Genomic DNA, 72,089 nt, shown 5'->3' on the forward strand with positions numbered 1-72,089 from the left:
CCCCCCCCCCCCCCCCCCCCCCCTCACAAAAAAAAATAATAAATAAAGGATAAATGATAGCGGCACGAACCAACCCCCCCCCCCCCCCCCCCCCCCCTCGCGTTGCGGCGCCGCGGCCCGCGCGGGCGCAAGATCCAATTTATCATAGGCCCAATGGGATAATATTCTGGGCCCACATGGGCTAGCCAAACTTAGAAATAACACCAATGGGCTACACTTAGCCCACATTCGAAGGGAGGGAGATTCTAGAGGAATCTACATCTATAAAGTATCTTGTCTCTAGAAATATCCCTAGAAATATCTAGACCCACTAGAATATTCCTAACCATTAGATTCTAGACACTTGTACAAATCACAACCATTCATTGTATCCTACCTCACCTATAAATAGGGGAGGGACTCATTTGTACAAAGCATCATCAGTAAGTGATCAATACAAGTTCTCTCAAGGTTCTCTTTGAGCTCTAAGCTTTCTTCTACTCTCTCTAGTTGGGTTTTAGGCTGACTTAGTGCAAGAAAGTGCTAAGTGCCGGCACGGTTGGCTTAGTCAATAACTAAGGCCGTGACATTTGTGGTATCAGAGCCTCGGTTGGGTGTGTCAAGTGTGTGAGAAAACACGATGACGAGCGAGTCCGAGACGTTCAATGGTGCACAAGAGGAGCTAAACCGTGGGAGGGAGACCCACACCACCAAGGATAAGCGCAAGGGCAAGGAGAAGTCCGTTGAAGTTAGTGCAACTATGGAGCCACGCAACGCGGGTGGAGTGGCGATGGCCGAGGCAAGGGAACGCCTGACGTTGGGGAGCAAAGGACCGATGAGCTCGATGGCCGGATGGACGAGCTCAAGGAGTTCCTATTGGGTGCTCTCAACACCATGGAGCACAAACAACAACAACATCTTGATGCTCTTCAAACCCAAGTGGTGGAAAGGATCGCCGCGGTGGAAGCTCGTGTGCATGAGTTGAGTAGAGAGGTAGCAACGTGCAGGAGAACCACGATTGGTGGGAGTGTGTGGCGTGAGGCACCAAGGGTGGAAGTGCCAAAGCCTAAGGCATTCGAGGGAATAAGAGATGCTCGGGAGGTTGACAACTTCCTATGGCACATGGAGCGTATTCGAGGCTACGCGATGGAGGACGAGTCTACCAAGATCAAGACCGTGCAACTCTACCTCACCGAAACCGCAGCTCTATGGTGGAGACGAAGGTACAACGACATGCAAAGAGGTACGTGCACCATAGACACATGGGAAGACTTCAAGAAAGAGCTTAAGAAACAATTTTATCCAGAGAATGCTGCATTCTTGGCCCGAAAGAACATCAAGAGGCTAAAGCACACGGGGTCGATTCGAGACTACGTGAAGGAGTTCTCAACACTCATGTTGGAGGTCCCAAGTATGACCGAAGAGGAACTCTCTTCGACTTCATGGATGGGCTCCAAAATTGGGCCTCGCAAGAGCTACAACGTCGAGGTGTACAAGATCTTGCTACGGCTATAGCGGCGGCGGAGTCCTTAATAGAGTTTCGAAGGGACGAGTCTAAGGCCAAGAAGAGCAATAATGGCAAAGGTGGGGGAGAGAAGGGGTCAAAGACCGACCACACAAGGGAAGGCACAAACAAGTTCTCTTCGAACAAGGAGGGTGGCAAGCAAGAAAAGAAGAAGAAATTCCAGCCCAAAGACAAGTGCTTCCTTTGTGATGGACCACATTGGGCTAGGGATTGCTCAAAACGGAAGGCCCTAAGTGCACTCCTCGAAGACACCGATGAAGAGGAGGTGCACATGGGATCATTGCAGCGGCTTGGTGCTATCAAGGCCAAGGAAGACAAAGCCCCTACATCAACAAAGGGGTTGATGTACGTAGAGGTGCGTATCAACGGCAAAATGGCAAGAGCCATGGTTGATACGGGGGCAACACACAACTTTGTCTCAACAGAGGAGGCAAAGCGTTTGGGGCTCAAAACGAGCAAGGAAAGAGGGAGCCTTAAAGCAGTCAACTCGAAGGCATGCCCTATTGAGGGAATTGCCAAGGGAGTCGAGATGACAATTGGGGCTGGAAAGGCACCGTGGACTTGTCGGTCGTGACAATGGATGACTTCGACTTGGTGCTTGGCATGGAATTCTTGACATGGGTCAAGGTCGTACCCATGCCAATATTAAACAAGGTGTGCATTATGGAGGAAGGAGCACCTTGTATGGTCCCGACGATACAAGGGACTAAGGAGGGGCTGAAGCTTCTTTCGGCCATGCAAATGGAGAATGGAGCCAAAGAGGGGCAAGTCACACATCTGGCAGCACTCTTAGAAGACAAGGAGGATGTGCCCAAGGCGGCCAGACCGAAGGAGGTCAAGAGAACTCTAGAGGAGTTCAAGGATGTGATGCCCTCGAAGTTGCCCAAAAGCCTACAACCAAGGCGAAAAAGGTTGGACATGGCTAAGTCATGCTTAGACAAAGCCACCGAGAAGACGAAGAAGTGGGCCAACAAGGATAGACGACCCGCAAACTTCAAAAAAGGGGACGTAGTCATGGTAAAGTTACTACGCCAAAAATCAAGTATTTGCAAAGGGTGCATAAAGGACTGATCCGTCGGTATGAAGGCCCATTCAAAGTCATGGAGGAGGTGGGTAAGGTTTCCTACCAACTGGACCTCCCACCAAAGCTCAAGATCCATCCTGTCTTCCATGCAAGTATGTTGAAGCCTTACCAAGAAGATGCGGAGGATCCTAGTCGTGGGACTTCTACAAGGGCATCTACGAGCGTAACGACATCCTATGACAAGGAGGCAGATTATATAATGGCGGACCGAGTAATACGCAAACGCGGGGTGCCTCCGAGTCGAGAGTATTTGGTGAAGTGGAAGGGATTGCCCGAGAGTGAAGCAAGTTGGGAACCAGAAAATGCATTGTGGCAGTTCCAAGAACATATAAGGAGGTTCCACGATGAAAACACGACGAGGACGCGACGGAATAGGTGGGGGAGAATGACACGGCCCAATTAGAATGACAAGATCCAATTTATCATAGGCCCAATGGTATAATATTCATGGGCCACACATGGGCTAGCCCAACTTAGAAATAACACTAATGGGCTACACTTAGCCCACATTCTAGAAGGGAGGGAGATTCTAGAGGAATCTACATCTATAAAGTATCTTGTCTCTAGAAATATCCCTAGAAATATCTAGACCCACTAGAATATTCCTAACCATTAGATTCTAGACACTTGTACAAATCACAACCATTCATTGTATCCTACCTCACCTATAAATAGGGGAGGGACTCATTTGTACAAAGCATCAAGTAAGTGATCAATACAAGTTCTCTCAAGGTTCTCTTTGAGCTCAAGCTTCTCACCTCTCTAGCTGGGTTTTAGGCTGACTTAGTGCAAGAAAGTGCTAAGTGCCGGCACGGTTGGCTTAGTCAATAACTAAGGCCGTGACGGGTTCCCCACCAAATAACCCCCCAGGGGGGTAATTATAATTTTATAAAAAAAAAAAAAAAACCCCCCCCTATTAAAAATTTTAAATAACCCCCCCCCAAAAAAAAAAATTATAATTAAAAAAATTTTTTTTATTAAAAAAAAAAAAAAAAATAAATAAAAGGCGGGGGCGGGGGGCCCGGGGGGGCGCGACCCCAAACTCCCCCTCTCTCCCCCCCTTTTGGGTTTTTTTATTTTGTAATACAAACTCATTCTGATTTTGTTCATGAATTAGATGATCAAAGGAAGACACAAGGTCCCCTGGCATGTTCTTGGGTTGTTGGGAAATATTTTGAAGATGGTCAGCAGTTTCAGTGACTGTGTTTTTTGACTATGTATAAGAAAGGCAAATCGGTGTGTTGACTTCCTTGTCATTTTATTTCGAGTTGCTAAAGAGCTACATTTGGATCCCCAATGTTTACCTCAAGTCCATCATAGTTTCATCCATGATGAGACTCAAGGGAAAAAGATATTTCAAATATAATCTTTCTATGTAACAACATCCTCTTTATAATTTAGATATTTTTATGTGTGGGTTCTGATAGTTAGATATTATGATTAAAATGTCCTTTAACTATTCACAATATATATTTTTTAAACTACATATTAATTGACACTTAATGACAAAAAAAATGCATTTGTAGTTTAACAAATGTATATATTGTGAATTGTTAAAAGGCATTTTAGTCATTACATATTATATTAAATAACCTGAAGGGTATTTTGATCATACTAGTTTTGAAATTTAAATACATTTAATAGTTACTAACATTATTAGTTTGGTTGGGACCCACGTACAATATATTGTACTAAGGGACCCAACATTAATTTGTGGTCTACGACCCACATTAAAATCTCTATAATTTAATATAATATTACTCGCCTCGTTTACAAAATTTATTGAAAAAAAAAATAATTGGCGAATTAATTTGTATGAAAATCTGACACTAGCTAGTCCGGCTAATTCGCACTGATTCCCGTCTAACTCCAATCAGTTTTTCTTTTCTGTTCCAGAAAATTTCAGTCTTCAAAAGAATAATGACAAGTTAAACATTTAAACCAGTTGAAAGAGTTGTGAGAAAATGAGTTGGTAGACCAAAAAAAAGTCTCCAATATTAAGTTTGGAGTTTGGAGATGCTAAAAAGTAGGTTCTTTAATGCAGTTGAAATTCTGTTTATGTGTTCTTCAATGAGTGTGAATACGATGGTTGAATTTTGAATGTGTTGTCAGATCTAGCTAGGTTTTCGGTTTTCGTCAATGGGAGTGATGATATGAAAACGAAAGCTGAGTAGAGAGTAGCAGTCTCCACTCTTCACTGACCTGTCAAATTCAAATTCCATTTGACATTGTAAAGTCACAACCAAGTTTGAATTCTGCAACCAAAAATCTTGACCTAGTGTGTATTTCTCTCCTATACTTGATGTATCTTCTATTTTATACACTCATGATCATATATATATATATATATATGTATGATCTACTCATTCTGACAAATGTACGATTTATTTCCAATTCACACTTTAACATACGAACAGAAGTCCGGATCCTCTCTACCAAACGGGCTCTCCACCCATGCTCTTACTCTTACAATGAGTCTCACACGGGCTTGTTCGTATCCCACGAGCAGGCCTAGGTCCATGTGTGAAGGTAGAGGGATAGGAGACCAGTAGTTGTATGGAGAGAATCTACATCAAGGGGAGGGAGGGGTTGAGTGTAGATCATCTCCACCCAACTGCATGTCCTCCCATCCCCCTGCACAAATATGGGTATGCCTTGTGTCAAGCCCAATTGTGAGGGTGGGTGGGTGGATGGGGAACAGCCCGCTTAGGTGGAGAGTTGGACTTGAAGGGGTTAGCCATGGTAGTGGAACTTCCTCATTCATAGTATGAAAAATAGGGTTCAAAGGTATGATATTATTTGTGTATGATATGGGTCTATCCCCTCTAAGTAGTGGATCATAACTCTTCACTATTATGCTCTCTCTCAAGTTCTACTCCATACAATAAAAAGTTAGAAAGAATAGTAATAACTAATGTAAAATTATGTTAGTAACTAATTAGGTTGTCAATTTGATCCAGATAGCAAGTCAATCTCAACATTCTGGCCCTGAAAGTTGGTCAAAATGTCACATTAGGGTTGAGTGCTTGATCCAACTCGGTTTGACCCTACCATCATGTAGGATACATCGATAAATGTAAGACATTTGAACTAAAAAGAAAAATAATGTCGTTTTATTGTTCTGTGGCCAAGACCAACTTAGGTGTTTGAGGTGGCTTGATCTGGCCAATCCTAAAAGGTCAAGATTTCAAAAAATTCAATTCAACCCAACCCTATTTTGCAACTTTTTTTTGAGAGGGGGGGGGAACTGAGGTTTAATAGGGCAAGTTACATACACATTGACTACTCCTTAGAGGGGTGGTTGTTACATATAATTTAAATATAAGACAATGCATCACTTTTGACCTCAAGCATTTTCGAACTCTAAGCTCTTTAGTCTTTTTCCCATTGAGTCACCCCTTGAAGTTCCTATTTTACAACCTTAAGAATGATAATGTAAATGGATCGAACTCCCCTTTTAAGTAGGCCTATAAACTGATCGGATTCAACTCGAATACACTAGTATCTAAATCTGAATCCGATTAGCGAAACCACTATCCATATCCAAATCCGAATTCGAATCAGGTGGAAATTTAGAGAAAGACATCCAAATTTGAATTCGGAACTTTACCGAATATCCGATAATAATCCTATCCGATTATCGATTAGTGTTTTTGGAGGGGCGTTTTAAAACAATAAAAAAAAACCCCAAAAAAAAAACCAAAAAATTTTTAAAAATCCCCCCCCCCCCCCCCCCCCCCCCTCCCCCCCCCCCCCCCCCCCCCCCCATTGCCCCTTTTTTAAAATTTTTCGTTTATGATTTTCAATTTTCGATTACCGGTTTCCAAATCCAATTATTAGCCATTTCTAAGAAAAAATAATGTTTAATACTTTACTCTAGCAAATAATTTCAGAAATCTGATTATTTGGTTACCGATTACCGGTTTTCGAATAAGATTATCATATCTTTCAGAGAAAAAATGTTGAATACAATAAAGTATTCGGATACATTTTTATCCGAATATTATTCGATCAGCAATTATCCGAATCCAAATCTGGTTGCTTATTAGACGGATACATATATTTTCCGATAAGAAAAATTCCTAATACGAACACCCTAAACATATACGAATGCGAATTCGACTATCAATTTACATGTATAATTTTAAGGATTCTAAAATCTGAAAATGACATCTTATAATTAAAACGTGGCACACATCCCAATGATTAACTGAAACACATCATGTAACGATAGCTTACCATTGAATTTTTTTTTTCTTTCTCCTCTAAGGTCCCCCACACATGTTATTCCCTTTTACATTGTCAAAAGAAGAGTACTCATCAACCATTACCAACCAAATAGAAAGAAAAAAAAGGTCATGGTCATGGTCATTAAACCAAAAGCCAGCCATTAAAAATTTGCAAGCCCATTAAGCTGAACTGTATTCTCTGCCCACTTCCTTTCCATTTTCAGGACCTAACACTTATCTAGCGACACCATGTCTGGGAGCACCCATAAGAAACTCACTTTCAAGAATGTTGAAATTCTGATATAAAGAGCAGGAACAACCACAAACAACTCAAGAATAAAGAAATTTTCTGGATCTGAACAAGGAGAGCAGATAGAAAAATTTAAGGCAATGAAAGAAAAACCCAACCGTCTAATTAATCACTCAGCAATCAAAATCACAGAGCAGGACATTCATGGTTTGAGCTTCAATTCTGGCTCTGGTTTTCCATATAAAACATTTTTGACAGGTTTGCAGTGAAATTTAATTTGTTTTGGGAATATTTAAGCTTGCCATTTGTCAGGTAGACATCAATCCTTATTGCATCTTTATGCTATTCTTCAAAACTGACCCCACCTCCTCCTCTGCTTTTTTATATATTTCTTGTTCTCTTCCATAATGAAGGATTAGTAGCACATAATCACCGCTAATTAACTAAATAAATTTAATTAGTAAGTTTTACCATACTTAATTGTTACACGTGTCTACCTAAACAAGTCAACACCGTTGTGCTAATAATATTTTTAAGAGAATTACTGATGAATAACACGTGTACATTTAAACTAACAAAAATAATCAAGCCAGCCAAACTGCCAGAGTAGAGATTGGAGTCATGTTATATAAATATGTTAAAATAGTTGTGTTTTGTCCCTTCAAATTTGGATAATTGGGGTTGGAGAGTTAATCATTCATAGAAAATGAAAATTATCACTCGATGTTTGATTTAAGCTTTTTTTTTTTATCAAAAAATAAAGTAATTTTTGTAGTTATCTTCCATATGCTGAATGGTATTGAAATCTTCCTTAAAAAGACTGCTTAGATAAAGATTCAAAGGATTCAAATAAATATTTTATCTGAAAAAGAAAATGTGGTTAAGGAAAAGGGAGAGTTGTTAGGTGACAACTCAACTAAAAAAAACTGGAATCCTTTGATTGATGAAGAACTGTAGATAAACTAGAAATAAATATTGAAGGTGACTCATGCTTGTGTTTTAGTATTCCAAAATATTCTTTCTTCTCCTCCTCTGTTTTCATATTTTTTTTCCTCCTCTGTTACGTATTCTTTCTTTTATAAATAAAATTGGAATGAAAAGATAGGTATGCAGTGATTAACAAACTAGTCTAAACTTGATTGGCATACAAAAATTCATGGCCAGCACGTTTAAGGTGAGACCCACAATCCTGAAAACAGAGAAAATTATTTAATATACGACAAGAGAAGAATGAGAAAAGCTGAGATAAAGACTTTCTCATCTCCTTCTTCTTCTTATTCCAGTCTTTAAAAGCTTTCTCTCACCCTTCCCTATCCTTTCACCACCATCAGAGCAGATGGGTCGAACTGCGAAAAAATTAGCAAGTTTTTGCTTGCATCGCCTCACATCTCATATTCGAATTCGAACTTCCCCCTCTTATTATCAATCCAGAACCATTTCCAACTCCATTAAAGCTAATCTGAATCCTGTGTTTTCAAACAATGAGGAGAAAACCACTGGGTCTGGTGATGCTCTGAAGAAGGCTTTACCAGGTAGAAAGATTATGATAGTGGTTGATTCAAGTTTTGAAGCTAAAGTTGCTGTTCAATGGGCTCTTTCTCATACTGTTCAGAGCCATGACACTGTAGTCCTCCTTCATGTAACCAGCAAGGCTTCCATGCTTGGTAAGTAAAGCCTTCTATTCTGTAATGGCTGGGAACATATGGGTTGCAGATGGATTTATGATTCAGAGTTCCTTCTTCGAATTGCAGGTGATTCTATTAAGTCATCAAATTCAGGGGTTTATGGACTTCTTTCCTCTATGAAGAATTTGTGTCACATGAAAAGACCAGAGGTAAGTCTAGAAACTGTTCTTGCTTCTGTTCATCAAAGAACACAAAATTTTGCTCAATTGCTCTTTAATTCTTTACTTTTCTTGGCATCCAAACATTCCCTGATTCCCTGAATGCTGAAGTCAAGAAGGGAATAAGTAATGAAACCCATTAAGCATAATTAAAATACAACGTGGGTTTCATTAGTGACAGCTCATCAGTCTGTTTGATTAGTCTTTATTAATATGGTTTATGATGCTTAATTATAGGTGGAAATTGAGGTTGCAATGGTGGAAGGGAAAGAGAAAGGGCCAACCATAGTGCAAGAAGCAAAGAAACGTGGCGTGTCACTATTGGTTCTCGGGCAGAAAAAACGGTCGATGACGTGGCGACTTATGATGATGTGGGGAGGTCACAAGGTCGGAGGAGGCGGGATTGTGGAGTATTGCATTCACAACTCTCATTGCATGGCGATAGCTGTGAGAAGGAAAAGTAAAAAGCTTGGAGGTTACCTTATTACTACTAAGCGTCATAAAGACTTCTGGCTTTTGGCCTAATCAAACAGTTAATCTTGATGATTACTGTGACCATGAAGAAGTTGGGTTCTGATGTTGTAATTAGTGTTTGTAATTAAAAAGTATAATTGAGAACATGGGAAAAAAAAGATGTGAATTGAAATTAAAGTTGAAAGTAGTGGTAGCTATGATCATGCCTTTTAAGGCTTGAGGAACACTGGGGTCCTGACCCTTTCTTTTAAGGGTGGGTTTTAAACTTTTAATTGTTGGGTCCTATGTCATAGTTGGGGCTGTTAATTTGTCATGAGAGTCTCCTGCATTGATGCTTCAGCTGGGCTATCATGTTGGTACATCTAGTGGTTATGGCTTTAGTTAGGAATTCAAGGTCACCATTAATCAAGTAGATCCACCTAAAGAATACATAGGCAGATGAAATGGTTAGTGAGCGAGTTAATTACATTATTCAATTAGTATAGTCTGAAGTAGGTGGGCCATATGATGTAGCGGAACTCGAAAAAGCTTTAGTCTTGCGCATTAATGTGCATGATTGTTTTGCGAAATTGCAGATCGTCAGATCCGATATTTCGGTAAAGATTTCGATCTGACGGACCCGAATGCATCGCTGAACAGTTCCTGCGAATTTATTGCACAGGACTTAAGCAAGGTCCCCAATATAGTTAGTAACGTTGATTTCAGATATTTTACAATTTGTGTCTCAGTTTGAATTTATCTCTTTGAGTTTTCCCCCACAAATTGTTAATTTAACACATATATCTTGGCTTGAAAGGCCTGTCACTTGTGTCTCTAACAAAATGGTTAAGCTCCGCTCCATGGTTACACAATCTAATGAAACATATTCGGTTTTGTAACTTTTGTTACGATTTCATGAGGTGATGATGTGAAGCCAAAGCACGCCTAGGTTTTAGAATTGAACCCAAAACGGTTCTTCTTAATTAATCCATTGGTACCAAGTTGTGGATATAAGAAAATTACAATCTTATTTCCTAGAATGTAAGTTTGATGTAATCCCTAGATCTAGCAAAGTAATTGCTCATGTCCTAGACAGGATGGCTCTGTTGATTGTGTGCTTGACGGTTTGGCCTCTTTCTACTCGTTGGCTGAGTTCATTAGCCTCAGTTCTTGACCAGTCTTAATGAAACTTTTTACCCAAAAAAAAAAAAAGTTTACTAAATGGTTCTATTATTTATTTTTTTAATTCCCAGTAACTTCTATATATTCAAATGTCCATCTTGCAGTTAGAAACACTGTTAAGTAAACAAGTAATGAAAAATCCCAATTAGTCGAGTTCTCACTTTCAAACAGTGTTTTTCACCTTACTTGTGTAACTTATCAATGAAGACTTAGCCTTAATAGATAAACACAATTAGTTACTTTTAATGAACTATAATAAAATGAAAAAAAAAAAAAAAAAACCAATGGGTCTTGAGTTAGAACCAAAATGACATCAAAACCAAATAGAAAACTCAGGCGTTGAAACCCTAATTGGTCTAACTTTATTTATTGGCCTGGTTTGGTTCCAATCATTTGGTTTGGTTTTGGATTAGGTATTCAGTCTTGTTTCAATATGATTATAAACAAGTGAAGGAAGTCTACGAGCAGGCTTTATTGGTGTATAAAGAGTTATTTTCATGGTGATCACTTAAGTTGGGCATAAACTTCAGTCTTCCCATTTATATGGTCAATATTACATGTTACCCACACCATGAATTTGAAAAATTATAGAAAACCTAGATTTACTTTTTGATAGTTTTACGGTTAAATTTTCAAATTTTAAAATATGTTAAGACATAAGTACCCTCACAATTTTAATTGTTAATGAACACGAATGCCCCTCACCTATAAAACAATTAAATCATTGGTTTTTTCAACAATATCCCTATAATAAATAGTGTCGAAAATGTTTTCAATGGCAAATTATACAAATATATCTAATAAAAATATATAAAATAAATAAATAAATAAAACGAAAAAATAATACTGTAGTGCTGGTACCAAACACCCCACCAGAAAATTTTGAAAATTTACCTTTTTTATTTATAAAAAATAAATTATTAAAAAAAAGCTAAAAGGTAGATCGTGCCTCACCGGCGGCCGCAGGCAATTCTATCCATCCTGCAACAACGGTCCTCCCCATCGCAATTCGCACACGCTACCAAAAGAGAAGAAAGATTCTATTCCGAATCTATTTTCAATTTCTATTTTCGACTCCGAGATGATCGTTCTATCCATTCTCAGACTTCAGATCTGCAATCAATCGAGGAGCTTCTACACATTATAGTTATCAGTTATCACAACACTTCGGCACAAATGCAGAGCTCAGGCGGCTCACCTGAGGCCATCTTGGAGTGGCTTCAGCAGGAAATGGGGTATCGTCCACAAGGTCCATACTTCTCTTCCAACAAGGCAATGCTGCCTTCAATCGATTCTATGCGAAAGGTTTACCGTGGCAATATGGTTCCTGTGTGGAATTTCTTGTTGCAGAGAGTTAAATCGGAGAAGACAGTAGAGAAAATTCGCCGCAATATACTTGTACATGGAAGCAGCGATGGTGGTTTGGTGGATTCGGAGAAACCGAATGATGAAAGAAGGAGTAAGGGGAGGAGGAAGGAGAAGGATAAGGTGAAGTTAGGGTTTGATAGAGGAATGGGTTCGGATGGTTCTTCGGAGAGCAGGCAGATTGCTTTGAGAGAGAGGGAATCCGCAGAGAAAGAGTTGGAGAGATTGAGGCATATTGTCCGGCGGCAACGTAAGGAGTTGAGAGCTCGAATGCTTGAGGTCTCTAGGGAGGAAGCCGAGCGCAAACGGAAGCTTGACGAGAGGTCCAATTATAGGTTGGCTACCTGAAAACCATTAATTTGTCTTCCTCTCTTGTTAATTTCTTCACTGCTATTTTTGGTATTTCATCCTGCAAGTGCCCATTTTTTGCATGCTTAAAATTACAAATGCAGTAGCTCTACTGGAGTTCAGTATGCTCACACTATTAAGCAAGTATGTCTTAGTCGTTATGCATCGGAGGGTTAAAGCTTGCAGTGTTATTCAAGTTCTTCGTATAGAGGAGGAAATTGTTAGACCTGTTCTTTGATATTTATTTTTGTTTATCATCATCATTTCTGATGGGCAGGCACAAACAAGTAATGTTGGAGGCTTATGATCAACAGTGCGATGAAGCTACTAGAATAGTTTCAGAGTATCAGAAACGTCTTCAACACTACGTTAATCAAGCTAGAGATGCTCAGAGGTCCAGTGTTAATTCTGCTGCTGACGTAGCTGATGATTTCCATTTGAAAGGTGATAAAGAGGCAGTGTACTCTACTGTCAAGGGAAGTAATTCTTTGGATGATGTCATTCTCATTGAAACTACTCGGGAAAGGGATGTCCGGAAGGTGTGTGAATTGCTTGCTGATCATATGATTGACAGAATACGTAATTCTTTCCCAGCTTATGATGGGAGTGGCATTCATCTGAATCCTCATTTAGAAGCTGCCAAGTTAAGTATTGATTTTGATGGGGAAATACCAGCCGATGTTAAGGCTGTTGTTTTGAATTGCCTCAAGAATCCTCCTCAACTGCTTCAGGCAATTACCACTTACACTTCACGTCTGAAAACACTGATTAGTAGAGAAATAGAGAAGATTGATGTCAAAGCCGACGCTGAACTCTTAAGGTTTCATGTTTCTTTGTCATTCTTCATTGGTTTGTTCATCTGTTACAGTTTGTATACATGCTTCTTTGTTATTCTTAAATTGGTTTATCCAGCAGTTATAATTTATTGCCCCTTGCATTTCCCACATGATAAAAAAGGGGGGAAAAGAAACATTAATAGCTTTTTTTTTCTTCATTATTATGTGTTTTTTTTTCCCATGTGAATTACATGAGGTTCCTTCTAATCGATTGCAGCTCTGAAATTTCTGCTTTCTCCCCCACTTTCAAGCTTCTGAATCTAATAAAATTTTAAGTGTCTTTTGTATACTTCAAATGTTCCTATACCGGTTATGTGTTGAAGCTTGCATACATTAATAGCTTTTTTTTCTTTCTTCCATGTGAATTACATGAAGTTCCTTCTAATCGATAGCAGCTCTGAAATTTATGCTTTCTCCCCCACTTTCAAGCTTCTGAATCTAATTAAATTTTAAGTGTCTTTGTGTATACTTCAAATGTTCCTATACCAGTTATGTCTTGAAGCTTGTTAAAGATACAGGCTCATTATGCTGAAAAGTCACCTGCATGAATCAGCTGAAGGTCATTTAGAGTAGAGTGGCACTAGATTCATGTAGAGGATAATTTGATCATTTCTTGATTTGTTGACCAATCATCCTTTACATGAAACTGGAGCAAATTAGAGAGATGTGTAAATTGTAGGAGGCATATCATAATCTTCATCCTTCTATTTTAATTATTTCTATTCCTATCCCTGTTTAGATATATTCATTAAGGGATTATCCTTGATTTCCTTTTTGTTTCCCAAGGCTTTTCAGCTAAGGCTCTCCTTGCTGTGCAGTGGGACTTCATTTTCAAAATTTTCCACTTTATTTATGTGTCGTCTTTTGATTTACATTGGATAACATACTCTGCTCCAACTTCTCAATTTCGAATTACCAACCTCCCTTCATCTCCCTCCCCTAACCCAAAACCCAACCCAAAGAAGGGAGAATAAAAGGGTAAAAATAACTCCTATCTGTTCCCACCTCTGACAAAAGATGGGGTCCTCCTTCCCATATGTCAAATCTAGCGATCATCTTTTTCCAGAATTGTCTAGAAAGATGGTGTCAATTTTGTGTGGCCACATCCACAAATTCCCATTTTGGACACTAACGTGCACACTGAGCTGCACTTATTCTCTACCTTTTATTATGGTTGTTCTGTTGGCTAGAATTTTTAACCCGCCCTATGATCTTCATGTACTTTTCAATATGCCTTGTAAAGGAACATCAATTAATCATGATGGTTGTCTTCTGTTCCAGATATAAGTTTGAAAACAATAGATTGACAGATGCTGCTTCTCCTGATGTCAACTCACCTCTGCAATTCCAATTGTATGAACATGGGAAGGTGGGAGATGGCATCCCCACAAAAGGGACTCATAAACAGCTTCTTGAAAGACAGGTTTCCTTTTCTTGACCAATTTTGTAGCTTTTGGATATTATATCTTTCCTCTTTCTATATGGATAATTTAAGGGATTAAGTAGTAGTCCTCAGAAGAAGAAATACTCTAAAACAATGTATGTGGGAGGTTAATATGTGGTAAATCTTTTCTCTTACAGAAAGCACATGTCCAACAGTTTGTGGCTACTGAAGATGCACTTAATAAAGCTGCAGAGGCACGGAATTTATGTCAGAAGCTCATAAAACGTCTGAATGGAAATGGTGATGCTACTTTGACACATGGATTTGCAGCTCGAGGCACATCACAAAGTGTGGCAAGTCCCAGGCAGTTTGAGGTACCATACAATCATGCCAATTTGCTGCTAGTAGTTTTTCTTGGATATCATCTAATAACTGCTTGGTTGCACTTGGAAGTCCTTTTTATTTTAATTTGTATGAGGACTCTGAATCTGATATTCTTACACATGAGAAGCTTAATGATATTTCTATCTTGGAAGTTGTAATTTGTCATCTATACACATGGCTTGAAATCTTGTGATAAATTTTGAGAATTCTGACCCTACCGAAACGAGAATTTGGGGGGGGAGGTTGAAATTTGTTTGTACCAGATCTCAATCAAAATCTCGAAATAGAGGGGCTTAAGTGAAAAAAGAAAGAAGACAAGTAAAGTCTTGTGGAAATCTTGGTAATCTCGATTGAGATTTCCACCAAAACAGGAAACCTTGTGAGAGGGGGGTATTGAGTATTTTAGAACAGACTTTTTTTTGTTGGAAAATCTATGATCAGTACTTATTCAACGGTGTTAAAATTAATATATGTTGGACACCATTGGTCGAGCTATGAACTCACGACATCGATTTTCTTAATTTTTTTTTGGAGTAATGTCAATATTTTTTATAGTTGAAAAAAATCTCCTTTCCTACACCAAAAATCTAAAGAAAGTATATAATAAATGTATTTTATGGTGATGGAATAGATACATGTTGAATATTGTGGGACTGCATAGAAGTGTAAAAAAGTGTATGGTAATTTTTTTTTTTTTGGGTTTGTTTTTCTTATTATCCTATCAAAGTTGTCATTTAGATCATTCTAGTATAGTTGCACTTGAATTGTATTTGAGATTTGACACTTTTTCGTATATGCTTATGTTTTAGTCGTGTATTAATTTGTCATGCATATTGCTTTTCATGTATGTGAACTCATACTTAAAGCATGTTTAGATATGTGAAAATACATTCAGATTCAACCACGTACGATATGGGTTGTTAATTTATATTTTGCATTTAAACGATAACCTGTATGTCCGTGTATTTGGGTTTTCTTATATTTTCTTCAAATCTTTGTTGGGCTTTTCATCTCTAATGACATATGGTCTGTGTTGTTTTGCAAATTTTGAACAGGTTAGATGTTCCACTTTTGTAGTTTTTCTACAGGATATTTGGCAAGATTATATGCTCTAGCTTTTTAGGTATTCTTATGGGTCTCTGGCGAGCTCGTATGTTCTATTGTTTTAGTTGCTCTACTGAATTTGTAGCTGGATTATTTCTCATTTGCAGTTAAGCTCTCGATTAATATCCATCTTTCTGGGCAGATCTAAACAATGATTTATCAACCCTTGTAGCTGTAAATGTTGATTAATTTCCTTGAAAATCATGTTGTTTTTTGAATACTATAGTTGAACAAAGAAAAGGAAGTGAGAATGGATGCATTCACTGGGTCAGAGGCTTCGGTAATAACCATGTTTAATATTGATTTAGTAGTGCATATTGGCTCCTTTACCAATTACACAAAATTTACCCTTGACTGAGAAGATTGTATTTTATCTAATTAATTGGTATTTTTATGATTATCACCATGACATTTGTTGAAGATAGACTTATACTAAAGAATTATTTGAGTTCATGATGTTCTCTTCCTGGTCTTCATGCTGCTTGCTTTGCAGGTTTTGTGAGCAATATATATTCCCTGTCATAATGATTCAAAGAAACAATTAATAATTCTCATCAAATGATCCTCTCACTTCCCTTTTGTAGTTGGAGGTTTGGGCCAAGGAGAGGGAGGCAGCTGGATTGCGGGCTAGCTTAAATACATTGACATCTGAAGTACAGCGCTTAAATAGATTGTGTGCAGAATGGAAAGAGGCTGAAGATTCGTTAAAGAAGAAATGGAAAAAAATTGAAGAGTTTGATGCACGAAGATCAGAGCTAGAATCTATCTATAGTGCTTTATTAAGGGCTAACAAGGTAAGATGACTTTCTCATATTTATTTAGCTTATACAGGGGGATGGGTTGGGGAAGGGGGAGGAACCTGATGCTGGCTTAAATTGTTAATTTCACTTTTTGTTAATAAAAGCACTGAGAACTAAGTAACCACTTAGTTTCATGTCATGCAGGCTTAATTGGTGACTCTGTTTTGTAAAGTTATCATGCATGTCAGTCCTTTATGTGGGTCTCTTCTCCACCTCTGAGATCATTTTACATTTGCTGACTACAATTGTGCTTTAGTTAGTTCCTGTAGATTTCAGAAGAGAAGTTGTTCTCTAGTAACTAGCTATGTATTTTCAAAAATATACTATTCAACTGTGGGTTGCATATCAGTTCTAATTTGTACAAGGTGCTGGTTAGAAGCAAGAAGTTCTATGGTTCCTGAGATGTTCAAACTTGCTCATGAAGCATCACCTCATCTTGTTATACACCCGTTCAAGATTTTTGTCGTGGTTCTCCTCCTATTTAGTTGATAATATGGAACTAGGGAAATAAGAATTCTGTTAATGTATTAGTGACATCCTGTGGGCTTCCCTATTGGCATGTTTTGCCCAGAAAGTATTTGCTTATGTTAAATGCAACTTTCCATGATGTTATATGGTTCTTCTAATTTTTTTAGTATTTTCATATTCTTTTGTTATCAATAGGAAAACACACTTTATTTTTTTTTTCTAATTAAAGAAATCTCTTCTTTGATCACGTTGTACTGTGTAGGATGTTGCTGCCTTCTGGAATCAGCAGCCACTAGCTGCAAGGGAGTATGCATCAAGCACCATTATTCCAGCTTGCTCAGTTGTTGTGGAGATGGCGAACAGTGCAAAGGATCTTATCGAAAAGGAAGTCTCTGCCTTCTATCAAAGTCCTGACAATAGCCTTTACATGTTGCCATCAACTCCACAGGTTGGTCATAGTATGAGTACTGTTTGTGGTTGATGTAGCTGGTTAGGTGTTCAAAGCTTTCTGGGTGTGTTGACCTTTTGTTTTTTAGTTTTTGGGTGGATGGGTTTATGATTTTGAATATCAAGGGATAGTTATTCTGTCCATCATTTCCACTATGCAAAGTCTATCATGGATACAATTTTGTATTTGTCAAGGAATTGCCTGGCACCTTGGTGTCCAGGCTCTTTCTTGGATAAAAGGTGATAATATGCCTAGTTGATGTACTGAGGTTATTGATTATAGGTTTTTCATGTTTTATTTTGATAATATGCTTATACCATATCCTATGCTTTGTTTATTATATGTTGGTTGTTTCATATCAGGTCACTGTTAGTGTTATTATATCATCTTGCATTGATGGGGCTTCTATGTTGTCTGCAATTAATATAAAATTATTGTAGTTATATTGTTTACAGTCATAAATTACATTCCTTGGTGGGCATAACCTTTTCGCAATGACAGCCGTGCATAATATTGAGTCATTGACATGGCCTGTATTTTGGTGTACCACCACCCGGTGGATCTCTTGTAGGAGACCGTACATTGTGCACATAGACTATCTAAAGGTTTTCAAGTTTGCTCAAATGCCACAAATGCCAATGAAGAATCCTCCTAGGATATCTTATGGTCTATGAATATCTATCCTTGTTTACAGACTTCTCCCGTCTTGAATCATTTTCTATGATATCATGATTTATGGAGAATGATTATTTTTGGATTATATCCTTATGCTTAGAGTCTTTCTTTATTTGTGTTAGAGAAATGGATATGATGTAACACTATAGTGGGAGTTCAACATGGGATTGGCCTTATTGTGGTCTGTATATTGCTTTAGGTCTTCAGTTATTAGTTTCCTAGTCTGAGTGAGTTTCTACTAGGATTTAGGCTTAAATAGTAGGAGTGTATTCCTTTTGTGATTCCTTTTTGAGTTAATATACATAAGGGGTTGGCTGTTATGATAGCACACACATTCTGCCACAGTCCTTTTTCCATTATTCTGTCTTTTCTTCTCCTTGTCTAATACTGGTTACAGATTCTGGGATTGTTCACAATTTGGTAGAGAGAGATTTTTTCTATTTAATCCTCGTAGTTTAAAATAATATAGCTGGGCGTTGCTTTATTTTTACGGCAAATGATAAGACACCCCAAAAAGGCACCTTTTGCTTGCTAACATCCCATTGTGAGTTTAATAAGCACTTCCCATGTTATGTTAGAACTTTAGTACTAAAGATGAGAATTCCATATGCCCTTCTATAGGACTGTGAAGATTAAAAATTAATAGACCATTATGCCCCTTCTAAATTCTTTGGTCTCTTTTCCATCTTTTATTACTCTCCTCCTCATAGTTGAAACCTAATTTGTCTACCTAGGTTTTCTCCATCAATGTTGTGAAGCTGCACTGAGACTAGTTGTTGCAAGGTTGCACTGTTATGAATCACAGAATTTGTATCTAATTGTCCCAATACCTTCCATATATTTTGTAGTGGACTGGAAATTGGAGAGAAAGTGAGAGTCCTGATCAGAAAAAGTTCAAAATCTGAGAATTACTTTTACATTCTTCTTTCTTCCGAAATCCAAATTGGAATATCCAGTTATCTTCCAATTAGAAGTGTTCTTCTTTTGGTTAGGAATTTGCAAAGTAAAACGGTGGTTTACATGGATTGCTTAAGTTTCTAGAGGGTTAGAACTTTAGTTTTGCTTTGACTTGATCAAGAACCAAAGGGGTTCAGTAATGCAACTGTGGATGCTGTGATAGGGGACTGACAAAGTAGTACAAATGAAAATTTCTGTTTAGATTTGTGCTATTAGAATGGTCATATGCTTTAGGTGGTGGGAGGAATTTACTCATGAGGTGCATTTAGAAACTTTGCTCCAGGAAATGAACTGGGGTTTATGTTTCTTCGTTTATGGTAATTTTGAAGTTCTCAAAGGGTGCTGGATTTAGAAAGTGGAAAAAGAAAACAAGGTTGAAAGGAAGGATTTCTGTTTTAGAGCGTGAAGCTAATCTGAAGAAGAGTGGAAACTGGAAGCTGATGCCGATCAGGTATGCTGAGCATTGTAGATCCTGTGTGGAAACAAACCACTACCCTATTGGTTGTCTCTTTGCTCTGCAAATTGTCCTGATTAGTGCGATGGACCTTGTTTTCTCTCTTTAATAGTCCACCTTCTTCTTGGTCCTCTTCTCGTGGCAGCTGGTTGCTGTAAAATGTAGGCCACTAACGGTGAAATAATGGCAAAGAAACCATAACGTTTTTCGGGTGACCGGGTTATCTCCATCGCCAGGGGAAAGCGATTTATCTCATCATCACTTTGGTCTTTGGCTCAAATGGAGAATCTGGGTTGGAGAGATCACCCACCTTTTCTACCTGACCTTTACCAAGGTGCACTCAGAAACAAAGTTATTCTGTAGGGTTTCAGTTTTGCAGTCCATGGAAAATTAAAGAATGATGGAGAGGAAGAAGGTGATGCGGGGTAGGGGGGTGTGTTTTTATTTTGGATTTTCAGCAGGGTATTATATTCATCCCATGTATAACTGGGGGTAGTTTTGGAATTAAAATAACTCAAATGATGATTTAATGGAAATCACTAACGGATTGGACTAATGTGTCCAAAGCAAGTCTAACTCCCTGGTGTGTGTGTTTATGAAACTTAAAATGGGGGTGACAGTGTATGAAGTTTGCTATTTTGGGGTTGTATCTGGCATTTGCTCTTATCTTTATTACCATCTTCCCAACTTAATAGCTTCTTATTTATTCTCAATAAGAACTAAGAAGTTTGCCCTATGTCTCTCGAAAATCTTAATTAGGTTTATTGAGGATTTATAACTAATTTGATTTGTGGGACACTTGATTTAATTAGTTGTTGCATAGCTCTTACCTGTTCCATCCTTCTTAATCAGGCCCTCTTGGAATCCATGGGTGCTAGTGGATCTACAGCACCTGAAGCAGTTGCTGCTGCAGAAAAAAATGCTGCTTTGTTGACTGCTAGAGCTGGAGCTGGTGATCCATCAGCAATTCCGTCTATATGCCGGATCTCTGGTTCCCTTCAACATTATGCTGGTGAGTTTTTCTGCATTGTTTAGGTTTTGCGTATTATTTACTAAATCCTGTATTAGGTGTGGGTTTTGTTTCTAGTTCAGTTGAAGTTATTGTTAGAAAACAAGAATTAAATAATCAAAACAACAGCTGAACTAGAACAAAAAAAAGAGAGAAGAAGAAGAAGAGAAGAGAGATGAAGAACAAGTAGAAGAGGCCTGTGATTCTTGCTTAAGAGTCTAGAATCATAGAACCCTTTTATTTATAGCTTCTAATGAATCTAATACAACTTGAGAGACAAGTAATTGTCCTCTAAAAAAAGGAAACAAAAAATTACAACTTTAGTAACTTCCTAGCTCCTAAAATAGAAAATTCTGAAAATAGAAACTACCACCAAAATAGAAACTATGCTTTCTAAAAACTCCCAAAACTTATGTAGCAAGACTCCTATATTAGAAATAGAAACTATGCAAGCGGTTTAGGCTAATTGAGGCGATGAGCAACGAGGCGCCCCCGAGGCGCTTTGAGGCGTGAGGCGTTTAAGTGAAAATTTTAGTGTACATCTCATTCACTGTGAACTACAACAATAACAACAACAACAACAACAATAAACCTTGTCCCAACTAAATGGAGTCGTCTATATGGATTCTTGCCCTCCAATCAGTTCTGTTCGAGGCCATGCTAGATACAAGGCCTAAGCTATACATCCTTTCTCACCACTTCTCCTAAGGTTATCTTAGGTCTACCCCCAGCTCTTCTAGTTCCTTCAATATGGATTATATCACTTCTCCGTACAGGAGCATTTATAGGTCTCCAGACTTGCATATACTTCAACACTCCCCCTTAAGCTGGAGTGTACACAAAGAAAACTTCAGCTTGCACAATAAGAATAAACTTTAAAAGTAGCACCAATCTTGAATCGTGTAGCAATGGAAGATGTCGATAAACACTGAGAAAACTTCACCCAGGAGATAATCAACACCAACTTAAAAAAAAACTTTAATTCTTCATGTCAATAGAACCATCCAATATTGAGAACAATCGACGATGTTGAAGACGAACAAAGTCCATAAGTATAGCAGAATCAAACTATCAAAGACACTATCCATATAATGCCGGTAGTAGGGAGAAATATCCACACTAGATCTTCAAAATTGTAACTCCAAAGTCCATATAAATGCTTCACAAGAACGCAAGTAGTAGGTAGGCAAAAAGCATTATCCACTTAATGCCGGTAGTAGGGAGAAATATCCACGCTAAATCTTCAAAATTGCAACTCCAATGTCCATCTAAATGCTTCACAAGAAAGCAAGTAACAGGTAAATTATGGGTAGGTAAAAGACAATATTGATTATTGTGGACCAATTTGGTAAGGTAGTATGGGATACTACGGACCAAGTAGGTAGGTAAAGGACAATACAAGTTACTGTGAACCAAGTAGGTAAAGTAAAAGACAGTATAGGTTACTGCGAACCAAGTAGGTAAGGTAAAAGACGGTATGGGTTACTGCGGACCAAGTAGGTAAGGTAAAAGACAATATGGGTTACTATGGACCAAGTAGGTAAGGTAAAAGACAGTATGGGTTACTACGGACCAAGTAGGTAGGTAAAATACAGTATGGGTTACTGCGGATCAAGTAGGTAAGGTAAAAGACAATATGTGTTATTGCGGACCAAGTAGGCAAGGTAAAAGACAGTATAAGTTGCTGCAGACCAAGTAGGCAAGGTAAAAGACAGTATAGGTTGTTGCAGACCAAGTAGGTAAGGTAGTATGGGTTACTACAAATCAAGTAGGTAGGTAAAAGGGCAATATAGGTAAAGATAGGTAATGATATTGTTGTAGAATGCCATAAGTTGAGGGCAAAGATCTTCTCAAATAATATCCATCAGCACATCTTGAGTAGATATAGGATAAGGTACCATTCTCCCCCTCACGTGTAGCATTACACGTGGACAATTAATGATGATCAGTGACAAGTATCTGAAAGTATGAGCACAAAAGAAACCCAAGAAGGAAAAATAGCAGCCACAGAGCAGTGTATTATTCACCAATAAAGCTGATCAAGTAGCAGTAAAACATCTCACAGGACAAAGTCTTGTTCACCAGGGGAAGAAAACAAATTCTGGACCACCACTAACCCTTAAATAGGGTAGGAGCAAATTAGATCAGGAGAAAATTACTGAAATATTGAACCAGCTTGGAATCTCAAAATTGCAGTAGTCGTTGCAGCAATCCACTCAGAAGAAGTGCAATAACAGTAGTTGCAGTAGCAAATAATATCAGATCTTGGACCATAGTAGAAAACTTCCGTTAGATTTGATACTCTAACAAATCTCGATATGAAGGAAAAATAGTCCTCTAGGTCTTTGTAGAAGTATTAGATAAAAAGAAGGCTAAACTTGATTCTAAAATAAACAACGGAAGAAGTAGTAAAGCAAGAAGGTAGCAGCAGAATTTTTCAGAAGAGAGAAATTCAATGAAACAGGGGGTTACTAGTATATGACTTGCAACTAAACTTATAGCACAAACAATGGAAGACAATACTTAGGTCTTGCAATCCGAATTATGGGCATATCTTTGCAAGAATCAAGAGGAATCCCAAGACATCAGTATAGTGCAGATTGAACTTCAGATTTGCACAAAAAAAAAGGGTAGTAGCAGCCTCAGTTGAATCAAATAGGTAGACATGTCCCCAGAAAGCTTAGGGCCTTTTTGTAGTATTAATACATAGATACTTGGTGCTTCAAAAGTTAAAGAAGAAGGACAGCCATGCACAATTACTGCAGCGAAGGTTGGGGCTGCCCTAGATAAGAAAAAGGAAAAAAAAGAAGAAAAAAAACTGGGCAGCCAAGAGAGAGAAAACGATCCCTAAGTTGATTAAACTTGCTCTGATGCCATGTTAGAAAACAAGAATTAAATAAATCAAAACAACAGCTGAACTAGAACAAAGAAAAGAGAGAAGAAGAAGAAGAAGAAGAGAAGAGAGATGAAGAACAAGTAGAAGAGGCTTGTAATTCTTGCTTAAGAGTCTAGAATCACAGAGCCCTTTTATTTATAGCTTCTAATGAATTTAATACAACTTGAGAGACAAGTAATTGTCCTCTAGAAAAAGGAAACAAAAAATTACAACTTTAGTAACTTCCTAGCTCCTAAAATAGAAAATTCTGAAAATAGAAGCTATGCTTTCTAAAAACTCCCAAAACTTATGTAGCAAGACTCCTACATTAGAAATAGAAACTATGCAGTTTTTACTGTTCACGTGAACAGTAACATGAACAGTAAAATAGTCCAGACTTGCATATACTTCAACAGTTATCTTCTTAAGTTGTTCTTTGGAGCTTCTTACCTTTTTTGAGGGGAAAAGGTCTGTTACTCAAGAGGAACTAAAAATGAAGTGAGTAGGTACCATAAGTTTGATAAGTTGAATAAGACTCAATTTTTGTTATGCACTTTCCCTGCCCATTCCACAAAATAAATAAGTCCATTCAAGATGTAAATATTAGGGGCAGGCTCTGGCACAGTGGTTGGTGGACCAAAGTCGGAAAAATAATTTATTCAGTACAGGCTAATGCAGGAGGACAAACTGACAAAGAATGATCCTAACTAATTTTTAATTGTTATTCTGGTTCTGTTTTTACCAGGTCTTGTGTAATCTGGAAATCGTAGTTATATCTTACATGGACCATGGTGTGGGGCAATAAGTGTGACTAAGATCTTTATGTGCTCCTGGAATATCCAGTGGAGGCTATTTTAGCAAGTTTGTTCTAATTTGAGTCAGCAGATCTTTAGTGGTTGCTGCATTGGGAACTTCCTACCTTGTAGACTTTACATTCTGTTGTTAGTTGTCTTGATATCCCACTATATGCACATTTCCCTATTCTGAATGCTGCAGTCACTTCATATAATTATAGAGAGGTCTAACTCTTGATTTGTCTATGAGTTATTGTTGAGAACCGTGGGATTGGGATATTATTGCCTTTTGTCTTAAATGGTGTTTTATTATTTTCTTCTTTAGTATTCTGCCCTTGGGTTGTTATCCTCACTACAAAGAAAGTGGTCCTCTGTTGTTAATGATAAGTTATTTAATGTCTTCTCTAAATTTTGATTCTAAACTGTTAATTGATGTCTTCTACAATGAAGCAGTTTGTGGTGAAACAAGTGCAACCCCAGTTGGGAAGCAAGGATTTAATTGTCTGTCTTCTTCTATATCATTCTGTCAAATTCCACCGATCATTTCTGCTTCTATTGATGTAATTAGTAGCCACTGGATAGGCTCCAATCTTTAACCCAATGTACCCCTGGGACTTCTTCATATGAACAGTGGGAGACCCATCAGACTTTGGATCTGCTTGGTATTTGGAGGGCCTAAACAGCTTGTTTAGATGTCTATTCTATTCTAATTTCACCTCTTTCATTTGAACAGATGGAGACCCATCAGACTTTGGATCTGCTTGGTATTTGGAGGGCCTAAACAGCTTGTTTAGATGTCTATTCTATTCTAATTTCACCTCTATGTGGCCATTAGATTCCAAAGTATCACATTTTTTCCCCCTTTTCTTAATGTGTTCTGGTCTCACTGTGACTTTCTCCTCTGTAGAGTGTAGTTCTGTTCAATAATCTACCCTACATGTTATCATTCCTTGCCAATAATGAGCACTCTAGATTCTGAAAATCTTGTTGTTCTAACTGAAGGTCTTACTCGTGTATTTGATGGGACTGAGAACTCTAGAATCATTGGCTGCAGTGATAATTTAATAGAATTGCTTTCTTCATCCAACCTTGGGGTGGATCGTAGTCTTTGTTACTTAGATACTTGGGCTGAATACTAAGGTGCCCCCTCAAAATGTGGTCTCATGGATTATGAAAAAGAAGCACATGCCTAGGACGAGGCCCTCGTGTTTAGCAGGTTCTGGGGATGGTCAAACGTACGCATCCTTATCCCTGTTTCTAGAGATGCTGTTTCCAGGACTTGAACCGTGACCAGTCATTTGGCATAGTGTACTTAACCAATGTGCCAAGCATGTTCAATCTCATTGACTTGGGGGTGCAAGTTATTAAAAGTATGTCATTTTAGAAAATTATGAGGTCACTTAATTGAGTCACATTAAGGATCAGCTTTAAGCCATTGTTTGTTTGTACTTATCATGGATGATTTCATAGTAGTCATGGTTTTGCCAAGCATGTGGGAGCCTAGGCAGCTGACGACTTTATGGTATTCTACCTCTTGCTTGTTTTTGGTCCTAAGTCAAACTTTTTGTGATAATAAGTTGTTTTCATAAATATTCACAATAATTACTTGTTCTGCAGCAAGGTTTACTGCATTTAAATGTTTCAGATACATTCTTAATATTGAGGGACATTGGAACATCCATTTCAAAGTGAGGGTGTACCGACAACCATGTGCAAGAGGCTCCCACCACTGTGGGGGGTCTAAGGAAGGTCATCATGCGTAGAGTCTTACCCTTGCTTCATAGACATGCTGTTTCTAGACTCGAACCTGTGACCGCATGCATGGTCAGAATGGAGCAACCTAATTGTTGCACTATGGAACCCCCAACCATTTTCAAAACTACAGCAGCTTGTTTTATTCTATACCTATATTTATATGGCGCAAAGAAAAAGCAAGCATGTCAGTATTTTTTCCTTTTTATAAAAAATATATGGTAATCAAAGGGGAAACACACCTGACTAATGAAAATGTAAGAAGAATGACCTGGTTTATTATTATTTTTTGGTAAGTGACCTGGTTCATTTTTACTAACCCTCATTTAGGGAGTCCAGAAATTTTCCTATCCCCATGAATTGGACAATATTATACCATTTTTATAATTTAACAATTTATATTTCTGTATATGCAAATGAAATGAACCTGTTTGTAATCCTAAGTCTAGGAAATCTTTCAGACCTGTTAATCTGTGACTTTTATTTAATTTGTCAAGGACTAATAGAATAAAGTTTGACACTCACATTATTAACTTCCTTTTGTTTGAATTTGAATACATTCCTATTTCCTATTCAGTCAATGAATATTTTGTGTTACTACTAGGTTCGGAAGGTTTTGATGCTGGATTAGCTTCAGTTTTGGAGTCCCTGGAATTTTGTTTGAAGCTCCGGGGTTCCGAAGCCAGTGTGCTGGAGGAATTATCCAAGGCAATTAATTTGGTTCGTATACGAAGGGATCTTGTTGACAGTGGCCATAAGTTGTTAAACGATGCATATCGGGCACAACAAGATTATGAAAGGTAAATTTAAGCTCTGGTTTGAATACTTTGATGTTAGTTCTTAACATTCCACAAGGTAATTCATATGCAAAGAGGAATCTCAAATGATTTTTGTTGAAGTTGCCAGTGTTGGTTATCTTTGTTCACAAATGAGGCAGATGACTTTCCACTTGAACATTGTTTGGGTTTCCAAGTGCTCCCCTTGGTCTTTTCACCAGGTGATTACTCCGATTTCAGTCATGCTGAGGGGTAGCAGTCAGTCTCGACTATGGAAATCCTCTGGGTTGACATCTATTAAGTGGACTGACTCATTCAAAGGCCACTTATGTGAGAATTTTCTGTTGTATGGTTGATCCTCTCTGGAAAGTTCCTCCCTGCAGCCAGCCTAGTACAAGAGGAAGTTAAGAAACCCTATTAGATGGCCAATCATTTTATTACCTGAGAATGAGTCTCCAATGTTTGTACTGAAAATGTTGGTGAAGTCTTGTTCATGAATGAGGTAGAGGAGTTTCAACTTAAACCTTTCTTGGGGTTGCCCAGTGGGACCACCTTGATTTTTTCAGCAGGTGATCTCTCCGTTTTCTTCCCTGTTGAGGAAAGATGTGGTCGATGTGGGTTAAGTCCATTAGGCTGTGAGTAACTAAAATATCATCGACCTGCTCAGGCGTATCATGTTAGAATTTTCCAATTTAGTGTCCCCCTCTCCCCCCCCCAAAAAAAAAAAAAAAAAATAGAAAAAAAAAAAGAAAGAAAGAGAGAGAGAGCAAAAAAAACCCAAAAAAAGGGGTATGAGGTGAAGTGGAAAATCCACTCACTGTGCAGTGGGAATGATTCCTTGATCAGGCTTTATACTGCTATGAGAGTGCTTTTGGAGTGGAAATTTCTACAAGTGAGCAAAAGCCTTTTGAAATTTGGGACAGCCAATTGGAAGATTGCCTGATCACCTGATTTCTTTGCCTGTTGAGTTGTATGCAGTTTTCTGTCGTGGAATAAACTTGTCTGATTTTCAAAAACAATGCAGGACAACTAGTTTTTGTTTGAGTTTAGCTGCTGAGCAAGAGAAGACCACCATGGAGGAATGGTTGCCTGAACTTAAGACAGCTGTTGTGAATGCTCAGAAATGCCTAGAAGACTGCAAACGTGTGAGGGGTTTGGTAAGTAACAATGGTCCTGCAAAACAAATGCTTGATTACTTCTGTACGTTGATTTTCCTGGAAAAAGCATTCAATCATTAACATGTGAAGTTTTATCTTCTCAGAGAGTGGAGTCTGTCCTATTTTATGTATGGCTCATGAATTAACACATTGAAGTGTTTTTTTTTTTCAAATTATTTTTTTAACACGGATGTCTGGATCTATCTTGGATGTTGTCACATGTTTGTCCTCTGCAGTTTCACTTATTAATCTGGCGCGTTGGACAAATTTCAGCTCGAATTTGTTTTGTATTAGGATCTTGTAAATTGTTTATTACTCAAAGAGTTCAAATTCCAGACAGCATAAATCGAATCACTAGCTTCTATTTATTTCTGTGGGGTTTGTGCAGGTGGATGAGTGGTGGGAGCAACCAGCTGCTACCGTTGTTGACTGGGTTACTGTTGATGGACAAAATGTGGCTGCTTGGCTCAATCGTGTTAAACAACTTCAAATGGTTTTCTATGATAAGAAGCTTTTGTGACTCTTCTGCTTTCAAATGCTAATCACAAGGTCATTTACATCAGTGCGTTATGTGCTTGCCAATTTCAAAGATTACATTATTGGTAGTGTTGTTTGAAGCAACCTGGCACCACAGAATACACATGTGGGTAGTCTCTAGCTCAGCGGTAAGAGTACTTGAGCATCATGCTGGTTACAAGGTTGCAATGGTTAAAACGTTGTATCCAGGCATTTGCATTGGTTGCATGTTTATATGCCGCTGGGCCTGTGTAAAGATAAGAGATTTGCCGTGGCCAACCCCAAGCAGTAAATTAAATTAAGGTGTTGGGTCTCCGCAACTTCAGTGTTGTGCTAACCTCATTTTCTTCTCTACTTGACCCTTGTATAATGTAGTTATCTACCTGGAGGTCCTTTTTTCATTTTGTAATATAGCATAAGGTGCCTCTCTTCCAGAAAACGGGTGGGTTTCTTGTAGCTTTTGAGCTGATTAAATCTAAAAAGATAAGCTCTGTGATCTGGATACTGGCTTTGATTGGAATTAGTTTGTTGTGCAATATAGAGCTTCTCTCTCCCTCTCTCTCTCTCTCTCTCTCTCTCTCTCTCTCTCGTTTAATTTTGCAAAAGCCAGGCTAAGACGATATCAACACTCCCAAGAAGATTTACATGGGTTTTGTGCTGTGTAAACGCATTGATTACAGTGGGTCCCTCCGTCATATTGAATTTACCCTCTTAAAAGATACCTTTTAGGCAGTTTTCCCTCATCATGGAGGGCGTTTCACCTGAGCAAATATCTATTGGCTTTTAGCAATTTTCCTTTAAACACTTCACATCAGACATGCGGGCAGACTGGATTGCTCTCCAGTAAAGGTGATTTAATTTGACAGAATTGATTATCCCAGTCTTGTGGTGAACAAATCAATTGAATGTCACCAATGCTTTTCTTCATAGTGTTGGATGAAGAAGTATATATGGTCCAACCACTGGGATTTAACGATTTATAATACCCCAATCATGTATGTCACTTAAACTTAAACAAGGTGATTCATGATCTCAAACAAGCACCACGTGTTTGGTTCCAACAGTTCACTACATTTCTCTTGGGGGTAAGGATTTCATGCATCTACAGCAGATTTATCATTGTTTGTCTACAATCAATCCGATATTCGGATATATCTTCTATTCTATGTTGATGATATAATATTAACAGGTGACTCATCTGCATCGATATAATCCTTTGCTATGAAGGATTTTGACAACATCCATTATTTTTTGGGAGTCCATGCCACGTGTACCTCCACAGGTCTTCACCTCTTGCAGTCAAAATATATTTTAGATATCTTAGCAAGAACAAAAATCACTGAGGCAAAATCAATGGCTTCTCCTACGATTGCTGATTTTAAGTAGTTTGCTCATGATGGCGATCCCTATGATGATGTTATCCTACATAGAAGCACAGTTGGAGCTCTCTAGTACTTGAGTCTCACAAGGCTTGACATTGCCTACTCGCTAAATCAAGTATGGCAACATATGCTGTCACATCCCGCCCTGAATCCACTCAGGGGGTACCTGATCTGGGTTACTCGGGAGTGATCCACAGCCCAACAGATCCAAGTTTAGGAACGATCATATCCACTTATCACAATAATATAATCAAAAGCAAGAACAATATATAGTATTCAAGTAATCTAATAATAAAGGTTAAGAAATGATCACAGAGGATCACAAAGAACATCAGAGTGCGGAAATGATTCAAATAGGGTAAACAGTCAAGTATGAAAAGGAGGGAGGAAACCCATCATATAATAATAGCGGGAGGTAGATCGATTTAAAATTTAGGTTTACAACCGGTTCCCAAAATGACAAGGGAACAAACTAAACTACGGTCTCGACGAATCAAATAAAATGTTAAAAGAAAATGGGACGATATCCCAATACTAGCACACAAGTGCAAGGGCCGAACTGCTCCAGATAAGTCCCAATCTCGGACTGCTAGTCTTCACCAACTTGTACACCATGACCGTAGGGTACATGTCATCAACTTGGTCTTCGAGTGTTGACCATCATAGTCCAACGTAGTACTGCAGTAGAGTCTAACAAAAATGTTGCAAAAGGAGTGAGTTCAAAAGAACTCAGCAAGGCAGGTTATTCCACAATAACATAGATACATGATACAAAACATAGCATGATGCAATATGATATGAAACACATGATGTAATTATGATTCTAACTCTATGTATGCTAGTCTCTAGGGTAGACATGCTTTAAGTCATAGCACCATACTTCTTTGGGTTGTCAGTCACTCCCCCTCAATCATACAAGATATCTTGGAGTGCTTGGGAAGTTCGGAAAGTCATAAAAAAAACCAGGTAGGGGAACGGCACGCCTCCACACACCATTTGGAAAACGCGCATGTCACGAAAAGCCAGCCCAATGCAAGCATCTACTCGCGATCAACCGCCAGAACGCCCACCCCCCCCGACCTCCGACCTCACACAGAGTCCAAACCCGGATTACGGACCATCAACCCATGGTCATCCACAAATAGTAAACGGAAGCTCACGCCTCTCACGGGTTGGTTACCGGCCTGAGCGCCCGTGAGCCCAAGTCCAGCCAGCAACCCTACCAATAAATGGCCCCCGTATCCGAGCATGGTATGTCCCCACCGGATGGTTACCGGCCAAAGGCGCCCACAAACCACACACCACGGGCGCGGCCAATGCCCTCGACGGGTTTGATACGACAGGGATATCCTAGCCATACATCTAGACAAGTCCATGATGTCATCCAATGATCCAAGAGAGCGCGATGGGCACGAGAACATCCCATACTATTCCCTCCGATGTCCAAGGACAGAAGTACCAGAGGGCACCCCCAATCCCAAATCATACCTAAGCAATCACATGCATTTCCATCCATTACATATCAACAATACATTATCATATTGAAAACATGTCATAACATCTCATAATACAATGTATAAATAAATGACAAGAATAAGTAAACATGATAAACCAAGTAATTAAGCATGGTGCTACGTCATAAGATAACTATAGTAGTCATATGATGTCCGAAATCAACTAATAAGTATGTCTACTAAGTACCAACAACAGTGTAAAAGTCATACAGCTATGTTATATGACAATAACCGCCACCTAAGTCACGATGATGATAATCCAACAATCTCAAAAGAATGATCCAAAGATGGTAATAAGACCCTAGACAAACATAAATGAAAGGTTAGAAAAGAAATCGGAAAATCGGAGGTCGAACGGGTCAAAACGGAGCAAGGTGCCGACAGCAACAAGTTTGGTCGATGGTGGTGATGGCATCGACCAAAAGGATCACCAAAATTGCTGGGACAGAGTAGTTGATTTTGGGGATTTTGGTCCGAAATGGGCCCGGGGGATCGATCCAAACTTGAGGGATGATTAATAACAATGTAAGAACACTACCTAGAAAGTATTATCACAATCCAATGGTCCAAATGAAAACCCCAAATGAGGTCCTATGTTCTAAAGACAAGAATCCTAGCATCATGAGAAATTGATGAAATTGAAAGGGAAGCTAGAGAATTAGTTGGGGAATAGGTTAGGAACAGAGCAGGAGACTATGTAGCAAGAATCAACATGATCCAATGGTCAAATTGAAAACCCCCAATTGAAGCCTTAGGTTCAAACTTGCAAGAATCATGTTCATCAATGAAATCGATCAAGCAAAAGAACTAGAATCAATAAGGGAATGATGGGCAGAGATTAGAGATACATACTAACATATAATCAGACCTAATTGAAAGAGAAAATTAGATTAAGAGATGAATTCATGTTGTAAAGAAGAGAAAAATCAAAATAAGAAAGCAAGAACATCATGTATGAGAATCATAGCATGGAAAGGGTGAAGAGAGGTTTAATCAAAGCAAAAGAGCTGAGAAGAGGTGGTGCAAGGGCAGCACCTTCTTCACGAACCAGAGCAAGAAAAAGATGAGGTAGAAGTAGATTAGAGAGAGAGTGAGAGATTACGACCTTGGAGAAGAAATTAGAGAAGAGAGACAATGATTTGTAGAAGATCACACCCAAGCAAGGAGGAGCCAAGAGGAGCCTCCCACGCTCAGGTGTTGAAATGAGTAAAAATCGCTAGGTTCGAGGTTCACTTAAATAGATGAAGGAATACCAAAAACACCCGACGGGCAACGTCGATGGCACACCAAAAGGATCGACCAAAACAGAACGGTCAGCAGAAAATCCAGAAATAGTAGCAACCGAACAGGGACGGAGGGCAAAAAGGTCAAATTGAGTGAGGTTTCTCCACAAGTCAATCAAGAAGTCTAGTTCCAGAAATACCGGATCAAGCATGTGAGGTCAAGGTCTACCAAAAAGCCACCCCGACCAAGCAGGAGCCAGACAAGTCAGCAACCGGACAGGGATTTGGGGGCAATGGGGCAAATTGAGGGGGTCCCTACAAGTCCATCAAGAAGTCTAGTTTCGGGAAATATATCAGATTGAGCACAGGAGTTCATTGGTATTAACTAATCACCCCCTTCGGTGCACAGATTCAAAACAACACCGACAAGCTCTCAAGGAGGGGCACACGTCAAGTCCAAGGGCTGGGCCCAACACCAAATCATCAACCAAAAGGGCACAAGCTCATTCCCCCACTTTGGGTTTCGGACTACAAACATAATAGGTCCCGGGCCGGGCCAAGGTAGGATAAGGCCAAACATTACAGATCTACCCTAAGGGAAAGGTCTGACATGGCTTCCTAAAGTTTTCAAAGATAATAATATTGAAATTAAAGTCCAACTTTTAAGGTCTAACATTGAACCAGTCTTTCTTTATCCCAAAATAAAAAGGGTGTCCGGGCTAGGTTTGGGCTGGATGTTACATATGCACTCTCCAGGCATTCCTCATTGGGAGACTATTAAAAGGATATTGTGATATCTTAGAAGGGACTATAAATCAGTGACTCCTAATTAGCAATGGCTTGTCATTCCCCATTATTGCTTATTTAGATGCTGATTGGGCGGGGGATGTTGACAATAGACGATCTATCACTGGCTATCGTATTTATCTAGGGCCAAACCTAATAACTTAGGCATCAAAGAAACAACCCATTGTTTTGCGCTCAAGTATAGAGTCTGAGTATCGTGCCATTGCTGTCATTGCTGCAAGATTCTCATGGATTCTCCAACTTCTTAAGGACTTATGCATCTTCTTCATATGCGATGTACCCCTCATTTGACGTGATAATATGGGTGCTATATAGTCTTGCGACCAATCCCCTTTTCACGCATAGACAAAGCACATTAAAGTGGATTATCATTTTATTCAGGAACGTGTCATTTGCAAGGATTTGCAAATGCAATACATCTCCACTCATGATCAAATTGTAGTTTTATTTACAAAAGACTTAGCTACACCTCGGTTCAAGACGTTATGAGCCAAACTCAATGTGACTAGTAGTCCCATCAGTTTGAGAGAGGGTATTAACCAATTCAATGAAACGTGAAGGATTGGGCCTCAAGTCCTACCTTACCCAAAATTCTTGAGTTTCATCCTATCCAAACCCTCCTGAGTTCCACTTTAGCTACACTACCTTGTAACTATCAAACCCAATCAAATGAAACCAGCAAACCCAATCTCCATGTAAAATCCCGTGGAATGTAAAAGTCTCCACTAGTGTACAAATATGCAACATTTACACGTGAATGAATTAATATTGCAATTACTTCAACCAAGAATAAGTTTAGTAGGAGATATTTTGAAGTGTTGTTCTTTCTTTCCTAGGGTTTCTTTTAGTTACATTCCTAGAATTAGCAATGGCTTTGCTGATTTCCTTGCTAAGGGTGCTTGCAGGTTACCTAGATAGACTTTGGAGGATACCACCTGTATGTGGATCCCTCGTGTATAGGTCTTTTGATCTAAACTCTTTCATTTAATATAATTGCTGCTTTTTTGTTTTGGCAAAAAAAAAAAAAAAAAAACTGTTGGCACTATATATAAGACTGATTTTTTGTTGTTGTTGGGTAGAGAACATTATAAGGCTGATAGTTAACTCGTGGGTTTTTGACAAGTGCATCGCATCTCACAGCAATAGATCAGGATCCATAATAGTTTGAATAGCACGATGATGCGTAGTTAGTTATCTTGCTTCTTGGTCTTCACTGTTTACGACTTGTCCACCACTCACCAGACCTATCTGTTTTTGGGTGAAGGATATTATATTGAAGGAAGATGCGCAAAGCTCAAGGTGCAGGGAGGAGAGCCTACAACCAAGGAGGGACAAAGTTACGCTTATGCAGGAAAAATGAGTACCTTTGTGGTTGGTAGTCCAATAATAGAAAGGGTCCATGCCAGAAAACATGCGAAGTTACCATCAAGGTATCCTCGCCTCTCTCTCTGTCTCTCTCTCTTTCTTACTTGGTATCTGTATCCGTTTCAATATCTTAAATACTCAATTGAGTGTTATATAAAAGAAAAATCCAGAAAAACAAATGCATGCTGTTATCATCTCAAGGTATGCCTTGTTGTAAATACCAAACACACAAAACTAATCCCTTGAATCTATGGTTCGATATATATAGACAGACAGAACCAAGACATGTGAGAGACCGGCCTTTGTACACATAAAGAGCCATATATATATAATTAATCGAGGGTGTTCGCTCATTATAGACTTCTGTTAGATTTGTAAAGTTTTGGTGCATAAATATTCACATATTATATAAAGAAACCACTTTGGGTTGTCTATTATGATAATAGGGATTCAATGAGTGCTGAATCATGATAATTTACTATCAGCTTCCTAGTTAGATACAATTTGAGGTGACATAACACGTACTTATAAGCAACTTACTATATCCAGTTTAATTAACATGAGCAAAAGTAAAAATCACTGCCTTGAGGATTTATAACTATACTTTTTTTCTTCCTCTGTTCATTTAATTCATTCCAGTGATGAAAGCATCCAAGGTGGGATACCATTGTTGTTCCGGGGATGAATTCGACCTCCTTCCTCCCCCGTGCTTCTCTCCTGGTAATTCCCACTGTATCACATACTATGTTTAGTAACCTGCACTTATGAGAGAGAGTGTGTGTGCGTGTGTGAGAGAGAGAGAGAGAGAGAGGTACCCGATATTCAGGGAAGAAAGTGGTTGTGACAGCAGGAAGGTAGGTGAGTTCTGGTCCTCACTCTGAAGCCCCAAGTGCCCATGTTGGCCAAGTTCTTTCTCCTTCTCCTTGAGCTGTTTCAAACCAAGAAAATTATACATGCAGTACTTCGCTATATATTTCAGCATTAACTTAAATTTCTATATGCTTATGGAATATTTCTATGAAGACAAGTTTGAAGCTCACCTTCTTCATGAGCTGATTATTTTGCTCCTGCAACGCTTTCTCCTGTAATAGAAGCAAGTGAGATTGGTGCTGGAAAAACACGTTTTAGTAGCGATTTCAGATCCAACCTCACCCCTTGAATGGGATGGAACACAACGCCATTGAGGCTAAGTTGGGTCTCTACTAGGATAGGAGACCAAGCCAATGAAAAAAAAGGGTAAAAACACTACCTTCTAAAGAATATAAAGTTTCACTATTTTGCGGCATGGCATTAACTATTAGTACATAGGTTGGTTAATGTCGCAGAGAACTAAACAAACATTGCAAAAGACATGCCAACTTACAATGAGTATAAGAAATAGTTAAATTACAAAAGATTTTCTTTTATATTTTGTATTAGTAATTATATTTTTATATTTAGTACCTCGCCTTATTCCAATCTTGTCCCCTCGGATCCTGTGATAGCACGACTGTTGTGCATTGGACACTTTTCCATTCATCCTCATTTGACATATTTTGATAATTTTGCTAATAAGTCTATATCTAGAGGTAAATAGTAAGATATTTTAGTTCACAAATATAGTGATATTTTATGTGATAAATCCTAGGAGGTTATAAGTTCGAAATTCTCATACCACCTTCCCCCTCCCCTGGCCCCCAGCCACCATGATTGGTTTGACAATAACCAGAAGAAGTAAAAAAGACATAATAATATCCTAATTATTTACATATATTATGGAAGTCATGAACCTATTCATGGTTTTGCATGTACTTTGGGTCGTCGTGATTTCCGTTTAACTCCAACACAGAGTTCTCTATATTTCCCCCCATCTTGTACCATCTTTCTATTTCCTCTCTTAACCTCTTTCTGACGTGATTTGGGGTTGTGATATTCATATATGAATCATCATCTGCTACTGAAAGTTCTGTGCATCGAAGTCTTACCTTTTTCTGGAGGTCCGAAATGGAATCATGCATAAGCTGATTCTGCAGGAAAAAGGAATCCTCAGAAGCCAGTTCAAAAAATGGAAGTTTCTACTCTTATCAATTCATAAAATGTTAATAACTTAGATTGTTACACCATAGTTGGAATCAATTCCAACTATTCTGTCATTCCCATGTCTTATGAAGGCTAATCCACTTCACCTGATTTAACATAAAACTAAACCAAACACTTTTTTTTTTTCTTTTTCTTATGGAGCCTGTAAAATGGTCAAACTGAAATTGACAAAGTGCATTTACCTTTCTTGTCCGTATATGCTTAAGAGCAGTATCAAGCTGTTGCTCTATATTTTGGAGTTCTTTAATACTCAAGGGCTCGAGATCTTGACCCATGAAGTGCCTGCAAACGTAAAATTATAATCATTTTGGAATCATCTCTATGCATTTGCTAGTGTACTTGCTGACATGCTATTGGATTGGTACCTTTGGCTTTTCTGTAGACTCTCAATCTTAGCCTTTAGTTTTGTGTATTCCAAAGACAAGTTTCCCTACGGAATATTCAGCAAAGAGTAAGATAACATCTCAGTATACAATCAGATCTTAACAACACAGTTACGACAGGAAGTAAGGCACTCATGAAATGTCCACTTCATTGAAGTTTTAGCAGAACAAGATTCCGCTTCATAACCGATTGGGATGCTTTGGTTATGAAGTCCAGATTTTGACGTAAATCTTTTTTCCCTGAAATTTTGTGCTCAGATTTGGGGACTATGTGATCTAATTAGCCATGAAACCTGTTGAACAACCTGTTTTAGGTAATTATAAACGTCACAAGAACCCTTAGATATCTAAAAAAAGTACACTAGAATAATAGTTTGAAATCAGACTTTCGGTCCAATACCCGAAATGAAGAAAAAGGGAATCGCACCTTTGGTTGGTAGACTACACTGTATATATACATTCATATGACCTGTTCCAAACCATCTTGAGTATTGGAAACACAAAATTCAAGCAAATCAACTCAAATAATTAACCGTTTTTAGACTTTTGTATTATGTAAAATACAACAAAAATCAGCTTTCCAGTAAGTCTAACATTGCTTAAGTCTGATGTATATTAATATAATTATGTTGGTCAAATCCTATTTGATGTGGATGAATGCTATTAATTTGTTGATTTTGTAGTTTATAAATATTGTACCATAATTAAATTATGAGATTTTTAGATTTGTTGAAAAAGCTAAAGTCTTGGGAAAGAAAAAAAAAGGTGGAAGAAGATCATAAAATGTGAGAGGAGATTCTAGAGATATAGCTGTTTAAGTATATTCTCGTGGGCAGCTAAACCTATTCAGTCTTCTTCTTTTTTCACCGAATTCATACATGGAGTATTTGCTTGTTTAAGAATAATATCTTAAGAAAATGATATGATTCTATTTTCTAGAGTATGATATATTGATTTCTAGGTGGCTAAATGCTGAAATTTTGACAGAATTCTGGTAAACCGCAAGTAGCCATTTTCTCTGGTGGCTTGAAAAACTGGTACAAATACTTCCTGAACCTCAAACCATGTAATAGTATACGCATCTGAAAGGGGACAGATTTAATCCGTACCTGTGATTCAGGATCAGATATCACAAGCTGTCGCTCAGCATAAGAATATTGCTCGTATCTTTCAAGGATGCTATCCATACTGCAGTCACAAGATGAAACCTTAGAATCTAGCAATGAATTCACTAAGAAAAAAAACCTTTATGATTCACTAAAGGATTAGATGGTAAAAGTAAATAATATTAACGTATATAAGGGTTTATTATTCACTTCACATTCCAAAAATGCAATGGATTTTATGTCCATGGGGAAGGATTTTATGTCCATGGGGAAGAAATCCTAGTGATTTGACATATTTTCTTTACCTAACCAGGTGGATCCTGGAAAGCTTTATTGAACAAGGAAATAAAAGGAACGACATATAAATGTATTCTCTTTGTGAGCAAATTTGCTGCTGATAATTCTGTATTTTTTGATTTTCATGCAAATTGTTTTCATATAAAGGATCAATTCTTAGGCTGCCTCCTACTAACAAGACCTCTTGAGCATGGTTGTCAAGGTAACAAGGCGAGGCAATGTGATTGAGGGCAATGAAAACCAAGGGGACACAAAGCAAGGCGACAAGGCAATACCAAGTTGCCTTGACCCAAAAATGGGCCTGACGCCTAGGACACCTAGGAGGACGGTTTGACAACCATGCTCTTGAACATGGTGTATATTGGTTCCCTCTGTAATCTTCTTCCAATAATGTGGTGGCTTTCTCTATTGTGTGAGCTACGCCAAAATTGTATCACTCTAGACTTGGACATGTTGATTTTTCGGGTGTGAGTTGACTCATTTCTCAATTTCATCTCCCTTCTTCTAATAGTAGATCTTCTACAATGTGTACACTTTGCCAACTCACAAACTACCCTTTTAGCGGTTAGTCTTATACTACAGTTCCTTTATAAATTGTTTACTCAGACTTTTGGGGTCCTAGTCATGTTGTTTCCAATGAAGGACATTGGTATCATGTTTCATTTGTGGATGATTACTCTAGATTTACATGGTTACACACTGTTGCTGCTAAGTCTGACAACACTCTCAGATTTTCAAATTTCTAAAGTACTAGTTGAAAATCAGTTTTCTATATCTTTTAAGTATTTTCATTTAGACTAGGGAGGAGAATTTATAGGTCTCAAATTTTCAAATAGCTTAGCCATTAGACCTTCTGGTTCACATCCAATTGAACCTGGGCTTTCCAATTTTAACCCTACAACTAGTAACCAGGTTGTTCAAAGTCATCCAATGATAACACATTCTGAAGATGGCACTCAGGTGCCACATGTTCCTTGTAGTTTTTAGGCCACTAAGCATCCTCTTCTTTTTTCTCTTCTTTGCCATGTGCCCCAAGTGATTTTGAGCCTACATGTTGCAGTCAAGCATGAAGCATCTAAATAGCATGTTTTGCACAAAGCCAATGATGAATTTAATGCTTTAATAGCAAACCATACTTGGACCTTGATTCCATCCCTACCTACAGGTCATGTCATTGGTGCAAATGGGTCTTTCATATTAAACTCTGATGATGATATTTTTCAAAAAATTAAAATATGATAGATGAAGTTTCTACCCGTAAAAATAAAATATGATAGATGATGAAATGGAGAGGAGAAACCTAGCATACTGATTACTGTAAAATGAGATAGGATGTATGGTATAGAATGTTGGACTATCAAGAAGTGGTACATAAAAAAATTAGGTATGATAGAGATATGAAAGTCGAGATGGTTCCGTCATAAGACTACGAAAAAGAAAGTAATGAATGACCATGTTAAAGCTTTGTTAGGAGTAGCTTTAACACATGAGAAGCTACTTTCCTTCCTTAAAGCACACAACTGCAAATAAGTCAGAATAATTTGAGAACTTCTCATGACTAAGAATGTATCACAGTTTTGTGGAACCTCTTTTTTTTTTTTTGGATGAATAAATACTATATTATCCAAAAGAAAAGGAAACAAAAGAAGAGAGGGGTGGGATGTAAGGGGATTACATCAACTCGAGGTGATGAAGGACACATCTAATCCCTATGTAACAACAATATGTCTATTCCTTGGGGAATCTACAAGAAGCTTATGTGACAAAAATTTCAGAACAAACAGCTTTACACATGGCTTTCCAAATTTGGTATGGGGATTTGGATTTGGAAGTTCATTTGCAAAGTTTCATTTTGTGCCAAATGTGAGAGATGCAGGAGCCAAAAACTAGTTTGCCAATTGTGTTGGCTATCGAAGAACCTTTGAATGAAGACATGACCAAATGAGCCTAGATGTCTAACGGCAGAGGACTTTTGCATCGGTGCCAAATAGCAGCCAAGGCAAGGCGCCAAATATGCTTAGAAAAGGGGCAAGCGAAGAAAAGGTGGGGGAGGGTTTCAATTGAGGAAGGGTGAATGCACTACAAGGAGACAGTGATATGATGGTGGAGGAGAAAGGATTGCTAGGAAGGCATTTGGAAAAGACTCTTTAGATGTGAATGCTTTGCCTAGGAATATGGCCAAGAACCAAGCTAGGTTGGCCCAGGGGATAAGATTAGAAGGGGGGAAGGAGGGGGGGGGGGGCAATGTGGTTCCAAGGAAAGGCTGTAGAGAAGAACCCATTGTTAGAGGGAAGCCATATGACTTATCCTCTACTAGGGCTGAAGAGGGAAGGGGAGGGAGCTTAGACCAAATCTGCTCAAGGGCCAAGATAGAAGTGGAAGGCAAAGTCCAGGAGCTTGGGGATATGGAGAGCAAGAGAGGGGCATCTTTGGTGATGCTAGAGAAGTAGATGGCTTGAGCCCCAACCACTTGGGAGAGGACTCTAGTAGAATGCCAAAGGTTAGTTAAAAGGAGAAGGAAGAGCCATCAGCAATATGAAGAGAAATGGTGGAGCAGGCAAGGGGCCTTAGGTTAAGAAGATTCCTCTAGATCTAGGAGGGATTAGGAGGGACTGAAGTGGACCAAAAGGAATCATGCCTGAGGAGGTAAGGGTAGTCCCAATTCACCCAAATGGAATTTTCCTTGGAAGCTATCAATATCAAAACAATAATTTCATAACAAATACTTGTTTGAGTCATATACTTGTGCAAGAACATCCTAGACACTACAAGAATTAATCCCATGAAATTCATTAGACCCATAACATAGTAGATTCCACTTATAATTCAACAATGGTTTATGTATGATTCTTGAAATGTCTTGAACGTATTTTTAACATGTACATGATCCAAACTGAATGTTTTATATAGAAGGTAAAACAATCCGTCTTACTTAAGTCCCTGACCAATTATTGGTCTACCTAACTATTATGTTTTACACATCCACCAATTATTCTTGCCTATGTGTGGATGCAAATCATAAATAGGAAGGAAGATAGTAAGGAAACATGAAATTACAAAAAGCTTTACAAAATTAGCCCAAATCCATAACAAAATCATAGTGGGAAAAGAGCAACCATACCATCAACTTTCAAGACCATTTGAATAAACTATCCAGTCCATTACATGGGCTTAAAACTCTTGCAAGACCGTGCTACGTTTCAACCAGTTTCAAAAATCTTCATAGAAAGAGTGACTACGGTGATGGGAATGGGTCCCCAATCTCTTTCTCGCTTTGATCCATGGCTTACTCAGACCCTTTCTTTGTCTACCAGACTCATTAATTTCCTCCTTTCAAACATCTTTGGTTTCTCGCCTTTATTATAATTCTTTCTCATCACCACTGCTCCCCCATGCTTGACCTCATCTGTAAGAATCTTCAACTTTGGAAAGGCAAGCTACTCTCTTTCGTTAGTAGAGTGGTGCTCATTTGCTATGTTCTCTAATTATCCTACCTCTATTGGTGTGGAATCTTCTCCATACCCAAATCTATCATCCATGCCATGGAATCCCTCTTTGCCACTTCCTTTAGAAAGGGTTAGGAAGCCTTGCACTTTATCCACCCCGTTAGTTGGTCGGCCATCTGCCGTCAAATCTCCGAAGGTGGCTTAGGTATCCATTGGATTCATGATGTCAATTTAGCATGTCTCCTTAAACTTATCTAGAAAATTGCTTCCAAGCAAGATTCCAAATGGGTTAATTGGGTCTACTCTTATCTCCTCCACTTTGATTCCTTTTGGATCGTCCCTATACCCTCAAATCCTGCCTTCATCATTGATGGCTCTTGAGGCCCTCCTCCCCACCCCAAGCTCACACAGGTTTGGGATTCCCTCCCCCCTCTCGAACTCCCCTCTCGATCTCACTATTTGGCTCATGTTCCCTTCTAAAACCTTTTTCCACATCCTCAGCTTGGAACCTCCTTTGTACCCCCTCCCCCAAGCCCCCTTGCCCCATGGTTTGGTTCAAAGGTCACATTCCCCATCATTCTCTCACCCTCTCAAGGGCCGCAAGGGCCCTCAACCTTGTCTCCCCACCCAATCCTTCCTCATTGGCCACCACATCCCAGCTAGCCCCACTTGCATCCTATGTTGGAATGGCTCAGAGGACCTAGAGCACCTTATTTTGTTTCTTGTCCTTTCTCTGGTTCCCTTTGGGGAAAAGTCATTGCTTCCATTTGGCGCGGTGGAGGCACTCATTTGGCTCTGCTCGTGATTGATCTTGGATTTTGAGAAACTTTCCTAGCTCTTCCATTTGTGACCGAATTGATAAGCTAGTCTTCTGTGCCACTATCCACCATCTGTGGTGGGAAATCCCGCTCTTTAGGCACAATTTGGAATGACATATGTTTTGATGTTTCGACTAGTCTCATTTTCATTACCCACCCTCAGTTGTTGATTCCCCAAGGAACATGCTCATTGTTGTCTCCTGGGATTTCAATTCTTCTTTCCGGTCTTCCTTTTGAAGGCTGATTTTTCTCTTGTTCCTTCCTTTGTTCTAATATATTTATTTCTTCATCCAGGAAAAAAAAAAAATCTTCCTAGGACTCACATAGACTCCTATAGGTTCTGCCAATCCATTTTGTCAAATAATTTTTGATGTTCTAATCTCTACCTCATTGGATCAATGGAGATTGAAACTCACTAGAAATTGGGATTTTTGGACAAAAAATGTGGTTAGGTCTATGTTACCTACTACAAATTGCTTGTCATCTCTCCGCAGGTGGTGGCGGTTCTTCTGGAGGTTGAAGAGTTTCTCCAAGTCTAAACTTTCTTTCAAAGACTTCTGAATAATGGTTTAAATGTGAAATTGGAATGGACTGGATGATCAAAGAATGATGCAGCTTGTTGCTTTTGTCATTTGGAACCAGAATCCATTTATCATCTCTTCTTTCATTGTTTGTGGTCCAAACATAGTTGGCTGAATGGTCCGCTTGCCATGCGTATGGAGTCATTTCATTTTCTTCTCTAGTTGATCTATGTATGTTGTTGGGTGTTTCTTACAATTAGAATGTTGAAACTCTAACTTGGATTTTCAACATTTTGATGGTAATAGGGGTGGAACCAGGATTCAACATTGGGGGGGGGGGGGGGGGGAATGAAAGTCTAGATAATCTTCCCGTTTGGGAAGCACTAATGTTTTTTTGCTACATATATTGTGTGAGTCCTTATAAGACCCACATATATTTTGTGGGGCTAAACATATTTAAAAAAAAGGGTAAATTAGTGATAACGATGTTTTTTTCCTGACAAAATATAGGTAAACTAAAGCATCAATACAAAATAATAATAATAATAATAATAATAATAATAATAATAATAATAATAATAATAATAATAATAATAATAATAATAATAATAATAATAAGTACACATGACTTCAACCCTAAAAAGTTAAATGCAAACCAATGGTAGTTAGTTATCTTGCTAACTACAAACATTTTACTCACAATATAAAATCAAATAACAAAAATTGCAGAAGAAATGAAGAAACAGAAAATATAAAATCAAATAAAAAGAATAACAAAAAAAAAATGAGAAAAAGAAAAACAATAAATAAATTGAGAAAGAGAAAGAGTGCCACCGAAGAATTTTTTCCAAATTTTCTTTAACTACCCTTATAGAAGGGAAGAGAATAAATATGAAGAAAAGAGGAGAGAGAGGAGAGAATAAATAAGGATTGAGGAGTTAGTTTCTAATTAGGAATGACATTTTGAATACTTAATAAGATTTTTTTCAAAAATTTCCTTTAACCACGTTTATAGAAAGAGAAGAGAATAAGTAGGAAGGAAAGAGAAGAGAGGGAAGAATAAATAGGGATTGAGGAGTTAGTTTCCTGGATGGTAACCTGCTATTACAATTGGAAGATGAGAAATCAGGTTCAGTTTGGCCACTCTAGTCCTCAGCCAGTGAGCCTAATTTGCCAGATTATCTTCTGGGTGCGTAAACTCAATGATCTATTGAAAGATAAACAAAGTTTGACTAATGAACACTGTTTATATGTAGACTCTACTCCTTTAACCCCAAACAGGAAGCATTAATTGATACACCTTTTAATCATTGCAAGACTAGCTCCTTCACTCTTGGCTGAAGGGAGTTGGATATTTTGTATGGTACATAAGGGTGAATGTATAGAGCTCTGCGTAAGGGAAGGACATTATTCTCACAAAAGCAGGAAGCTTAATCTTGGCTCTGCTATATGGACTACAAGATGCAGTAGGACTGTAGGAGTGAAGTTGAAAGTTTTGAGTTATATTCTCAGGTTCCTTATTTTGGTATAGACTAAATCCTAAACCTATTGAACCCCTGGCCTTAGTATATGGTGCCCTACCTTTTGGAGATATGTAACTTATTAGACGTTAAAGTATCCTCTTGCAATTCCCATACTCGTGTTAACTATCTAGGAAATATCCTTTCCTTGTCAATCCAATAGGAGTTATCTTCCGGTTATGGAAGGAAATCCAGTCTTCTATCTTTACATGTAACTCTATTACAACTAGGAAGTTACATAGGTTTGGATGCATCATAGGAATCATAGGAGTGCTGAACTAAGTGTTTCTAATTGTTTTATGATTTATACTGATGCCACCTGGGATGCTAAAACTGTTTTAGGGCTTGTTTGGTTACATGAATCTAGAGATTTGAAATCTCTAGATTCATGAATGCGAGATTTATACATGTTTGGTTGTGAAAATCCCTGGATTTATGAAATCTAGAGATTCATCTTTTTACACTAAAAACGTGAATCTGTAGATTTATGGGTATGAGGTGAAATTCAGAGATTTCATCTCTACTGTAAAAATACTAAATATTTTTGTATTCACAAAAATTACAGATAAATCCATAGATTTCATCCACATGTTCTATTAACCAAACAGTTAATTTTGTGAATTATGACTCTATAGATTTGAAATCTTCACGACTCATGTAACCAAACAGGCCCTTAGGTGGCAGGGCTCCTTGGTGTGGGATCCAGCAGGTCAGCAGGTTCTTTTATAGTAGCAAAGACTGGCCAGCAGTGGTAGCTCAGCTACGTCTGTGGAATTGCAAGACATAAGGGATGCTATTCAACTTGTTTCATTACAGATTAGAGTTGCACTCCTATCAATTTCATGGCAGCAGTTCCGGTTCTAAATAGAGAACCATCAGATCCAGATTGGATTAGCATGAGTTTAGGAACTAAAAATTTGAAACTGTCAAATGCTTTTCAGGTTTTAAGGTTTGTTTATGCAAATAGGAAAGACAATCACTCAGCACATTGTCTGGTGCATGGTGCTAAACATTTTTCTATTTCTAGGGTCCGGTGGGGGCACCCCTCCCTCTTCTATTGTGAATCAAACTCTTCTAACCTCTAAAGGAGTTACCTTAGCTTAAAATTTTTTATTTGGCAAAAAAAAAAAAGAAAATCGAGTCCTTTTGTTTTTATTCTGACTAAAAAATAAAAAAAATAAACCCAAAAGGGCGCCAATATAACCAAAATATTGGACCACAGACCTCCGTAATCTAAATGTTGCTCTACCTGCATAAGTTTATTCAACTGATGTTAGTGGCAGAACTTTCCTCCTTACTCAACCAATCCAAAGCTGACCATAATGGGATGGAATGTACTAATGTAGTAAGGTTATTGTATCATGTCGATGTACAAATATCGTACATCATACTGTTCTATAAAGAACAAATTTCAATAATCAATCACAAAGAATCTATGAGATTTATAGTATTAAAAAAACACTTATTAGAGTTTCTTAAATGCCATCTATAATTACTAAAAGGGCATGTTTTGTTACATGAATCCGGAGATTTGAAATCTTTGGATTCACAAATGGAAGATTTAAACCCGGTTGGTTGTGTGAATCTCTGGATTCATGAAATTTAGGGATTCATCTTTTTACACTAAAAACGTAAATATGTAGATTTATGAGTATGGGGTGAAATCCTCACCCTTACTATAAAAGCACTAAACATTTGAACTTTGACTCCATAGATTTTTTGTAGGATAAATCTACAGATTTCATTCCAAAGATTCAGGCTAAACAAACAATTAATTTTATGAACCATGACTCCATAGATTTGAAATCTCTAGATTCATATAACCAAAAAGGGTTGCAATGGTGGGATTACTCTCAACTCTCCCCCACATGTAACAAGAATGAACATACAATGGAAAGATGGTGTAAGGTCTTAAATTCTACCATGTGACATGTTCCATTACCTATAATCCCTATTTGGACTGATGGTAGCGTCTCTCTTCTCTTCTGTTGCATGTGAATCCAATATTTCTTTTTCTAAGCACAAATCAAAGCTAGAGTAACACAGAGAACAAATGACCTTTATGCCAAATTTTGATGACACTCTTCACTATTTGAGAGACACAAAAAGGCCAATTGAAATCCATGAAATTGGCATCAGCTAATTGTTCACAAAAGCAAGGAAACCATAATTCAACAATAACATTAAGTGGTAGATGTACGTCTAGTAGGATGATATTTCCCTCCTATATAGACGGTAAAACCCCCAAAAAAGAAAAATCTCAAATTCAAACGTCTATCCCCGCTCTCTCCACGCCAATGGTAGAAAAGATAACGGGACAACATTAATTTTAGGCGTACCTAAAGTTATGAAAAGTATACGAGAAAAAAAATTCCGAAAAGCAAAACTATGGCAAAATCAAAGGTTCGACCAATGGGTAACAATCACTATTCTGAAAGCGATAAAAAGGTGTCCACTTTGAAAGAGAAAAGACAAAGTAAGACTTCACATGAAATATGGAGGTTTAACGTTGTAACTTGGAAGTTAAGTCGAGATGATACGTAACAAAAGTTAGTTTTGGGTTGCAGTTCTGAGAGAAGTCGGGGGAAGCGCAGAAGTGAAGCGTGAAACTACCTGCACACACACAAGTTAGCTATTATTTACGGGTTCTAGGGTTCCAATTTAGCTATTTCCCCCAAGATTCTCTGGGTTCGTACCTTTTCCCTAGACTGGAAACGATTTACACAAAAAAAATATCAAAAAGCTATTGTTTTCCATCCAAATAACAACCGAATATCTATAATTCGCTTATCTGCATGGATTTTCGAATTAAAGCGACTAATAAAAGGTGCATCAAAGTGTGGAAGAATTGATATTTAACCTCTGAACTCTACTCCCTAGTTTTGATAAATTTGCCAGAAATATGAACTATTTTCTTTAAAAAAATAACAATAATAAAAAAGAAGAACGAAGAGAGAGAGAGAGAGAGAGCAAAATGAAGTTGTAAACGGAGGTGAGAGTGTGGATAGAAACTGAAGCATCGGAGAAGTTTGAGAAAAATTTTAGCACGAAAAATAAATATGAATAAACATTAATTACTTTGAAGAAAATGCAGCGAGCATGTAACCAAATAAGGCACAAAATAATTGCAGATCAAAGTATAGTACGATTTTCAATATATAGAGCCTTGCAGCTAGCTAGAGAGATAGTAAGTAAACAAAAAAACAAAATAAATCAACGAAAGAAGAGGAAAGAAGAGGAAAGAAGAAATCGTACCAGGAACCGGTAGAGTACTCGAAGAGCTTTCCTTTAGCATTGAAGACGATTAAAGCGACCTCAGCATCGCAGAGAACTGAGATCTCATGAGCTTTCTTCAACAATCCTGCTCTCCGTTTTGAAAAGGTCACTTGCCGATTGATCTTGTTATCGATCCGCCTCAGCTGAACCGGACCTCTCCCCATCCTCACTTTATCCCAATCTCTCGCTCACTCGCTTCACTTCACTTCACTTCACTTACTCAGTAGCTCTCTCTCTCTCTCTCTATCTCTTCCGCTCTCATTCGCCGAAAAATCTGCAGTTGCTCTTCACTTCGAACTTCTCTTCTGCGCGAGATTCTGTAGAAAACAAATCAAAGCGGAATGAATTAGAAGAAAAACGAAAAATGTTCTTCCGAAGAAGCTGGAGAAGAAGAAGAAGAAGAAGAACAAAGAAGAACAAAAAAAGAGAGAAAAAAAAAAAAAAGGAAAGGAAAACAGATTTCGGAGGTAGTAGGGTAAGATTACAAAAATAGTAAAGAATTCTGGCTTCCTCGTTGTTTCCGTTTCTTGAAGTATTGGCGAGAGACTTTGATAACCTGAAACCTGGAAACGAAGCAATACATATATATATACATACAGATCTGAAACCAGGTAAAGTGTTAAAGAGGTTTTGATGAAACCACAGTGGTTTTGCAGAGTTCGTTGTCTAGTTCTTATTGGCTGATGGATTTCGCAATCGTCGCTGTCTCAGTTTGGGCCACAATGTGTGGACAGGTAATTGTACGGGGTAACCAGAGGCCTTGTTGTTTGTTTCCTTTTGTTCTGATGACGGCTTCGTGTGTTTACTGTTTTAAGGATCTTTTTCCTTTTTTTCTCTGGTGCGTTTGAGTGAGGGATCTCAGATGCAATTTCACCACCACCCCCTTTATTTCTTTTTCTTACCCAAAAGGATAATTTATTTTATTTATTTTTAGAAAAGGACAGTTCCATATGTGTTACTAACAACTCCTCCCTGTTTTTTCTACTTTTTGCCTCTCGAATTTGAGGAACAATTAAGTATTGTCACTTTCAATAATGCAATTTATTTTTAAAATTTTGTTGAATTAAGAGTACTTCCTTAGATGTAGCTGTTATATAAGATTCTGCCCTAAATCTCCTCGAACTTTGACCTCCTATTTGGAGGTGTTAGTTTTTTTTTTAATTTAAATTTATTTTCAGAAGTTGAATTTAATTAATTGAAAATTTATGAATTGGGGGAAAAGAAAGTGGTAAAGTAACCACACAAAAAAAATGTAGACAATATAAGCATAATTGAGTAACAAAAAATTTAATGTGTTGGAAATAAAATAAGCTATCATTACCAAAACCCTAAGAGGAAAGCAAATAATGTACTAATGAGGAGTGAGGGAGGGGGAAAGAGAGGAGAGGGTGGGGGACCAGTAGGTTGGAAAGTAGAAATTAAGCTCTAGGTAACACAAATGAGGTTGTTTTTTGGGGAGTTCGAGGTTGGGGGACGCTGGAGAAATTGAAGTTTAGAAAAGATATCAAAACAAATGGCATTCAAATAGCATCCTATGATACAGACTAGGGGGTCCATCTCTTAAGGTTTCTTTCACGCCATAAATGGTGAATAGTAGTACCAAAGACCTACTTATTAGCTATATCATAGATAAAGGACGCAGGGAAGAATTTCAGGTATACTACCAATCTCAGGCAATATCAAAATGAATAGAAGAGGGCCAAATGGCAGACACATGAAAGAAAATGTTGTCCCACGCCGAAACAACATGTTAAAATTACATGTTGAATTTGTGGGCTAAAAAAGTTAGAATCTTCTTGATGGCTTTTGTTTGCACTCTCGTGTTAGTACAAAAGTTATACGATTTGGTTTTGGTATCGTGTGATATAGTTTAACATGTGTTTGAATTTTTACGCTTAACATATCGTTCGAAATGACCACATCATCAGCCACGTAAGAAAAACACTTTTTCATAAATAAATAAATAAATAACCCTAAATATGATTAAAAAAACTTATTTTTGAAACAACTCATCAGTTACTATTCCAGGTTGGGGACTGAGGCGATTTCCACAAGCTTAAATATCTTTGATACCAAATTTGGGGTGTAAATCTTTACTAAATCTGCTGCCATGAGCTGTTCTACTTTAGATGCAACATGTGTATAATAAGTCTTAAAGATGAAAAGTGAAGCTAAAATTATATATACATAGCTATTCAGATGAACCCAACAAGCTGAAAGTGAAATCTTTGTGAATTAGCCAATGTATAGGCGAAAAATGTCTTCATCAATAGCAACGGGTCAATAAATGGAATCCCCTGGGGGAGAACAAAGACTTTAAATCTAAGTTTTGTTTAGTTTGAAGGGGTCAACAATGTTAACCCCAAAAATAAATAAAAAATAGGTCACAATTACTTTTCTTGATAAAATTGCGACCCTTATGGGCCTTTTTAAAGTTCAAATTCTAAAGCCCATTATGTTAAATCATATATAATTGCACTGATAATGGTTTCCATTTCAGATTGTATATCTGTAGTCTTTACTATTGAGTCCTTGGTCATCCAAAAGTTTTGAAGAAAAATGAAAGAGCAAATTGCACTGGCACCTCAAAGTAGAGGCCTTTAAACGCCGAGATATCACTTCATCTTTGAAAAGTATAGTGCTCCACTTTTGTTAGATTGGTTAATGATATAGTTGTGAAGATCATTGTACCCTTATGTATATAGAGTGAAAAGACATCATCTACCCCCTATCTATTAGACTACTCTTCATGATTTTCCTCTCACCCTAGCCTATTTTTTTTCCTTTATTTTTCGTATGAGTATGAAGGTAATACATATAATTTAAAGGGTAGTTTTGGAATTTTCAAAAAAGTAATGATGGTTATAACATTCAGTAAAGAATTGGACTAATGTGTCCAATGAAAGTCCAACAGAGTGTCTTTCGTTTTCCAAAGATGAAGTGGAGAGTCAATGTTTAAAGGCCTTTGTTTTGAATTGCTAGAACAATTTCCCACAAATTGAGTGGCTTTGAACAAACAAGAAGAATAAAATACTAATTCTCTAGGACACGAATGCTAACTCGACAACTCCCTCAATGTCCTTTCATTGAAATGGTCCTCTACCCTTACAAGTAAGGCTGCGTTTGTTTGTTGGAATAAAGGTGGGGTGGGAAAAAATGGGTGGAAAAATTCTTGAAAAGAGTGTAGATTTCTTACTTTTCCCTAAATCCCAAAATGGTAGATTGTTTGGTTGCTTAGGGTGGGAAAGTGAGAGACAAGTTTCTTTGATTAAAGGAAACTTGTTTGCTGATGTTGCAACCCAACTTTCCTACCCCAAGCCATTTTAAAACCCCACATATTTGGTGGGACTTTGTGGGAAAATTGGGAAAAGTAAAAAGTAGGACCCACCACTATCACTTTTCCACAAAACCCTTTCCTTTCCTTTTCTTCTCCCTCACCCCACTACACATGGGACCCACATGTTTTTTTTTCCCACCTTTGCAAACAAAGTGGACAGTAAAAAAGGACCGTGCCTCCTCCCCCTTTATTTACCTTTCACCCCCCACTGGGACCCACAGTTTAGGAGTGAACAAAAGCCATCTCTAAACACTAATAAGTGGGACTAGAGGTGGGCCATGCACCTTCTAAATATGTGGTGGAAATGTATGAGGTGAGCAGCCCTAACTCAAAATGAAAAACGTGAAAGGTCTAATTAAGTATTTCATGATATAATGCAATACTAGTTAATATGTATCCATATTGGATACAATCAATATGATACATATCCACTATTTTCTCCTTATTTTTCTTAAAAGACACATATGAACAAGGTTTAAAGTATCTCACGATACCATGCGATATTAGCCGATACATATCTATATTTAACACAACCGATACAATACATCTTGATACATTTTCCATTGAATTACGCTAAAATACATTATTCAGAACGAAACAATACTCGATATAGAACGATACGTCTCTTAAAATCACTTGACCGATACAATATTTGATATCGATACTTTAAACCTTGCATATGAGATTGCATTAAAACATTAATCAATCAATATAATATTTAATACGATATGATACATCTCTTAAAATCATCTTGCATGCATATACTTTATACCTTACACCTTACACCTTACACCTAACTACCATAGCCCTCGAGCATACACAACTCACTTTCATAAATAATCTTTCAATTATCATTAAAAGATTAATTTATTTGACAATAATCAATATTGAAAAAAATTTTAAGTTGGATTATTCCTGATGATATATGTAATATTTTCCACCTAAGAATCTCAAAAAAATAAGATTAATTGGATTTGATTGACACAACATTTGAGCGAAAACAGAAGAAGCAACCATGTTAAGAGAATGGTCGCATCCGAAGTTTCTATAATGAATGTTTCCAATTGTTGAGTGAGGTAACATTTCTTGTCTTTTAGCGACACGTTTCACTGCTTCAGTGGTTGGCCGCACCTTTAAAATTTTCTTTTAATTGGATTCTGTTCATGATGGTCCCACCTTCTATCTTTGACTTGTTGACCCCACCTTTACACTCACCAGAAAAATCAATGAAGAGTGAGATACTTCTCAAAGAGGTAATTTACCTTGTGGGGCCTCAGGAGATTAACGTGTCTAGCATTGGACGGCATCGATTACACGACACATATTCTTAGCCGTTGAAAATTAAAATATTAAAATAACATGTAAGCTGACTCTTTTGACTTACAAATCACGAGAGGAAAGCAACGACGAAAGAGATTATTTTTTTTCTACCACAAATTATTATTTTTTCTCCCCTAAATTCCTTTTTATTACAAAGACGTCCATTCTCCACTATTGTTATTGGTCTGTCCTTGATGATTAAATGGACCCTACAAGTAATATGACTTGTTTGGCCAATTTTGCTAATTCACAAGACTCACAACAAACCATATAATTCTAGTAGTTCCAAGTTCACTCCCAAGTGGTTTGGAAAACCACATGTCCTAGGTTCGAATCCCTTTTGCTCTTTTGTTTTTTGCATTGGACAATTGTGTGTTCTTTGGCTTGGGTATGAGTGCTACCTGGCTTTGTAAACTATACTAAGCCTTCGGTGGGGCTTCGCTGACAGGACAGTGCTTGCGCTGGTAGTGCACGGGACTAATGCTTGCATAGGTTGCACTTGATAAAAAGTCTGAACATTACGTAGCGGGGGGCACTAGGTCGCTGCTATTGCATCCCCTTTTTTTTTTTTTACAAAAAAAAAACAACAAAAAAAATTACCTCAAAAAAATTAAAAAAAAAAAAAACCCAATCAAGAACATTTTACATAATATAAAAATAAATTATATCCTCTATAGCACGGAAGCCTGTGAAATAGGATTGCAGATCAGAGCATTTAGAATCGAATACTTTTAGCCAGATATTTTTTTCTAAAGTCTGAACAAATCGTACACTTAGCAAGATATTTTTTTTGATAAAGATTGAACAATTTGATGGGGTGCCACATTTGAACACAAATGATGTTAAGGGATAAGGTCAAAATTCAACATAGAGTCCGTAGAAACTTTTCAATTCATTATCTTCATTAAAATTTCTGTTTTCCAATTAAGGAGAATAAAATAATGATATTTTATACAGAGAAGAAAATGAGATGATCAAAAAATATATAAAAAAAGTAAAAAGAGTTTTTATTAAAAAAATTAAGGGGGGTTGGCACGACCCCAGCCCATTGGGGGTGTCTAACATGCTATATGGGATAATCATATGCATGGAAAAACATTTAGACGAATTTCATCCAAAATAAGATAAATTTCGCTTGATTCAATACTCAACAAAATAAAAATGGGTATGGAAATGAAATTTGCAAAAAGAAGCTAGAAAATGGCGAGTTAGTGAAATATTGGCAAAAAATGCCGAAATTTTGTCGGGTTTCTTTTTCTTTTGGTCAAACCTTCGTCAACTTCTTTGACTTTTATTCTTGAGAAGGAGTTATAAACTTTTAGAGAAGGAGTTGCAGACTGGCAAAGAAGAAGCTTTTAATCTTTGTTGGAATCACTTCGGTAGGGTTCTAGGAAAGACTCTTCAATTGTATTTCAAAATGGGCACTGAAAACTTTGAATACCTCCCTAAAAACACTGCAATTGTACTACAATCTGCAAATAGTTCATGCACCATACAACAACACATGGCCAATGGCTTTTTGGATAGCCTATTGCCAACCGACAGAGACTTCCACAGTTCCACAAGGTAAAGTCTTGCAATTGTACGAGTGCAGGTATGAGGAGAAGATAAGGGTTTTTAATTTAATGAGACAAGAGATGTGATGGGGTGAGGTAGTTTCACACTTCCTGATGGCTTCAAAAGTCAAGCTTGGCTACGTATCATACCTGGACACCACACTCTGCCCTTGCAAACCTTCACACGCTAACTGCCACTCAGCTTCCTTATTAGAGAAGAAAAGTTATGAGATACGCCAGATTTCGAAAATAAATCGAAATATTAGGGATATTTTGCACCTTGGATACAATAAGAGTCAAGGAAGAGCAGGTCGGATTTAGATTAGTTTCCCCTGAGGAACACCCCCTCCACCTCCCTCTCTAGTCTCCATAGATCTAAAGGCGAGGATCCCACCTTTGAAATATAAAATGAATCTACTATATGCTCAACTAAGGAGAAGCAGAATGAAAAAGTGTCTACTTGGAAAAAGGACAGAGACACAGAGCATATGTAAGTCTATAAGTGTGTTTTGTGTAAAAATGGAAAGAAAACTTCTACTTATACTCTAACACTTGCAAGTTTTCTTGTGTGCAAGTGAATCATAGAGCAAAAAAGAGGTTAGATGCCCAAATTCCTTAATTTTTTTTTTTGTAAAGTCTCTATAGCTTAATTTGGGTTCCAAGTATAAGTTTCACTGGTATTCCACCAATGTGAAGATAGTGATGATCTCTTGTTTTCCTTTCTTCTCTCTCTTCATTTACCAACATTCACTTCTTTTTTTATGATTCCTGACAAACAAACTCAGAGTTATCTTCTCAATTACTGATAGATTTAGCTTTTTATGAAATTATTGCACTACCTCTCATTGGTACATCCCATTTGCAGTTCAATCGAAAAAGAAATGAAAAGCATCTTATTGTTGCATATAAAAGTAGAAGAAGGAATCAAAATATAATAGTAGTAACATATACAAAGGATGGATAAGTGGGAGCAAAAAGTACAGAATGAACCCCACTTTTAAGCATGTTTATTTTTCTTATGTAAAAGATTACATTATTCTCTCATTGATGATTAATTTATTCATCTAGTGATAATTTAATTTAAATATTATCCGCAGGGTGAGGTCCACGAGTTTTCAACACATTGCTTTTTAATGACTGGTGGACGTACACTAACATTTGTGATTATTTATACAAATAATTTATTAGGAAAGAGAATGATGTCTGATTGTGTGGCATGTATATCAATACACGAATGAATAAAAAGACACGTTCAAACATATAATATTACGGTAAAATGATAAATCCACAACCATGTGTGAGGTGTAGAAGATATATTCAATCCATCTTCTTTTTCATTCTTTATTGATAATTGATTTGAGTGTAGTTTTCATTATCCAATTGGTGTTATTTAACTAATATCTTTTGTTATTTGTCTAATTATATTCTTTACTTTATATTCTTTATTGATTGTTACATTTTTTTTTGGTTAAATTGACAGTTACATTATGTATATTATAATTTTGATGATAGGCTGGCTAAAACGGGCATTGAAAAGGGGAATAGAGCTTTTCTAAATTTGGCGCAGCAAGTCTCATTTGTTTTTCCTTTTACTTCTTAGGGAACCTGTGACTTGCTGAAAGAAAATAGGGAACCTGTGGGCTTGACAACTAGACTCTGGTTTTTATTGCTCCACTTTCTTGAATATAAAATACTACTGTTCATGAGCCAGGATTTGGTTTTATTTTATTAATTTGGAACTGGGTAGTGGGTGGATTTTTTTTTTCAATATTAAAAAGGGGTTACAAATTAATGTTCTTCGAGCTGAGACAGAAGATAACTGTTATGTTTTGACTCAAATTATTGTATTCGATTTGAAAGAGGGACTCACATTGACATAATTTGGTAGTTCACTACTGATCTTAGTTTGGGTGCAGGGTGGAGTCTTTGCGGTATAGTACGACCCGTTTACCCGATTGGAGTTTATATAAATGTACCTTACGTTCGCCTGCTACATTATTGAGAGTTTTGGAATTTTCTATTAGGGTGTTGGGTGAGAGTTCTTGTAACGCCGTTATTGGCGATTGGCTGTGAGATCTCCTCATGTTCGTCTTTTACATAGTGAAAAACTCTTCTTCTTCGCCCGTGGACGTAATATACCAACATCGGTGTGTGAACCACGTTAAATCTCCGTGTGTTTTCGTTTTGTTTCCTTTTTGATTCGCTATTTCGTGATGTTTGTTCTAATAATAACCCGTGTAGTCTGGATTAGTGCAAAAAACTACATTAGTTTCTATCTCTAGACTATCAAATATCGAAATAAAAAGATGAACCAAATGCAAAGGCCAACGTCCTTTATCCAAATGTTCCAAAAAAGGAGTTTCTCCTTCCTTTGATAGTGAGCCATTCTCCTTGGAAGGTGTTTCCAAAAATCCATCTGCTCGCCAGTGTTCCTACTGCTCTTATTCTTGCAAACTAGAACTAGATATACCGTGGGCTAAAGATGTGGTCCCAGAACTGGTTCTTCAAAGGCAGGACATAATACATGAATTATGAAGGAGGACCAATAGATTATCTTGTGGATTAAAGATGTCGAGTTCAGAACCAGACAAAGTTCCTTTCTTGTCAAATAACATAAAAGTGATGAAGATCATATTGAAGATCTCATGGAACTGAGATAACTTCCAATGGTGTGCTCAACAAAGCCTAATACACAAATCTGGGTTGATGGAGTCAATATGAATACCCAATGGACTCCAGCTTGGCCCAAATTCTTCGAGCCTAGTCATAAGTTAAAAAATATGGGAGCAAGATTCTTCATGTTGCTTACAAAAGCAATAGACATAGGACCATCTAGTACTTTTCATAATAACAATCACCTTCTCTTTCCATAAGTAAATTTTAAGAAAAGAAAGAAAAGAATCTCTTCTTTTTTATAGGTAATCATATTAAGAGAGTAGAATCTCAATGGGTTCGATCAGTTGATAGAGACCGATGTCTCATATATGAGGTTAAGAGTTCAAATTTTCTTAGGACTGCATGCAAAGTCTCGCTGTATTTTTAGATAGATATAAAGCTATCCCCTAAAAATAAAGTTGAAGTGCGATTAAACTAGCCAAGAATCTCAGTTAAAAAAAAAAGAAGGTAAATATCATTTACTTCTCTTCTTACACGGCAAATGTATTAAATACTTCATTTTGTTAGCTTTTTTTTTGCGGTTTATGAAAAAAAAACGAATATTATAAAATCTTAGATAGTATTATTACATCTTGAAAGAATACTTGTTTCGATCACAAGGAAGAAGTGGGATTTCCTCTGACTGCAATACCAAAATAAAAAATGCAAACACAACAGACAGAAATAAGAAGAAAAAGAGAAGTTTTTCGTTTTTCTTAATTAGTCAACACGTACGCTTCACACTCTGCACTTTTCAATATGACAACTTCGAGAGTCCCAGATTTGATTGTGAAACTTTTGTTTGAGCAAAAGTTCCTGATTTCTTCCCTTGATAAGTCTCTCTTTCTCATTGATTTTCGCTCATAAATTCGATCAATTAGTTCTAGATTCATTGATCCGTACTAGACCTCAAGAGGAACGAATGACTAGTCAAAAGAAGCATTTGAGGCACGTTAGCTTTGTTGCTGATATAACTTCAGTGCAACAAAGATGAAGAATTCGTGTTATACTTGCAACAAATTTGCTTACTTTAGCATACATATTTTTTTGTTTCTAATTACATATCATGCTAGGCCCATTTTTCTCAAAAATTTTCTGTGGGTATTGTTGTGTCAAGGGTGGGCCAAGCCCCTGGTTGTTCCAAGCTATTAGTTTGAAATTACCATGTTATCAGTTTGACTGTTTGAGTTAAGGATTTCACTATTCCTTGGTTAGGCAAAGGGCAAATGTAGAAATCAAGAGTGGAGAGTGATTCTGCTGCTGTGGTGATGACGTGGTGGCAACTCAAACAAAGCAATTTCCATGATTTGGAGTGCAAAGATGGAATTCATGATTGTAACTTTTCTATTCTTTTTTTTTTGCCAAACACTGACAAATTTCATTCAAATAAATAAATGTGGGGAGATTCTCCCAGCAGAAATACTGTACAAATTATCAAGCCCAAGTGGTGGTTGCATCCATTAAGCTTTAGACATGCCCAAACAATGGGCCCCTCTAGCTAACAAATCAGCATAAACATTTGATGCTCGAGAAATATGTAATACGATACAATTGTCAAACCCCATCAAAAGATTCTTAATAAGCTAAATTAAGTTAGGACAAGACCAATCCAGACCATCAGGATCACCATGTAAACTGAAAACCACTGCCTTACAATCAAAGAAGACCTTTCTATTCAATTGAAGGAAAATCTCATGTTGCTTTAGAGAAATGAATAAACTTATTGACCTTTTAGCAAATTTAGCCCAAAGAAAAGGAAAAGAAGTCGCTAGATCGCCAGGATTTCTTGTTTGTTAGATTTCTAGGCTCCTCATTCATGAAAGCCATGTAATTGTATCTGTGATTCTGTATGACATGTTTTTTCATTATTAATTTCATTCAAATCCATTTTTTTATTGAAAAAACAAAAATCAAGCAAATTACAAATGGAGGGCTTCGATTTATTTGTTTTTGGGTAAAAATTCAGAAACTACCACAAAAGAGAAAAATAATTGCAAAAGCACAATCTTTATATTGGTCAGCATCTGAACTCTGAAACCTTTGGTGTGAAAGGAAGAACACAGTCCATTACGAAAGGCGGCTCTCACTGCTTTACAGAGCTGTTGAAAGGTCCAGCGAAAGACACCTTACCTATACACTAAGTCTAAGACCTAGAACTGACGCGTCTATATTTGCAAACACAGGAAATAAATCTATCTAGGGCTTCTGGGCCTCTGGCCTTCCAAGGTCACATCGTTTGGGATGGCACTGTCTTTCACCTTTCTTCTCTGTTTAAACCTACTCCATGTCTAGGGTTAGACTTAAGAGTTTCCTGACAATCGAAGCTAGGGCATCTTAATCAACTATCATTGTTCGTTGTCATTGTCTGGTATCTTCTGTACTTATATTCTGGGGAGAAAACAAACTCAACTCAACAAATAAATAAAATAATTGCAAAGTAAAATATTAAAGAGGGTTGATCAAAGGCGAAGAAGGGAGATATAATTCAGTAGGAAAGTCCAGAACATTACATGTCATTTAGGTTTATTACAGTGGCATCTCAACAACATGGCTAGAGACTATATATGTCTCTAATTAAAAATTCAAACAACTCCTTGCCTTTCATAGAAGTAGTAGGTTTAGGTTATAATTTCTTGGATACTCACATCAATTTACACTTACTATGTTCTTCTTCTCCTTCACTTCGAGAAGATAATTACACCTCGCACAAACCAGAATATATAATGGTAGATGTTTACTTGAGCAAAATATAGATTTCACTCTCATGAATATTTGCTTGAAAACTCAAAGCATCCATCCTGGAATGAACCCATTGACATTTTGGCCAGAAGTTGCAGCAACAGTTATCTGATCCGGGACATTAGGATTATATCTGTTGCCAAAGTTGTGCACAGAAGAAATAAGAAATTCCACAAAGGCATGCAAGAATTCAATAAAGATGATTTGATCAGTATATGATCAACAATGTTACCCCATTTGGAGGGTTGAATTGCATTCCAGAGGTTGGAAGAATCCTTCGGAATGAGATTGCTGGCGATTGTAATGCATGTTTGTTGCCCAGGTGCTTTCCGCATTGCTTTCTTCCAACTGCAGGAAACCCAAGAATTCATTCTGCAGGCTCAGTTCCAGTTCATTCGTGCAAGGAAGAAAATACATATGATTAGGGAAGAACAGACAATAAGAAACTCCAATATAAATAACTGAAACTATGAGTAAAAATAATGCCAATATTTCATGGGGATCCATTATAGTTGCCTTCCTTTGGAGGCACACCAAGTTGTCACAGCAGATCTGCATTTCGACGGGTAGAACTCATCTTTAAATAGTGAGTAATTGCCAAAGAACTTCAGAATATTCACACCCAAAGGTGTAAAGATTCAGTCATTTTATCATACAAAATCCCTAGCTTGAGCATAGTTACGAAATCCAAGATATTATCTTAGATGCAAGACATGATTATTTTCAGCAGTTACCTTAAAAATTTTGATCATACACCTGAGGGTCAATCTGCCAGATTTGAGCATAGCACGTATAGAAAACAAAAGCCCAAACACAGATACAAAATAAATTTTACATTTATATGGGTTGAAATCATAAATCATATTTTAGATTAGTACGCTACCTTTCTTTTCAAGGCCCTGTTTGCTTCTTGAAGCACGTGCTCCTGCATAAAAACAAATATATTTTTATCTACGATAAAAACATACGAAAAAAACTAAGAAAATTCCAATGTTTGATACAGCAAGGGGTGCAGCCTGCACCAGTAAAATTGGCCAATTAATGCCTCTGCAGGGGGTAGAGCTATTGCTGTAAACACTACTGTTAAGTGTAAAAGGTATCTGATAAAGATATATCTGCAACTCATAACTCTTAACACCGTATCATTTGATTAGGAGAAAATGAGAAAACCCCCTGAGAAACATCTTCGAGCTTTCAGCTCTGTCGTAGTGTGAACACTGTCTTTCCCCAAATGAAAATATGCAATTAAATTGTCAGACGTAGAAATTAATCACCTTTCGTTGAAGATCTGAAAGCTGATCTAACATTAGTTGGGTCTGCAAAAGCAATGAACAAACAGTCGTCAGAAATAATGCCTTGCACAGATGCTCTAGTCTCTTGAGATTTAATAGCATTACAATGTCAGAACATTTCCGGTGTTCATTTTGGGATATGAAGACATAATAGTTTTTGTTGGGCAATATATATTAAGAAACAATAATAAAGAAAACAAAATAGGTTGCATAGCATTAAAAAATAAAATGATCATATTAGAGCTGGCCTAAAAGTAACTCCGCCAAATAATAAGCAATGAGAAAGTCAATTGAGGTAGCATGTCCACATTTAATAGAGACTTTTAAATGTCCTAATATAGAGAAGCAATTTAATCTAGATAGAATGAATTAGAAGGATCAAGGATAAACCTAAGATAACTTTAAGAAAAATAGTGAGAAATGATATATAAGGATATACATAGCTTAGGTCTTGTATCTAAGTATAGTGTCAAATTATTATCCACAAAGAAAAGTCAAATAGAGTTGATTGAAAAGTAAAGATTCATGTAGCCAACCCATTAGTTGACAAAAGACTTGTATATACGGTTCACTCTTTCCACTTGTGCAAAAGATAGACCATCATAAAAAATAAAAAAAAAAAAGAAAGAAAGAAAGAAAGAAAGTACAAAATCCGTAATAGTGAATGTGTGGGACCACGTGTGTATTACTTGAAATTACGAAAGATAATAACCACAAAAGTACAAACACAAGATTTAAGTGGTTTGGCTTTATCTATATCCATTGGCATAATGGATTTTTTCACTATGAGAATGAAAATAAAACTTGTATAGTGCTTGGATTTATGATCAAACCCAACTATATATTCAAAATCGAATAGTCATGTATACCTTCTCTAAGACTCACACTCTCAACTCTTGAAGAGATGCCAATGGAAGAGTAGTAGGATGGTTAGGAACTTGACTTCTCAGTAGAGAGGTCATGGGTTCAACTCTTATCAGCGGCATATGTCATATCCCTATCCCTATATATAAAAAGTGTCTTTGTACAAAAAAAATAAAAATTATGAACCTACTATTTCAACACTCTAGAGACTCTACAGGTATATAAAAAAAAAAAAAAAAAAAATCACTGCTCCAACACCTCGCTCACCCCCCCCCCCCCTTCTCCCAACGAAAAACACTCAAATTGGGAAGGGGGGATTGTCGATTGAGAGTGAAAACTGACGTCAATTTAAGTCACATAGAATAGAATTCAGTTTGATTGAATTTGTCAAAAAAAAAGAGGCTGCCGACGTCATCCTCTTAATGAGGAGGACCCACTTATATAGGTTTCATCTATCAAGTCATTGTTACTGAGGGAGTCCGGATCCTACTGAGTACTGAGGTAGTTGTGCTTGAATGCCTAACAAAATTAATGTGATTGGATATTTATACTATATTGGCCTGTCCAATCCTGTATCTCTTGCACCAGTGATTTGTTACTTCATTAAAGAGTAACTGCCAGATTTTGTTTTTCTTTGTTTTTTCGTTTGTTTTTTAGGTTCTAGTTTATAAACGGGTATCATTATCTTCCAATTCTTTTTTGTTCAATCTCTGGACTAAATATGAAGTCAATATTTTTTATGGGTAGTATCTGATCATCTCAACGAATTTCTTACTCTTTGAAGCAGGAGAGACACCAAGATACATCTAAAGAGAGAAACGGACAATTTCTATTCCTTATCACACATCCGTAGCATTATCACAAAGGTTTGCGTGGAGAGACTCCAAGTCTGGATTCTCTTAGAAAGTTGCCTGCTCCTTTAAGTTATATAGGTATATATACTCTAAATGTTCTACACTATATCAGGATGTTGAAACGTGTCCTAAGGCAATAAGTGTCCTACATAGTGAGCTTGCTCAGCATTGGCCATTTCAAGATTAACCTAAGAATAAATAAATAATTCAAGTAAAGCAAAAACTAATCCAAAGGCACAGTGCAAGAATTGGGGTTTAAACAGCACCTCATCAAGCTGCTTCTTTCTTGTTACAAGTAACAAGGTAAAAGACTCGTTTTCAAAGATCAAACAAACAAATTCTACCTGCTTGAGAAACTAATGTAATTGAGGATCATCAAGTAATGGGATTTGTTTCTGTGGACTTCGACTAAATTTAATCAGAGTCAACGATCCAATTCTTTTCATACTAGACAGATTTAAGGGATTGAAGTCGACAATCGGATTATGATTTCTCAAGAAATGGGATAATAGACCACAATAAAACATGACAAACACTGGATATAAGATTAAAGGAACTTAATTTTTTTTTTTTTTTATTTTTGGTGGGTGGGAAGGAAAGAGGGGACTTACCTTTGTTGATCTGATTTGTTTCAAGGACATCTCAAGTTGATGCTCAAGCTGCTCAAGCTCCTTTGTATTTAGTGGTCCCAAATCTTCTCCAAGAAGGTTTCTACAGTACTCATGATTACAAATTTTAATACATAAAATATTGGTCATGATGAGATTAAAATAAAGAGGTAAATCACTGCAAAGCACTCGAGCAAAAGCAGATTGACAGCCATGAGAATTCGACATTGCTCAAGAAAAGGAAAATCATAATTTATTTGGAAGCGATTTTACCTCTGAGATCGTTGCAAGACCTCAACTTTTGCTTTTAGCTTCAAATACTCCTGGTAGCTACTCTGCTTGCCAATACGGAGAAAAATTAGATTTATTATACTTAAGTATTGCTTTTAGTAACATAAACACTTATTTACGAGTAAGAACACTGTGGTTTTGGCATTGCCTGTGTCTCCTTAGGTGGTTGAGTGGCTTCTAGTGTTCCATAACTACATTTTTGATACCGTTCCAGCGTCTTGAGCATGCTAAGAGAAAGGAACGGCAAAGGAAAAAGGCCATTAGATTGCTGAAAACCATACTGGGTAAGTGAGAAGGAGATAGTAAACGACTTCTGGATCAAGCACCATTTAAAAGAAATGTTGGTAAACATACAGACGACCTTGAATAACTTTGTGTTTATCCACAAAACAAATTATACTAACCACATTACCTTTGTAGTTGTCCCATAAACATTACATTTCCTCGCAGTCATGCATCAACTTTGAAACAAAGCTAGTTAAGCTCCTTAAAAATATTAACATGATAATCTCAAAGGAAGATTAAAAGAATAAAAAACACCTCCAGCAATTGCAGCTACATCAGCCATATCTCTTTGAGTTACAATTCCGTATCTTTTTTGCACAAAATTTGGATAAACACTGTTTCAGAATCCTAATGACACAAGAAGAAGAGAAATTGGGAGTCCAGATTGGTGACCCCATGGCTGCTCCCTCCACCCCGAAGAGAAGAAACAGAGAGAGCTAACCACATTATTTAGTTAATCAGAGATGGATGCAGCATGAAGGAAAGCTATAGGATCATGCATGAGGCCTGACACTGATGATTAGGTCGGATTACATTCTATGCGTAGAAGTTCCAGACTCTCATAACATTCCCTTAATTGGGCAATGTGAAAATGTGTAAACATGCTGTTGTTGAGATGAGAATGTGAAACAAGGGGTCTAACTTTGTGGGGAAGATGGATTCAGATGTGTCTTTCGGTTGAGTTAGGTTGCAGACGACAATAGCACATGAACATAACCCTAAGTTTAGGTGATTCTAGTTGGGGAGGAAGGCTACTAGATAGGGCTAAATTTCGTTCTTCATGTTTTCTGGAATTAAAAGAGGGACTAAGGACTCCAAAGAGGTCCCAATATGGGAAACATAGAAGAATTCCCAGACTCGTAAGGATGAAAAGGGGAAGCAGGTTGAATTAACAACCGAACCACTTAAACATTAGTGTATTCTCTCAGAAAGAGAGAGAGTATGAACTCTGGGTTTTAGTAACAGGAGGAAGAGAAACAAAGCTTTCCAAAGACGAGAGGAGAGAAATACCCCTGAACCCAGGCACTCAACACTCTTCAAGCGGGAGCATATGTGTCAACCATACTCAATTTCTAACAACATCGACAAATAACTTATAAGCAAATAAGGGTTCAGAAATTAATTTGAGTGTTACAAGTACTTGAAGTCAGGTGTACAACCAATGTTAAACAACCCTACGAAATCATTCCTCCGACTCTATACTAGCACACAATTCAAAAAGGATCCAAACCTTCAGGGAAAATGATACAGCTATGATTAAGCATGATACTCAAATTTTCTTCAAATATGAAAAATCATCAATGGTAATGCATTCTACAAGTCCTCAGCACTTTGTTCTACCTTGAAAAATATAGGTGATTGACCAAAATACCAAATTGTTCAGAGTTTTCCTCTCTAGGAATAACCGTTCTTCAAACAAGGACCATTCACAACTCAAAAAATGGGTAGACGTTGGATCAGAATAATGCTTTCATACATGTTTTTACTAAAACTTTGGTCAAAATATTATGGTTAAAACTTTGCATTCCGTGGTAACTGCAGGTAGCTGACCACCTGGCTTGAAAGGCCTTGTTTGTTTTGGGTAGGATAATTTGACATAATTCAATTTCATGGGTTTTGAATCTCTGTGAGACCAGTTCCGCTTAATATTCCCGTCATTAAGAATGCAATTTCAGATTAAAAACAATAATAATAATAATAAATAAATAAATAAATAAAAAAAAAGAAAGAAAGAAATACCTTGCATTCCTATTGAGTCGCATCTAGTCTTGTTTAAAAGATTGTCAAAAATGAAATTTTTTCATCTAAACTTCAATGATTTGGATCCACCAAGATTTCAAACTACATTTAGAATGCTTGTTATGGAAAAATGATTGTCATTTAGGAGTACACTATGTTAAAGTTTAGGGTTTAAGCATAAAGTTGCTTAAGAACTTGATTGAAGCATTGTGGTTAAAACCTTGACTCCAATTAAGTTGCATCTAGTTTTATTTCTACAATAATCAAAATTGAAACTTTTCGATGGAAAATTTAAATGGTTTATACCTACACAAATACCACACTACATTTAGAACTCTTCTTATGGCAAAATGGTTATCATTTAGTCGTACACCCTGTTAGGATTTAGGATTTTAGCATATGGTTGCTTAAAACATTCCACTGGGAATTTAATTTGGAAGACCTATATTGTTGTTTTTAACCAATCCCGGTTTTTTTATAAACTGGTGTTCGACCCGCGTCGCACACCTGACTGTAGTGGGTGAGTCTTCTAGCGGGGATTTTTTGCATCCACAAGGATTCATACTGGAACCTTGCTAGAGCAAACCAAGCTGCTTACCACTTGGACCAACCCCCGTTGGTTCCTATATTGTTGTTTTAAACCAAGGTTTAAAGTATCCCATGATACTATACGATACTTGCCGATACGTATCCATATTTGACCCAACCGATACGATACATCTCGATACATCTCTCCATTGAATTACACTAAAATACATTAGCCAGAGCGATACAATACTTGATCAGGGACGATACATTTTTTAAAATCACCTGACCGATACGATACTCGATACCGATACTTTAAACCTTGTTTACAGCTAGTATTTATAGACAATGTTAGAGTTTATATATCTTTTTTCGGGTAAATGCTAGTGTTTATAGTTAATCGATACTTTCCTATAAGGCCCACCACACTATTAGATTATAATCCACTGGCTTATTAAAATATAAGTTGGGTATAACTCAAATACCTTTGCACATCCTCACTACATGAATTTGAGGTCTACCCAGTAGAAGCAAACTAATGTTGTAGAAGCATATTAGCTTGATTGATTAGTCCCCTAGAAATTCTAGAAGAGAGGACCCAGATTGCCACCTTCGACATGGCCATCAGCAAGAACCGAAAGTAAGATAAATATATATAAAACTGCCCAAACTAGATTATGTCATCATTTAAAAATGATGAGTGGCCTCTCTTGCCTATCCTAGCTCCAAACCATTCCTATTAATCAGCACTTATTTTCTGCACAGGGCCAAAATTGGTAGGCAACAATCTTTTCCCTTCCCTCACCTCTTTTTCCATTGATTGTTTGGAAAATCTCGCCAGTAACTTTCTAAGCACTGTAGATGTTGAATATATGACTCACTAGAAGGGCAGCCTAGAAAACTTCATGGAGTGGCAAGCCTAATAGGAAAAATAAGTATAAACTTCGATTTTCTTAAAATTGCAATTTTGTAATTGTAGAAGCTTTAAATTATTTGTTGCTGATTTGTTCTTAGGAGATGTTTCAATTTGTGCGAGGAAAACTCACTATTTAGAGTATGTCGTTCTCAAACCTGCTGAGCACAAGTTGCACAAGTTTGACCAAATAATCAAATATGTACTCAGACTATCATTCTTTATGAAAATACCAAAAAATTCTGAAAAAGAATGTCATTCTTAAGAAATACCGTTACCAAATGCACTAAATTGTTCCACAAACTTTAATCTTTTATGTTTTTTAATTAGTAAGCAAGGTGTGAGGAGAGAAGGCAACATCAAGAGGTTTGAACCAAGACATTCTAATGAGAATGGGCTTTTAGGAACACGACATCTCGCCAACTACATCAGGCAATAGTGACAGAAGTCCACCAAATAAAGGAGATTTTTCAGAAAAGAGCTGGACTATTGGCAATAAAGTCCCTAGACACCCATCTGATACACTCTAGATGGAGATCGACTGAAGAAGAAAAAAGAAAGCACTCAACTAGTCTACTGGAGTAAAACAAGAAATTTGAAACCTTTTAGAGCTTTTGCAACATCAAGGTTCCTTATTTCTTATGCTTACTAATTTTTGTTTTTGTAATGTTCTAATGGTGATGGGAATTCTTAACATATATTTTGGGTCATGATACCGTAGGAGTGAAATTAGGTTTAACTATTTATGTACAGAAAGGTTGAGGATTACCCCTCTAGGATTGTAGCACTTGAATAATCAAATTGCACAATAAGAAACATTAACATGTATAAATAATCTCACCAAATTGGTCCAAGGAAACTAGCATTCAAAGCCTAAAAGAGAAAGGAGGGCAATAACTGGAGAAGGAGAGGGAAAGACTCACAATTTTCAAGATTCAAGAAAACTTCAAATTGGTGTCCCTCTCTCTTCTTTTAGCTATTATATACATAGAGAAATAACATCTAGTAGCTTATTATGTTGAGAACCATTCACTTTTCCGTAAGTACTAAAGGGCACTAAACACCTCATGGGAGTAGCCCCAAAGTTATGAACAATTGAACTTAATACCACAAAAGACAGAGATCCAGAAATCCAGAATCTTGCTTGGAGGCTATGGGAAATTCCCTAACACACTGTGGGCAATCCTCAAGCAGATTTATTTTCCAGTTTGGACCTAATTGAGGCTAGGGAAGGCTCATCTCCAAGTTGGACATGGAAGAGTACCCTTAAAGGCAGAGACCTCCTAAAGAAAGGGCTTATGTGGTTGGTGGGGGAAGGCAAGAGTATATCAAAGAGAGATGAATCCCAACAAAACCTAACTTTAAACTTAAACACCCCCTACTGATCCTCACCTTGTTCCTACGGTGGCAGATCTGATCATGGAAGATAGTCGAGCTTGGAAACTGGATGTATTAAAACACCACTTCCACCCAGAAGATGTGGCTGCAATTATGAAGATCAAGTTGGGCCTATTTCTTCAAGAAGACTGTCAAGTTTGGGGCTGGACTACCATGGGAAAATACACAACAAAGTCGGGGTATTATTTGATGAGTTGAGAAAGAGAAGAGAAAAGACAAGAAGCCAATCCTTCCCAAAGGACTAACCCAGAAGTCTGGAAACAGATCTGGAGGTTTCACTCCTTGCCAAAGGTGAAAGAATTCGTATGGAGAAGCTGCGCTAATGGTCTACGTACAGCAGAGGCCTTGTCAAAGAGAGGGACGAAGATCGGTCCAGCTTACTCGCGGTGTGGGTGTGACCAAGAAACAGTTGAGCATATATTACTTGAATGTCCCTTTGCCCGTGCGACTTGGTTTGCGTCGGACTTCCTCTTTCATCCCTCTAGCTATTGATAATCACATGGATTTCTTCATTATTGCCTGCAGTAAACACAGCAACATTTCAACTGATTGGAAGAAGGGTGTCGCAGGTCTTGGCTCCTTTACTTGCTGGTCCCTTTGGTGGGCAAGAAATGAGATGCTTTATAATCAAAAGAACTGGGATCCGATTGAAGTGGTTCAGCAAGCCGAGAAGGCTTTTCTTGAATTTAAGTAGTGTAAAGTGCACGTTCTCTCTCTCAACAGAAGGTGAATAGATTAGGCTTGAAGTGGTCTCCACCCCCGGAAGGTAAACTCAGAATTAGCACTGACACGGCCCTCAAAGAATCAAAAGGAGGCATTGGGTTCGTGGTTCATGATGTTAGGGGTGAGGTGAAGGCAGCAGCAGCAGCCATGCCTTATGCCTAAGAAGTTCAACTCCCCCACTCAAGGCGAAGCCCATGACATCAGAGAAGGATGCTGTTATGTGCCTTGGAAGGTGCGTCAAGATACTCTATCCCCATGCCCCCCAACATTTCCCACTCACAAGTGGGAACCCACTTGTAGACTTGTAGGCCGGTAAATGGATAGTCCAAATTCGTCTTGGGATTTGAATCCTTATTTGTTTAAGGTTGTCCATATCCGGAATGTTTCTTACCGGAAAATATCCAAATCTGTCTGCTAAGCAGCCAGCTTCGGATTACTATAATTATTTATCGGATTAGATAAATATCCGGATAAACATTTATTCCGGATATTAAAGTATTTAACATTTTTTCTTCTGAAAAGGGATGATAATTGGATTCGGAAACCGGTAATCAGAAATTATCCGGTGAGAGTAAAGTATTATATACTTTTCTCTAAAGAAAGGGTTAATAATCGGATTCGGAAACCGGTAATCGGAAATTGGAAATCAGAAATAAAAAATTAAAAAAATGACAATCACCAATCAATAATTGGATAGTTTACCAGATCGGCTTATTATCGGATATCCAATAAAGTTCTGGATTTGAATTCAGATGCCTTCTCTAAATTTCTGCTAGATTCATATTCATATTCAAATAGTGGTTTTGCTAATTAGATTTTGATAGCAGTTTTACTAATTGGATTTGGATACTACCATATTCGAGCCGAATCCAATCTGTTTACAGGTCTACCCACTTGACATCGGTGAGCCAGGGTGGTCTATGTCAGGTGGGTTGTGAGAGGAAATTTTGGGGGGATGGGAGTAGGGGTACAGGATCTATATCCTCAGAGGTTCGGTTTGATCTTGAGTTTGAATTGGAGTATTACTCTATGATGAATGTTCTGTTAAGCAAAGCCCAGGCCTCTTTAGATGTATTTGGCATTACCCAGGATGTAAATACCCTGACCCAGTATGTAAGCCTAATCTCTTTCTCTTTTATTCCCAGGGAGCTCAACAGCTCAGCTGACTCCCTGGCCCAGAGAGCTCCGTCCATCACGAGTAGGATAGAGTGAAACTCCTACTCTCCTTGGATGTCTGAGGTCTGTTTAGCATTTTTGAGTTTATCTCACTCTATTTTCAATGAATGACATGGTTTCATGTCTCCTTGTGGTGTATGTAATAGTCTCCATCCCCTATATAAAAAACTATCAATTTTCTCCCAAAAAATCAAAAATCAAAAAATCAAAAAATCAAAGGCTCAAATTATATATAAAAAACTTCATAAGTTTTGAGCACAAGTAGAAATAACAAGCTTTGATAAACACTGAATGAAGTTCACCTAAGAGATAATCAGTAGCAATTTAAATAATCTTCATGTCAAACAAATCATCCAACAATCAGAACAAGGACATTGTTAGTAATCGTAGCTTGAGAGTTATTTTGTTTCCTTATTTTTAGTTTTAATATCAAACGATTAGATATGACAGCATGTTAGAATATGAAAGTTATATTTTTCTATAATACATCTAGTTAAAATATTATCATATCAAGTTTAATAGGGATACTAACTGTTGCCCCTATGTACTATAGTTTAATTACTACCTTATCCCTTATACTTTTTAAATTACTAATCTAACCTTTGACTTTGGATATAATTACTAATGTCCCCCTATTGTTAAGTTCCATTAGTTAAGTGATGAAATGACATTTTTAATTTATTCAAAAATTCAAAACAACCTTTAGGTTTTATATTATTAATTTACACTTCATGTTACATCTGAAAGTAAACGAAGCTTTAAGGAGGATGAAACTCGGCAAGACACAAGGTCCTGATGAAATCCCAATTGAAGTATGGAAGAGCTTAGGAACCCATTGACTAGTTTGGTTGACTAAGTTGTTTAATAAGATTATGAGCACAGGGAAATGCCAGATGAATGGAGGAGAAGCGTCGTGGTTCCAATTTACAAAATAAAGGAGATATTCAAAGTTGTAATAACTATAGGGGCATTAAATTGATAAGCCATACGATGAAATTATGGGAGAAAATAATTCAAATCCATTTGAGACACTTAACTACAGTTACGGAGAACCAATTTGGGTTTATGCCGAGAAGATTTATAACGTAGGCTATTTACCTAATTAGGAGACTTATGGAAAGGTATAGAGAATGTAGGAAAGACCTTCATATGGTATTTATTGACCTAGAAAAAGTCTATGATAGAGTCCCTAAAGCATTAATTTGGCAAGTACTAGAAAAAAGAAGTGTTGCAAGTAAATATGTAGATACAATTAAGGATATGTATGATGGTTCAGTGACTAGTGTAAGAACAGTGGGGGGACAAGTAATGAATTCCCGATAACAGTTGGGCTACATCAAGAGTTAATTTTAAGTCCATATCTATTTGCACTAATAATAGATGAATTAACCAAAGACATTCAAGATGAGGTCCCCTGGTGTATGCTTTT

At 37.4% G+C, this 72,089-nt stretch overlaps 4 protein-coding genes across 4 annotated transcripts in view; 2 read left to right on the forward strand and 2 right to left on the reverse strand.

Moving 5' to 3' along the window:
* The first annotated feature begins 8,325 nt into the window (after positions 1-8,325).
* Positions 8,326-9,729, forward strand: MRH6 (Adenine nucleotide alpha hydrolases-like superfamily protein). Its single transcript, XM_089159669.1, has 3 exons — positions 8,326-8,731; positions 8,819-8,901; positions 9,148-9,729. Exons 1-3 carry the CDS (start codon positions 8,404-8,406, stop codon positions 9,433-9,435), a joined length of 699 nt encoding a protein of 232 aa, XP_089015795.1. The 5' UTR covers positions 8,326-8,403; the 3' UTR covers positions 9,436-9,729.
* Positions 9,730-11,489: 1,760 nt separating this feature from the next.
* On the forward strand, positions 11,490-29,594 carry AUG5 (HAUS augmin-like complex subunit). The gene is made up of 10 exons (XM_089157953.1): positions 11,490-12,245; positions 12,536-13,078; positions 14,376-14,517; positions 14,676-14,852; positions 16,551-16,760; positions 17,497-17,682; positions 20,621-20,780; positions 26,803-26,998; positions 27,999-28,131; positions 28,520-29,594. The coding sequence occupies exons 1-10, from the start codon at positions 11,722-11,724 to the stop codon at positions 28,649-28,651; spliced, it is 2,403 nt and encodes an 800-aa protein (XP_089014079.1). The 5' UTR covers positions 11,490-11,721; the 3' UTR covers positions 28,652-29,594.
* Positions 29,595-35,207: 5,613 nt separating this feature from the next.
* On the reverse strand, positions 35,208-48,959 carry LOC149013342 (agamous-like MADS-box protein AP1). The gene is made up of 9 exons (XM_089158027.1): positions 48,870-48,959; positions 48,364-48,701; positions 38,510-38,588; positions 37,383-37,447; positions 37,200-37,299; positions 36,903-36,944; positions 35,979-36,020; positions 35,754-35,866; positions 35,208-35,668 (listed from the first exon to the last, which is right to left on the reverse strand). The coding sequence occupies exons 2-9, from the start codon at positions 48,546-48,548 to the stop codon at positions 35,569-35,571; spliced, it is 726 nt and encodes a 241-aa protein (XP_089014153.1). The 5' UTR covers positions 48,549-48,701; positions 48,870-48,959; the 3' UTR covers positions 35,208-35,568.
* Positions 48,960-59,736: 10,777 nt separating this feature from the next.
* LOC149013343 (agamous-like MADS-box protein MADS2) overlaps positions 59,737-72,089 on the reverse strand; it is a 19,335-nt gene continuing 6,982 nt past the window's right edge. Inside the window, exons 3-9 of the mRNA XM_089160290.1 lie at positions 64,032-64,127; positions 63,883-63,942; positions 63,613-63,712; positions 61,266-61,307; positions 60,875-60,916; positions 60,224-60,339; positions 59,737-60,124 (exon numbers count right to left, since the gene is read on the reverse strand). Coding sequence (XP_089016416.1) covers positions 60,037-60,124; positions 60,224-60,339; positions 60,875-60,916; positions 61,266-61,307; positions 63,613-63,712; positions 63,883-63,942; positions 64,032-64,127 — 544 coding nt within the window. The 3' untranslated portion in view covers positions 59,737-60,036. The remainder of the gene's footprint in view (positions 60,125-60,223; positions 60,340-60,874; positions 60,917-61,265; positions 61,308-63,612; positions 63,713-63,882; positions 63,943-64,031; positions 64,128-72,089) is intronic.

This window comes from Hakea prostrata, chromosome 6, assembly GCF_041222555.1.
Source record: "Hakea prostrata isolate BN-2017 chromosome 6, UWA_Hpros_2, whole genome shotgun sequence".
Classification (NCBI taxonomy): domain Eukaryota; kingdom Viridiplantae; phylum Streptophyta; class Magnoliopsida; order Proteales; family Proteaceae; genus Hakea; species Hakea prostrata.

Coding starts and splice junctions, on each gene's coding strand:
- MRH6 (XM_089159669.1), top strand. CDS start 8,404: ATGGGTCGAACTGCGAAAAAATTAGCAAGTTTTTGCTTGCATCGCCTC. Junction 8,732..8,818: donor CAGCAAGGCTTCCATGCTTG/GTAAGTAAAGCC, acceptor TTCGAATTGCAG/GTGATTCTATTAAGTCATCA. Junction 8,902..9,147: donor GTCACATGAAAAGACCAGAG/GTAAGTCTAGAA, acceptor GCTTAATTATAG/GTGGAAATTGAGGTTGCAAT.
- AUG5 (XM_089157953.1), top strand. CDS start 11,722: ATGCAGAGCTCAGGCGGCTCACCTGAGGCCATCTTGGAGTGGCTTCAG. Junction 16,761..17,496: donor CTTTATTAAGGGCTAACAAG/GTAAGATGACTT, acceptor TGTACTGTGTAG/GATGTTGCTGCCTTCTGGAA. Junction 17,683..20,620: donor TGTTGCCATCAACTCCACAG/GTTGGTCATAGT, acceptor CTTCTTAATCAG/GCCCTCTTGGAATCCATGGG.
- LOC149013342 (XM_089158027.1), bottom strand. CDS start 48,548: ATGGGGAGAGGTCCGGTTCAGCTGAGGCGGATCGATAACAAGATCAAT. Junction 37,300..37,382: donor AGTCTACAGAAAAGCCAAAG/GTACCAATCCAA, acceptor TTACGTTTGCAG/GCACTTCATGGGTCAAGATC. Junction 36,021..36,902: donor TTTCGGACCTCCAGAAAAAG/GTAAGACTTCGA, acceptor CTTCTATTACAG/GAGAAAGCGTTGCAGGAGCA.